Source organism: Somniosus microcephalus, unplaced genomic scaffold, assembly GCF_052327205.1.
Source record: "Somniosus microcephalus isolate GS21.2 unplaced genomic scaffold, FLI_Smic_1.0 scaffold1, whole genome shotgun sequence".
NCBI lineage: Eukaryota > Metazoa > Chordata > Chondrichthyes > Squaliformes > Somniosidae > Somniosus > Somniosus microcephalus.
This window is the reverse complement of record NW_028225188.1, coordinates 3,459,257-3,531,193: the sequence shown is the minus strand read 5'-3', so window position 1 is coordinate 3,531,193 and position 71,937 is coordinate 3,459,257. Positions and strand designations below refer to the sequence as shown.

The 71,937-nt window shown below is 50.4% G+C and overlaps 1 protein-coding gene across 1 annotated transcript; it reads left to right on the top strand.

The window, feature by feature from the left end:
* The first annotated feature begins 24,522 nt into the window (after window positions 1–24,522).
* LOC147084163 (uncharacterized) lies at window positions 24,523–71,653 on the top strand. Its single transcript, XM_085979839.1, has 3 exons — window positions 24,523–24,750; window positions 44,091–45,223; window positions 70,667–71,653. The coding sequence occupies exons 2-3, from the start codon at window positions 44,198–44,200 to the stop codon at window positions 71,474–71,476; spliced, it is 1,836 nt and encodes a 611-aa protein (XP_085835965.1). The 5' UTR covers window positions 24,523–24,750; window positions 44,091–44,197; the 3' UTR covers window positions 71,477–71,653.
* Window positions 71,654–71,937: the final 284 nt, after the last annotated feature.

Below are 71,937 nucleotides of genomic sequence, written 5' to 3'. Positions count from 1 at the left end.
GGTCCCGCCCCCCTCCCTCCCGCGCCGCCATTGGTTGGAGGACCGTCAGCCCGCCTGGTCCTCCCAGGGTTTTCCGCGCTCCGGATTGGTGGGCGCCTCGCGTCAATCACCCCCCCTCCGAATACGCGCTGACGCCAGCACGCAACGCCCAGGGGTCGGTTGGATCGGCGCACGCCACCGCAAGGTAAAAAAAAGACACCCCACACAAATGAGGAAAAACAAGAATAATAATAATCGCACTTTAGAGGGGAGGAGGTTGGGGGAATTAATTTGTATTTTCAATTTGTTTCGCAAAAAAAAATATTTGAAAATCTTCCCAACGGTGCGAGGCTGGCTGCGCATGCGCTCCAGCCAGCCTTTGCCTCCCCCACGTGGGCCCGGGGGCCGGACACGCCCACTTGCCTTCCCCTGCACCAATCACAGCGCGGGCAGGCGCTTCTATCAATCGTCACCTGTCAATCACCCTCCCTTCCCCCTCGTGGTGTCGATTGACAGCGGTGTCAGCCAATGAGGTGCAGGAAGGGGCGGGACCAGGGCCGACAGCAAGCCTGAACTAACTCAAATACCTGCATGCAGCCAAAAAAACATTTTATTTAGTCAGCCAAAAAACAGCAAAGCAAATAAGGTTTCCTGAGTCAGCAAAGCCTATTTTAGAAACATAGAGGATAGGAGCAGGAGTCGGCCATTCGGCCCCTCGAGTCTGCTCCGCCATTCAATGAGATCATGGCTGATCTGCAGCCTCACTCCATATACCCGCCTTTGGCCCATATCCCTTAATACCTTTGGTTAACAAAAATCTATCAGTGTCCGATTTAACATGAACGATTGATCTAGCATCAATTGCCATTTGTGGAAGAGAGTTTGAAACCTCTACCCTAGTCTCTGAATTAACTACTTCATTCTCCATCTTAATGAAGAATTCGATCATATTATGATCGCTCCGACCCAAGGGGCCTCGTGCAACAAGATTGCTAATTAATCCTTTCTCGTTACATAATACCCAGTCTAAGATGGCCTGATCTCTGGTTGGTTCCTCGACATATTGGTTCAGGAAACCATCCCGTAAACACTCCAGGAATTCCTCCTCCACAGTATTGTTACTAATTTGGTTCGCCCAATCTATATGTAGATTAAAGTCACCCATGATGACTGCTGTGCCCTTATTGCACGCTTCTCTAATTTCCCTTTTAATGCCATCCCCAACCTTCGCATTACTGTTTGGAGGTCTATATACCACTCCCACTAACGTTTTCTGCCCCTTGGTATTTCTCAGTTCTACCCATACCGATTCCACATCATCAGAGGTAATATCCTTCGTTACAATTGTGTTAATCCCTTCTTTAACCAGTAATGCTACCCCACCTCCCTTTCCTTTTTGCCGATCTTTCCTGAATATTGAATACCCCTGGATGTTGAGTTCCCAGCCTTCGCCACCCTGGAGCCATGTTTCCGTAATCCCAATCAAATCATACTTGCGCAGTTAATTCATCCACCTTATTACGAATGCTCCTCGCATTAAGACACAAAGCCTTCAGGCTTGTTTTTTTAACGCTCTTAGACCTATTGGAATTATTATTTACTGTGACCATGTTTGATTTAAACCGTTGATTTCTCTGACTGCCACTTTTGTTTTTCTCCTTCCTATCTTTTGCTTTTATCCTCATTTCCCTTTCCTCTGTCCCCCTGCTCAGGTTCCCAACCCCCTGCCATTTTAGTTTAAACCCTCCCCCAGAGCACTAGCAAACACTCCCCCTAGGACATCGGTCCCGGCCCTGCCCAGGTGCAAACCGTTCGGTTTGAACTGGTCCCACCTCCCCCAGAACCGGTTCCAATATCCCAGGAATTTGAATCCCTCCCCCTGGCACCATTCCTCTAGCCACGTATTCATCTGAAATATTCTTCTATTTCTACTCTGACTAGCACGTGGCACTGGTAGCAATCCTGAGATTACTACCTTTGAGGTCCTATTTTTTAATTTACCTTCTAACTCCTTATACTCAGCTTTTAGGACCTCATCCCATTTTTTACCTATATTGTTGGTACCTATATGCACCACGACAACTGGCTGTTCACCCTCCCCTTCCAAGATGTTCTGCAGCCGCTCGGAGACATCCTTGACCCTTGCACCAGGGAGGCAACACACCATCCTGGAGTCCCTTTTGCGGCCGCAGATCTATTCCCCTTACAATAGAATCCCCTATTACTATAGCTCTACCCCTCTTTTTCCTCCCGTCCTGTGCAGCAGAGCCACCCCTGGTGCCAGGAAGTTGGCTGCTGCTGCCTTCCCCTGGTAAGCTATCCCCCCCATCAGTATCCAAAGCGGTATATCTGTTTGAGAGGGAGATGGCCACAAGGGACCCCTGCACTACCTGCCTGCGCCTACTACTCTGCCTGTTGGTCACCCATACCCTTTCTGTCTGCTATTATTGATGATGACTGCTATTATTCGATTCGCCAGGACACTGGTCCCCGCACGCTTCAAGTGAAGCCCGCCCCAACGGAACAGTTCCCTCTTTCCCCAGTAATCAAATCAAATCAAATCAAATCAACTTTTATTGTCATTGTTAGTGCACAAGTGCAGTACAACGAAATGTAGGCTTGCGGCTCCCGAGAGTGTACATTTAGATTAAGACATTTAAACATTCAACATACATTTGGCTTGTAATACATTAACATAAACATTACCATAATAAAGTGCATTGGCAGATGTGCAGGCTTTAGAGTTTATTTGTGGAGTTCAGTAGGATGACAGCCCTGGGAAAGAAGCTGTTCCTAAATCTGGTCGTACGGGTGCGAATGCATCTGTAGCGTCTCCCAGATGGCAGGAGGGCGAACAGACTGTGGCTGGGGTGGGTAGGGTCTTTGATGATGGACCGTGACCTCCGTAAACAGCGTTTCTGGTATATGTGCTCTATGGTCGGTAGCCGGGTGCCGGTAATGCGTTGGGCAGTTTTGACTACCCGCTGCAGGGCTTTCCGGTCATAGTAGCTACAGCTGCCATACCATACTGTGATACAGTTTGTCAGGATGCTCTCTATTGTGCAGTGGTAAAAGTTAGAGAGGATCAGGGGTGACAGGTTACATCCCTTCAGCCTCCTTAGGAAATATAGGCGCTGCTGGGCCTTCTTCACCAGAGAGGAGGTATTGAGGGACCAGGAGAGGTCTTCCGTGATGTGGACTCCGAGGAACTTAAAGCTTAAAGCTTAAAACTTAATGCCAGTGCCCCATGAACTACAACCCATTTCTCCCACACCAATCCTTGAGCCACGCATTCAACTCTCTGATCTTATTGACCCTATGCCAATTTGCTCGTGGCTCAGGTAATAATCCAGAGATTATTACCTTTGTGGTTCTGCTTTTTAATTTGGATCCTAACTCCTCAAACTCACTCAGCAGAACCTCTTTCTTAGTCCTACCTATGTCATTGGTTCCTACATGGACCACGACAACTGGATCCTTCCCCTCCCACTCCAAGTTCCTCTCCATACCCGAGATGTCCTTAACCCTGGCACCGGGCAGGCAACACAGCCATTGGGATTCACACTCTTGGCTACAGGGAAAATGTAATATCCTTTAATGAAGGACAGAGACACGATGCGCTGGATTTTAATTCAGGGGCGGGTTGGGGTCATGTAATCCGCATTTTGTGTTATCCACACGAATCTAAATCGATGTGGGAGATTGATGCGATTTTAATTAATTGGCCAATTGAGTTCCAGCGTGTGGGAACCCATGGCCCAATTAGTTTTTCCAGTCTGAAAGTCGCCTCCGATGATGTCATCATTGCTGCTGCATTTAAGGTCTGCAACAAGCCGTGCTTCTTCTGCAGACTGCCAACCTTTGGCCATTCATGTTAGAGGGACCTGGAGGAAGAATGGCCAGCGAGAGACCGAGGTTTGCTCCCAGGTTTGACGACGTTGCCCTGCAGGCTTTATTTGAGGGAGCAAGAGCTCATAAAGAGGTGCTCTTCCCTTCTTCAGGGAGGAAGAAGCCTCCCCAGCAGACCAAGGCTGTGTGGATCAGATGGCAGAGGAGGTCAACTCTTTGTCAGTAACCCATAGAACCTGGCTTCAGTGCAGGAAGAGATTTCATAAGAACATAAGAAGTAGGAGCAGGAGTAGGCCATACGGCCCCTCGGGCCTGCTCCGCCATTCAATAGGATCATGGCTGATCCAACTCTAGACTCACGTCCACTTCCCTGCCCGCTCCCCGTAACCCCTAATTCTCTTATCTGCTAGGAAACTGTCTATCTCCATTTTAAATTTATTTAATGTTGCAACTTCCACAGCTCTCTGAGGTAGCAAATTCCATAGATTTACTACCCTCTGAGTGAAGAAGTTTCTCCTCATCTCAGTTTTGAAAGGGCAGCCCCTTATTCTAAGATTATGCCCCCTAGTTCTAGTCTCACCCATCAGTGGAAACATCCTCCCCGCATCCACCCGATCAAGCCCCCTCACAATCTTATATGTTTCGATAAGATCGCCTCTCATTCTTCTGAACTCCAATGAGTAGAGGCCCAACCTACTCAACCTTTCCTCATAAGTCAACCCCCTCATCTCCAGAATCAACCGAGTGAACCTTCTCTGAACCGCCTCGAGAGCAAGTATATCTTTTCTTAAATATGAAAACCAAAACTGCACGCAGTATTCCAGGTGTGGCCTCACCAATACCCTGTATAACTGAAGCAAGACTTCCCTGTTTTTATACTCCATCCCCCTTGCAATAAAAGCCAAGATTCCATTGGCCTTCCTGATCACCTGCTGCACCTGCATACTAACTTTTTGTGTTTCATGCACCAGGACCCCCAGATCCCTTTGTACTGTAGCACTTTGCAGTTTCTCTCCATTTAGATAATAACTTGCTCTTTGATTTTTTCTGCCAAAGTGCATAACCTCACACTTTCCAACATTATATTGCATCTGCCAAATCTCTGCCCACTCACTTAGCCTGTCTATGTCCTTTTGCAGGTTTTTTCTGTCCTCCTCACTCACTGCTTTCCCTCCCATCTTTGTATCGTCGGCAAACTTGGATATGTTGCACTCGGTCCCCTCCTCCAAATCGTTAATATAGATTGTGAAGAGTTGGGGTCCCAGCACTGACCCCTGCGGAACACCACTGGTTACTGATTGCCAACACGAGAATGAACCATTTATCCCAACTCTGTTTTCTGTTAGATAGCCAATCTTCCACCCATGCCAGTATATTACCCCCAATCCCGTGATTTTTTATCTTGTGCAGCAATCTTTTGTCTGGCACCTTGTCAAATGCCTTTTGGAAGTCCAAATACACCACATCCACTGGTTCCCCTTTATCCACCCTGTTTGTTACATCCTCAAAGAATTCGATCAAATTTGTAAAACATGACGTCCCCTTTATAAAACCATGCTGACTGTCCGATTAAATTATGCTTATCCAAATGTCCTGTTACTGCTTCCTTAATAATGGACTCCAACATTTTACCAACCACAGATGTTAGGCTAACTGGTCAATAGTTTACAGCCTTTTGTCTACCTCCCTTTTTAAATAAGGGCGTTACATTAGCAGTTTTCCAATCTGCTGGGACCTTGCCTGAATCCAGGGAGTTTTGGAAAATTACCTCCAATGCCTCCGCAATCCCCACCGCTACCTCTCTCAAGACCCTAGGATGTAAGCCATCAGGTCCAGGGGATTTATCCACCTTAAGTCCCATTATCTTACCGAGTACCATCTCCTTAGTGATTTTAATCGTGTTTAGCTCCTCCCCCCATAGCCCCCTGTTTGTCCAGTGTTGGGATATTTTTAGTGTCCTCTACTGTAAAGACTGATACAAAATATTTGTTCAGCGTTTCTGCCATCTCCATGTTCCCCACCACTAGTTTCCCGGTCTCGTCCTCTAAGGGACCAACATTCACTTTAGCCACCCTTTTTCTTTTTATATAACTAGAAACTCTTGCTATCTGTTTTTATATTTTTTGTTAGTTTACTTTCATAATCTATCTTCCCTTTCTTAATTAATCTTTTTAGTTATTCTTTGCTGGCTTTTAAATGCTTCCCAATCTTCTATCCTCCCACAAGATTTGGCTACTTTATATGCCCTTGTTTTCAGTCGGATACTATCCTTTATTACTTTACTTAGCCACGGATGGCTGTCTTTTCTTTCACAGCAACAATTCACAAAACGTTAGCAATATAACTTGGAGCAGAGACGGTTAAGTGGAGCTGTGATCGAGGTGCTCCAAATTATGAGGGGTTTTGATTGAGCAAACAAGAAGCTGTTGTCACTTGCAGGAGGGTCAGTAACGAGAGGACACTGATTTCAGATCATTGGCAAAAGAATCGAGAGAGGAAATGAGGAGACTTTTTTTTACACCGCGAATTGTGATGATCTGGAATGCACTGCCTGAATGGGAGGTGGAAGCAGATTCAATAGTAACATTCAAAAGGGAATTGGATATATACTAAAGGCAGAAATTTGCAGGGCTGTGGGGAAAGAGCAGGGCAGTGGGACTAATTGCATTGCTCTTTCAGAGAGCCGGCACCAGCACGATGGGCCGAAAGGCATCCTACTGTGCTCTATGATTCTATAACATCAGCTTCTCTCTGCTCACTAGTACTGAGAGAACAGGGAATAATCTTTAAATCCAGCCCAGTTATTGGGGTTTTAACATTAACAAGCCCCAGTTGCCTGAATTAACATGGTTCAGTCCTGGATGTGATTAAAGGCATCGGACACAGTGGAATCGACCCACCGCAGTCACACTGTGGACACTCTGGTGTGTCAGCGGGTGGGATACACCAGGGAATCCCTTTCCACACACTGAGGTTGACTCTAATGATCGGGAGTCCCAGGGATTCGGATACCAGATAATCAAGCTCACAAGAACACAAATTGTCTCTCCAGGCTTTATTAAGAGCGCTGCATAACACAGATCGGGTGATAATTCCCTCAATCTGGAGAATAGAAGTACAGTGGATTCACGCGCGATCTTCTCGAGTCTGTTCCAACTGACAACAGCTTAAGTGGCCTGTTCTTATACGCAAGCTTGGTTACTGCTCAGGAAATGGGATTGTTTGGACCCGTCTGTTGACTGCCTCCTGAACTTCTGCTAACTCAGGGAATTTAGTCCATCTGTGACCAGACTATAACCACAAGCCCGTCTGGTTATCACACCTATACGGTCCGTGAGGTTATTATTAGATTCACACCCAGACGTTGTGCCTTCACTTGTCTGGCACTTCATCCCATAACACGGGTACAGGGGCTCAGTAATGTTTCATTCATCAGAAAAAGACAAAGTACAACAACATACTGGTCAGCTTAACAGAATCTCATCATATTTATGTGGCTATAAATATAAAAGTCACTATTAAATCCAGGAGGGAATTCAGAAGAAAATTTTTTACCCAGAGAATGGTGAGAATGGGGAACTCGCTACCACAGGGAGTAGTTGAGGTGAACAGCACAGGTGGATTTATGAGGAAGCCACACAAGGGAGAAAGGAATGGGAGGAGATGTTGATCGGGTTAATTGTAGTAGGGTGGGTGTGGGGCATAAACACTGGCATGGACCAGTTGGGCCGAATGGCCTGTTTCTGTGCTGTACATTCTATGGAACACCATCTAAGGATAAGGGGTAAGCCATTTAGGACAGAGATGAGGAATTTCTTCACCCAGAGAGTGGTGAACCTGTCGAATTCTCTACCACAGAGGGCGGTGGAGGCCAATTCATTAAATATATTCAAGAAGGAGTTAGATATATTTCTTAAGGCTAAAGGGATCAAGGGATATGGGGAGAAGGCAGGGACAGGGTACTGAGTTTGGATGATCAGCCATGATCTCATTGAATGGCAGAGCAGTCTCGAGGGGCCGAATGGCCTACTCCTGCTCCTATCTTCTATGTTTATGAACAGTGAAACAAAGGGAATCATCAGCACAACAATCTTAAAGATTAAACAGCAGTACAAGAATTTATAAAACATTCATCCATTCCATGTTCATGTCACCCCTGCTGTCTGCAGTGCCCTGCGCTACAGAACAATGTGAACTCGCTGGTGTGTCAGCAGGTGGGAAGACCGAGTGAATCCCTTCCCACACACAGAGCAGGTGAACGGTCTCTTCCCAGTGTGAACTCGCTGGTGTCCGTTCAGATTCCTGGAGCTTTTAAAGCTCATCCCACAGACAGAACATGTAAATGGTCTCTGATCGGAGTGAACTCGCTGGTGTTGCGTAAGATCTTCAGAGGTTTTAAAGCTCATCCCACAGACAGAACATTTAAATAGTCTCTCATCAGTGTGATATCGCTGGTGTGTCAGTAGGTGGGATGACCGAGTGAATCTCTTCCCACACACGGAGCAGGTGAATGACCTCTCCCCAGTGTGAACTTGCTGGTGACTCACCAGGCTTGATGACTGAGTGAATCCCTTCCCACACACGGAGCAGGTGAATGGCCTCTCCCCACTGTGAACTCGCTGGTGTCCGCTCAGATCCCCAGAGGTTTTAAAGCTCTTCCCACAGACAGAACATGTAAATGGTCTCTCATCGGTGTGAACTCGCTGGTGTTGCTTCAGATTCCCAGAGGTTTTAAAGCTCTTCCCACAGTCAGAACATTTAAATGGTCTCTCCTCAGTGTGATATTGCTGGTGTCTCAACAGGTTGGATGACTGAGTGAATCCCTTCCCACACACGGAGCAGGTGAACGGTCTCTCCCCAGTGTGAACTCGCTGGTGTGTCAGTAGGTGGGATGGCTGAGCGAATCCCTTCCCACACACGGAGCAGGTGAATGGTCTCTCTCCTGCTCTCTCCAGCTGGTGTCCCTTCAGCTCCTGGGACATTTGAAAGCTTTTCCCACAGTCGGAATGTTTCACCGGCCTCTCCCCAGTGTGAACTCGCTGGTGTGCCAGCAGATTCGAGGACCGAGTGAATCTCTTCTCACACACGAAGCAGGTGAACAGAATCTCTCCTGCTCGCTCCAGCTGGTGTCTCTTCAGATCCTAGGACCTTTTAAATCTCTTCTCACAGACAGAACATTTAATCTCATCACTGTGTACAAGCTGGTGTCTCAGGAGGGTGGAAGAATGAGAGAATCACTTCAAAAACACGGAGCAGGTCAAAGGTCTCTCATCGGTGTGGACAAGCTGGTGTCTCAGCAGCATGGAGGGTGCAATTAATCCCTTCCCACACACGGAGCGGGTTAAAGGTCTCTCCCTCGTGTGAACTTGCTGGTGTATCATCGGAGCGGATGGCTGAGTGACTCCCTTCCACACACGGGGCCCGGGTTTCCCCCAGTGTGTAGGCACTGGTGTCGCTTCAGGTATTTGTAGATTTTGAAGCTCTTTCAGAACATTTAAAAGGTCTCTAATCAGTGTGAACTCACAGGGGTGCCAGCAGATTCAAGGAGCGATTGAATCAGGTCCTGATGAATCGCGTAGCTCTGTCAGAATTTGATGTGATGTTTGGTTTGAGCTTCCTGTCTGTAAATGCTCCACTTCTAAAACCCTGTAAAAGGAGTGTAGAAAGGGTAAGGGGGAAGCATGAATTTTTTTTGGCTAATATTGCCTCAAAGAACAAACAGGGCAGAGCCGGTCCCACTGGTGTCCAGCCGTGCCCACAATAACCAGCGGGCCAGAAACAGCCCAATCCACCTCACTGACTTGGCCCTGAAGTCAAATCAAGTCTCATCAAATGACATCCTTTGTGACTGTGACAAAGGTAAACTATCCCTCCTCGTCCTTCGTGACTTGTCTGCAGTCTTTGACACGGTTGACCACTCCATCCTTCTCCAATGCCTCTCCACCATCATCCAGCTGGGTGGGACTGCACTCGCCTGGTTCCATTCTTATCTATCTAATCATAGCCACAGAATCACCTGCAATGGCTTCTCTTCCCACTCCCACATCGTTACCTCTGGTGTCCCCCAAGGATCTATCCTTGGGCCCCTCCTATTTCTCATCTAAATGCTGTCCCTTGGCGACATCTGAAAACACAGCGTCAGTTTCCACATGTACGCTGACGACACCCAGCTCTACCTCACCACCACTTCTCTCGACCGCTCCACGATCTCTAATCCAGTTCTGGGTGAGCAGAAATTTTCTCCAATTAAATATTGGGAAGACTGAAGCAATTGTTTTCGGTCCCTAGCCACTGACTCCATCCCTCTCCCTAACATCTCTCTGAGGCTGAACCACACTGTTCACAACCTCGGTGTCATATTTGACCCTGAAATGAGCTTCCGAACACATATCCGCAGCATAACAAAGACCGCCTACTTCCACCTCGGTAACATGGCCCGTCTCCACCCTTGCCTCAGCTCATCCGCTGCTGAAACCCTCACCCAGGCCTTTGTTACCTCTAGACTCGGCTATTCCAACGCACTCCTGGCTGGCCTCCCACATTCTACCCTATGTAAACTTGAGGTGATCCAAAACTACCCGTGTCGTAACTCAACGCCAAGTCCCGTTCACCCATCACCCCTGTGCTCACTGACCTACATTGGCTCCTGGTTAAGCAATGCTTCGATTTCAAAATTCTCAGCCTTGTTTTCAAATCCCTCCATGGCCTCGCCCCTCCCTATCTTAGTTATTCCCTTCAGCCTCACAACCACCCGCCCCCCGCGATAGAATCACAGAAAAATTACGGCACAGAAGGAGGCCATTCAGCCCATCTTGTCCGTGCCGGCCAATTAAGTGCTCTCCACACTAATCCCACTTTCCAGCACTTGGTCCATGGCCTTGTAGGTTACGGCACTTCAAGTGCACATCCAAGTACTTTTTAAAATGTGATGAGAGTTTCTGCCTCTACCACCCTGTCAGGCAGTGAGTTCCAGACCCCCACCACCCACTGGGTGAAAACATTTCTCCTCAACTCCCCTCTAAAGCTCCGACTAATTACTTTAAATCTATGCCCCCTGGTTGTGGACCTCCCTGCCAAGGGAAATAGGTCCTTCCTATCTCGGCCCCTCAGAATTGTATACACCTCAATCAGGTCTCCCCTCAGCCTCCCCAGTTCCAAAGAAAACAACCTCCTCCCCCCGAGACATCAGCGCTCCTCCAATTCTGCCCTCTTGAATATCCCTGATTATAATCGCTGCACCATCAGTGGCCGTGTCTTCTGTTGCCTCGGCCGTAAGCTCTGGAATTCCCTCCCTGACCCTCTCCGCCTCGCTATCCTTCTTTAAGACATAGAAACATAGAAGATAGGAGCAGGAGTAGGCCATTCAGCCCCTCGAGCCTGCTCTGCCATTCAGTGAGATCATGGCTGATCATCCAAACTCAGTACCCTGTCCCTGCCTTCTCCCCATATCCCTTGATCCCTTTAGCCTTAAGAAATATATCTAACTCCTTCTTGAATATATTTAATGAATTGGCCTCCACTGCCTTCTGTGGTAGAGAATTCTATAGGTTCACCACTCTCTGGGTGAAGAAATTCCTGCTCATTTCTGTCCTAAATGGCTTACCCCTTATCCTTAGACTGTGACCCCTGGTTTTGGACTCCCCCGCCATCGGGAACATCCTTCCTGCATCTAGTCTGTCTAGTCCTATTAGAATTTTATAAGTTTCAAGGAGATCCTCTCTCATTCTTCTGAATTCCAGAGAATACAGGCCTAGATTACGCAATCTCTTCTCATACGACAGTCCCGCCATCCCAGGAATCAATCTCGTGAACCTTCATTGCACTCCCTCTATGGCAAGTATATCCTTCCTTAGGTAAGGAGACCAAAATTGTACACAGTACTCCAGGTGTGGTCTCACCAAGGCCCTATATAATTGGAGTAAGACTTCTTTACTCCTGTACTTATATATTTCTTAAGGCTAAAGGGATATGGGGAGGAGGCAGGTACAGGGTACTGAAGTTGGATGATCAGCCGTGATCTCATTGAATGGCGGAACAGGCTCGAGGGGCTGAATGGCCTACTCCTGCTCCTATCTTCTATGTTTCTATGTATTCTATCTTTCCTTGTAGCTGAAATTCTCTAGTCCTGGCAACACCCTTGTAAATCTCCCGTCTGGAGCAGTCACATCTTTCCTGCAGTGGGGACAACCAGAACTGCACGCGGTGGCCTAACTGCTGTTTTTGTACAGTTCAAGCAGAACCTCCCTGCTCTTACATGATACAGAAAGAAAGAGGCACTGCCCCTTTAAATGGCCAAGCAATTGTTTTTGTTGAAAAGGGGCCGCAGTCCCCTTTGACTCACACCGCCACCCCCCCCGCCCCCCGCGCCCTCACCCACCACAAATACTCAAGAGAGAGAGAGAGAGAGGAGGAAGAATGCTGGTCTTTGTCCCTTTAAAAATGGCTGCCCACCAAAATGTTCACAGCACCAGGGCTCTTTGTTCTGGATAAAAGTCAAAAAGAGAAAAGGTTCACTTATTTTTAAATGAATGCAGTTGATGAATAGCCTTGCAATAAAGGTAATGCAAAGGAATAAACACTCACAAGCTGGGTTTTTTCCACCCTCGCCTCCCCTTCCCTTTAACAGCTCCAGCAGACAATGAAAGCAGGAAAGCGGCCTGCAGCCCACCGAGGTCCCGCCCCCTCCCTCCCGCGCCGCCATTGGTTGGAGGACCGTCAGCCCGCCCGGTCCTCCCAGCGTTTTCCGCGCTCCTGATTGGCGGGCCCCTCGCGTCAATCAAACCCCCCCACCGATTACGCGCTGACGCCCGCACGCAACGCCCAGGGGTCGGTTGGATCGGCGCACGCCACCGCAAGGTAAAAAAAAGACACCCCACACAAATGAGGAAAAACAAAAATAATAATAATCGCACTTTAGAGGGGAGGTGGTTGGGGGAATTAATGAGTGTTTTCAATTTGTTTCGCAAAAAGAAATATTTGAAAAGCTTCCGAACGTTGCGAGGCGGGCTGCGCATGCGCTCCAGCCAGCCTTTGACTCCCCCTTGCCGCGCCGCCATTGGTTGGCGGACCAGGCCGCCCAGTTCAGTCCTCCCACCTCAGCCCTCGTCCTATTGGACAGAGCTCCCGTCAGTCACAGGCCCGGGCCGGCCTCCATCCTTGAATGGCCTCTTCCTGTGATGACGTCACAATCGGGCCCCAGCCTCAGCGCGAGGGAGGAAGGTCCCGCCCCCTATCCGCGCCGCCATTGATTGGAGGACCAGGCCGCCTAGTTCAATCCTCCCAGCTCAGCCCTCTTCCTATTGGTCAGCGCTCCCGTCAGTCAGAATCACATTGTTCCGGCTCACTCCGCCACCCCGCGCAGCTCAGTCCGCTCCGTTCGATCCGCGGAGGGCCCGCCCGCCCGACTCTCAGGTTTGGGTTTTCTCATATTTTACCTTATAATGTCGCTCTCCCCCTCACCTCGATTTAAATCGATTCCCAAACACTTTACCCCGGCCTGACGTCTGCTCCCCGGAGGCCACGCGCAGGCGCACTACCAGCCTCGTGTTGTGGTGAGGGGCCCAATAAGCATGCGCGGCCCCGCCTCTCCACATTTAAAGGGACACCCACCCCTCCACATTTGAAGGGACACCCACCCCCTCCACATTTAAAGGGATATCCACCACCTCCACATTTAAAGGGACACCCACACCCTGCACATTTAAAGGGACACCCACACCCTGCACATTTAAAGGGACACCCACCCCCTCCACATTTAAAGGGACTCCCCTCCCCCCCTCTCATGTCCTCTACTGTGGAGGAGGAATTCCTAGAGTGTTTACGGGATGGTTTCCTGGACCAATATGTCGAGGAACCAACCAGAGATCAGGCCATCTTAGACTGGGTATTATGTAACGAGAAAGGATTAATTAGCAGTCTTGTTGTACGAGGCCCCTTGGGTCGGAGTGATCATAATATGATCGAATTCTTCATTAAGATGGAGAATGAAGTTGTTGACTCAGAGACTAGGGTCCTAAATTTAAATAAAGGAAACTACGATGGTCTGAGGAGCGAGTTGGGTAGGATTGATTGGGCAATGTCACTCAAAGCGTTGACGGTGGATAGGCAATGGCAAACATTCAAAGACCGTATGGATGAACTACAGAATTTGTTCATCCCAGTTTGGTATAAAAATAAAACAAAAAAGGTGACTCAACCGTGGCTAACAAGGGAAATTAGGGATAGCATAAGATCCAAGGAGAGGACATATAAATTGGCCAGAAAAAGCAGTAAACCTGTGGATTGGGAGCAGTTTAGTATTCAACAAAGGAGGACAAAGGGATTAATTAAGAAGGGGAAAATAGAATATGAGCGTAAGCTTTCAGGGATCATAAAAACTGACTGTAAAAGCTTTTATAGATATGTGAAGAGAAAAAGAACATAAGAACATAAGAAGTAGGAGCAGAAGTAGGCCATAGGGCCCCTCGGGCCTGCTCCGCCATTCAATAGGATCATGGCTGATCCGAACCTAGACTCACGTCCACTTCCCTGCCTGCTCCCCGTAACCCTTAATTCCCTTATCAGCTAGGAAACTGTCTATCTCCGCTTTAAATTTATTTAATGTTGCAGCTTCCACAGCTATCTGAGGTAGCAAATTCCATAGATTTACCACCCTCTGAATGAAGAAGTTTCTCCTCATCTCAGTTTTGAAATGGCAGCCCCACATTCTAAGATTATGCCCCCTAGTTCTAGTCTCACCCATCAGTGGAAACATTCTCCCCGCATCCACCCGATCAAGCCCCCTCACAATCTTATATGTTTCGATAAGATCGCTTCTCATTCTTCTGAATTCCAATGAGTAGAGGCCCAACCTACTCAACCTTTCCTCATAAGTCAACCCCCTCATCTCCGGAATCAACCGAGTGAACCTTCTCTGAACTGCCATGAGAGCAAGTATATCTTTTCTTAAATATGGAAACCAAAACTGTACGCAGTATTCCAGGTGTGGCCTCGCCAGTACCCTGTATAACTGAAGCAAGACTTCCCTGCTTTTATACTCCATCCCCCTTGCAATAAAAGCCAAGATTCCATTGGCCTTCCTGATCACCTGCTGTACCTGCATACTAACCTTCTGCGTTTCATGCACCAGGACCTCCAGATCCCTTTGTACTGTAGCACTTTGCAGTTTCTCTCCATTTAGATAATAACTTGCTCTTTGATTTTTTCTGCCAAAGTGCATAACTTCACACTTTCCAACATTATATTCCATCTGCCAAAGTTCTGCCCACTCACTTAGCCTGTCTATGTCCTTTTGCAGGTTTTTTATGTCCTCCTCACTCTCATCTTTGTATCGTCGGCAAACTTGGATATGTTGCACTCGGTCCCCTCCTCCAAATCATTAACATAGATTGTAAAGAGTTGGGGTCCCAGCACTGACCCCTGCGGAACACCACTAGTTACTGAGTGCCAACCCGAGAATGAACCATTTATTCCAACTCTCGGTTTTCTGTTAGATGGCCAATCTTCCACCCATGCCAGTATATTACCCCCAATCCCGTGATTTTTTATCTTGTGCAGTGATCTTTTGTGTGGCACCTTGTCAAATGCCTTTTGGAAGTCCAAATACACCACATCCACTGGTTCCCCTTTATCCACCCTGTTTGTTACACCCTCATAGAATTCGAGCAAATTTGTCAAACATGACTTCCCCTTTATAAAACCATGCTGACTCTGTCAGATTAAATTATGCTTATCCAAATGTCCTGTTACTGCTTCCTTAATAATGGACTCCAACATTTTACCAACCACAGATGTTAGGCTAACTGGTCTATTGTTTCCAGCCTTTTGTCTACCTCCCTTTTTAAATAAGGGCGTTACATTAGCAGTTTTCCAATCTGCTGGGACCTTGCCTGAATCCAGGGAGTTTTGGAAAATTACCACCAATGCATCCGCAATCCCCACCGCTACCTCTCTCAAGACCCTAGGATGTAAGCCATCAGGTCCAGGGGATTTATCCGCCTTAAGTCCCATTATCTTACCGAGTACCATCTCCTTAGTGATTTTAATTGTGTTTAGCTCCTCCCCCCCCCCCCCATAGCCCCCTGTTTGTCCAGTGTTGGGATATTTTTAGTGTCCTCTACTGTAAAGACTGATACAAAATATTTGTTCAGCGTTTTTGCCATCTCCGTGTTCCCCACTACTAATTTCCCGGTCTCGTCCTCTAAGGGACCAACATTCACTTTAGCCACCCTTTTTCTTTTCATATAACTGTAGAAACTCTTGCTATCTGTTTTTATATTTTTTGCTAGTTTACTTTCATAATTTATCTTCCCTTTCTTAATTAATCTTTTAATTATTCTTTGCTGGCTTTTAAATGCTTCCCAATCTTCTATCCTCCCACTAGATTTGGCTACTTTATATGCCCTTGTTTTCAGTCGGAAACTATCCTTTTTTACTTTACTTAGCCACGGATGGCTGTCTTTTCTTTTACGCCCCTTTTTCCTCAGTGGAATATATTTTTCTTGAAAGTTGTGAAATATCTCCTTGAATGTACACCACTGCTCATGTACCGTCTTACACCTTAATCTATTTTCCCAGTCCACTTTAGTCAACTCTGCTCTCATACCTTCATAGCCTCCTTTATTTAAGCTTAGTACGCTGGTTTGAGATCCAACTCTCTCACCCTCCAACTGAATTTGGAATTCAACCATGTTATGGTCACTCATTCCAAGGGGATCCTTTACTGGGACATTTTTTATTAATCCTGTCTCATTACACAGGACCAGATCTAAGATTGCCTGTCCCCTGGTTGGTTCAGTAACATACTGCTCAAGGAACCCGTCCCTAATGCACTTTATGAACTCTTCCTCAAGGCTGCCCTGCCCAATTTGATTTGTCCAGTCAATATGAAAGTTAAAATCTCCCATGATTATAGCTGTTCCCTTATTACAAGCCTCAACTATTTCCTGATTTATACTCCGACCAACACAGTTGCAACTGCTAGGAGGCCTATAGACTACGCCCACTAGTGACTTTTTCCACTTATTATTCCTTATTTCCACCCAAACTGTTTCACTGTCCTGATCCTTTGACCGAATATCATTTCTTACTATTGCAGTGATTCCATCCTTTATTAACACAGCCACCCCACCTCCTTTTCCTTCCTGTCTGTCCTTCCTAATAGTCAAATACCCCTGGATGTTTAGTTCCCAGTCATGGTCACCCTGCAGCCATGTCTCCGTAATGGTCACCAGATCATACCCATGTGTATTTATTTGTTCCGTCAACTCGTCTATTTTGTTACGAATGCTGCGTACATTCAGATAAAGAACTTTTAAATATGTTTTGTGACAATTTATTCCTGCTTTTACCCCCTTTACTACTTTACTTTTATCTTTATATATTCTGTCCCTTCCTGACACGCTCTGGTTTTTAATTCCCCCACTGCTACCTTGCTCTATTGCCTTCTCTGCTGACATTTTAATTTTTCGCTCTCTTGAAACCTCCCCACCACTAATTAGTTTAAAGCCCTCTCCAGAGCCCTAGTTATTCAATTCGCCAGGATTCTAGTCCCAGCACTGGCCACGTGAAGCCCGTCCCAACGGAACAGCTCTCTCCTGTCCCAGTACTGATGCCAGTGTCCCAAGAAGCAAAACCCATATCTCCCACACCAGTCTTTGAGCCACGCATTTAACTCTCTGATTTTATTTACCCTAGCCAAGTTTGCTCGTGAGGGCAGGTGCAGCACGGGTTAGATACAGAGTAAAGCTCCCTCGACACTGTCCATCAAACACTCCCAGGGCAGCTACAGCACGGTTTAGATACAGAGTAAAGCTCCCTCTACAGTGTCCCATCAAACACTCCCAGGGCAGGTACAGCACGGGTTAGATACAGAGTAAAGCTCCCTCTACACTGTCCCACCAAACACTCCCAGGGCAGGTACAGCGCGGGTTAGATACAGAGTAAAGCTCCCTCTACACTGTCCCACCAAATACTCCCAGGGCAGGTACAGCATGGGTTAGATACAGAGTAAAGCTCCCTCTACACTGTCCCATCAAACACTCCCAGGGCAGGTACAGCACGGGTTAGATACAGAGTAAAGCTCCTTGTACACTGTCCCATCAAACACTCCCAGGGCAGGTTACAGCATGGGTTAGATACAGAGTAAAGCTCCCTCTGCACTGTCCCATCAAACACTCCCCGGGCACGTACAACACGGGTTAGATACAGAGTAAAGCTCCCTCTACACTGTCCCATCAAACACTCCCAGGGCAGGTACAGCACGGGTTAAATACAGAGTAAAGCTCCCTCTACACTGTCCCATCAAACACTCCCAGGGCAGGTACAGCACGGGTTAGATACACAGTAAAGCTTTGTGGTAAACCACTGTTATCGTTCACAACCGTTCACTATTGTTACACTGTTGTTATCACTGTTTACACTGTTGTTATCACTACACAAGGTTACCTCTTGCCACGCACGCTGTTATACCTAGGCATACCTCAGCTGACTCCACCCATGGCTCCGCCTGCTTGCCCAGGTATAAAGGTGACTGATTGGCTAGTATTCTTCCTTGTTGGAACCGATCACCCACGATGGCGGGCTCTGTTATTTAGCCAATAAAAACCTATAGTTACTATCTTAACTTGTCGCTTTTCATGGAATGAATTGATAGGTATATCAATTTTATTGGCTAAATTTTGAAATGAATGGACTGGAGCAGCCAAACGACCAGCCAAATGGCCAGCTACAACAGCCCCAGCAGCCGACTTGGCTGCGAGCCCTCCGACCGCCGTACCTGGATCTAAATCCACAGGCAGCGAATTCAGCCCTCGACTTCGATCACTGGCTGAGCTGCTTTGAATCCTACCTGGTAGCCTCCGGCGTGCCATCGGAAGCCGACAAACTAAGAGTTCTGACCGCCCAGGTGAGCCCTAAAGTATTTGCACTCATCCGGGACCTTGCTACATACGAGGAGGCCCTCGACCTGCTAAAAGAGCAGTACCGGAGCCCAGTAAATTCAATGTATGCCAGACATCTCCTAAGATCCCGCTCGCAACAGCCAGGAGAGTCTGTAGATGAATTTTTACGGGCGCTACAAACACTCGGCAGGGACTGTGACTTTAAAGCTGTATCGGCTGCACAACATGCTGAAGGAAATATCCGTGATGCCTTCGTGAAAGGCCTTCGGTCCGACTACTCACGGCAAAGACTGCTCGAATCAAAGGACCTCGGCTTGAAAGCAGCTGCAGCCCTCGCTCGCTCCCTGGAAGTGGCCCATCGGGACCTCGAGGCGTACTCCGGGTACAGTGCTGCGCGACCCTGGGACTCGGGCCCGACTTCGGCCGCAATACCCCTCGCACCGCCGCCCCTGGGACCTATTACGGCGTCGGAGTCCCGGAATCGATCGGGACCGCCACCCTCGGGACCTGCTGCGGCAGCGGAGCCCCGCGATTGGGCCACCAGCTGCTATTTCTGTGGCCAGACGAGACATCAAAGGGCGCGCTGCCCTGCAAGGAACGCGACTTGCTCCGGATGCAAAAAAAAAGGCCACTTCGCAAACGTCTGCAGGGGGAAAGCCACAGACGCCAGCAGTGCCTCATGTGAGTCGTGGGGGCGGCCATCTTTGATCAAGACCACAGACGCCAGCAGTGCCTCATGTGAGTCGTGGGGGCGGCCATCTTTGATCAAGGCCACAGACGCCAGCAGTGCCTCATGTGAGTCATGGGGGCGGCCATCTTCTCCGCCATTTTGTTCAACTTCGACCTCGTGGGGATCCGCGTCATGGGCGCCGCCATTTTGTTCGCCGCACTCGGCCGCCATTTTGTCTCCAGACCCGACCACCGCCTCACCTGCCGACTACAGCAGCTCACTCAGCCATACACTGGCCTCCGTCACGCTTGACCAAGCTCTCCCGCATCATCTGTCCAGGTCCATGATAGACATCGAAGTAAACGGCCACGCCACGACTTGCCTGTTCGACAGCGGGAGCTCGGAGAGTTTTATTCACCCAGACACGGTGCGCTACTACTCCCTCACTGTCCGGCCAACGCGCCATCGGATCTCGATGGCGTCGAAGTCCCATTCAACAGACGTCAGCGGCTACTGTGTGGTGACCCTGTCGGTTAGGGGCACGGAATATAAAAATTTTAAACTTCTCGTCCTGCCCCAGCTCTGCGCTGCCGTGCTACTGGGGCTGGATTTCCAATGCCACCTTCAAAGTGTCACTTTGGCATACGGTGGATCCCTCCCCCCACTCACAGTCTACAACCAGCAGTTTTTAAACCGCCCGCCGCGTACCACCTGCAGCCTCTCCACTCTCAAAGTCCCGCCCCCCTCCTTGTTCGCTAACCTCACCCGCGACTGTAAAACCGTCGCTACCAAGAGCAGGCGGTACAGCGCCGGGGACAGAGCTTTTATTAGCTCTGAGGTGCAGCGACTCCTGAAGGAGGGCATCATCGAGGGGAGCACCAGCCCCTGGCGTGCCCAGGTCGTAGTCGTTAAGACCGGCAATAAACACCGCCTGGTCATCGACTACAGCCAAACCATAAACCGGTACACCCAGCTGGACGCATACCCCCTTCCCCGCATATCTGATATGGTCAACCAGATTGCACAGTACCGGGTATTCTCCACCATCGACCTCAAGTCGGCCTATCACCAACTCCCTATCCGCCCTGAGGACCGCCAGTATACCGCCTTCGAGGCGAATGGCTGCCTCTACCACTTCCTTAGGGTTCCCTTCGGCGTCACCAACGGGGTTTCGGTCTTCCAAAGGGAGATGGACCGGATGGTTGACCAGAACGTGCTGCAGGCCACGTTTCCTTATCTAGATAACGTCACCATCTGCGGCCACGACCAGCAGGACCATGATGTTAATCTGGAGAAATTCCTCCGTACGGCCCAACGGCTGAATCTCACTTACAATAAGGAGAAATGTATGTTTAACACCTCGCGCCTTGCCATCCTCGGCTGCGTAGTAGAGAACGGAGTCATCGGCCCCGACCCCGAAAGAATGCGCCCCCTCATGGAGCTTCCCCTTCCCCACTGTCAAAAGGCACTGAAGAGAACCCTGGGGCTCTTCGCTTACTATGCCCAATGGGTGCCCAATTATGCGGACAAAGCCAGACCCCTCATGAAGTCCACCTCCTTCCCCCTGACAGCAGAAGCATGCGCAGCCTTCTCCCTCATAAAAGGAGACATTGCGAAGGCCACAATGCACGCAGTGGATGAGTCCATCCCTTTCCAAGTGGAGAGTGATGCATCCGACTTTGCCCTAGCTGCAACCCTTAACCAGGTGGGGAGACCTGTGGCCTTCTTCTCAAGGACCCTCCAGGGCCCTGAGATCCGACACTCTTCTGTCGAGAAGGAGGCCCAGGCGATTGTGGAAGCGGTACGATGCTGGAGGCATTACCTGGCAGGCAAACGATTTACCCTCCTCACCGACCAGCGTTCGGTTGCTTTTATGTTTAATAACAAGCTGAGGGGCAAAATCAAGAACGACAAGATCTTGAGGTGGAGAATTGAGCTCTCCACCTACGATTACGATATCTTGTACCGGCCTGGTAAACTCAACGAGCCCCCAGATGCTCTATCACGAGGTACATGCGCCAACGCGCAAGTTGATAGACTGCGGACCCTCCACAACGACCTCTGCCACCCCGGGGTCACTAGACTTTACCACTTCATTAAGGCCCGCAACCTGCCCTACTCCATCGAGGAGGTCAGGACCATGACCAGGAACTGCCAAGCCTGTGCCGAATGCAAACCGCATTTCTATAGGCTGGACAGAGCAAGCCTGATCAAGGCCACCCGCCCCTTCGAGCGCTTGAGCATCGATTTTAAGGGGCCCCTCCTGTCCTCTGACCGTAATGTGTACTTCCTCAACATTGTTGACGAGTACTCCCGTTTCCCCTTTGCCATCCCCTGCCCAGACATGACCAGTACCACGGTCATCAAATGCCTGAATGACCTATTCGCCTTGTTCGGGTTCCCGAACTACATACATAGCGACCGGGGCTCATCCTTCATGAGCGAGGAACTTCGCCAGTTCCTGCTCGCGAGAGGTATTGCTGCGAGCAGGACCACCAGCTACAACCCCCGGGGGAACGGCCAGGTGGAAAGAGAGAACACGACAGTTTGGAAGGCCGTCCTCTTAGCCCTAAAGTCTAAGGGCCTCCCAACCTCTCGCTGGCAGGAAGTCCTCCCGGCAGCGCTCCATTCCATCCGGTCACTGCTTTGTACTGCCATTAACGCCACCCCCCATGAGCAAATGTTTGTTTTCCCCAGGAAGTCGACTACGGGAACCTCGCTACCAACATGGCTGACTTCTCCGGGGCCCGTCCTGCTGCGGAAGCACGTGAGGACCCATAAAATGGACCCCCTGGTCGAGAGGGTGAACCTCCTGCACGCCAACCCCCAGTATGCCTATGTGGCATACCCAGACGGGTGGGAGGACACAGCCTCCTTGCGAGACCTCGCACCCTCGGGCACCCCTGAGATACCACCGTTATCCCCCACCACTCCCCCAAATCCACCGGAACCCCAGGAGCCTTCGTCGACCACGCAGACACCAGCATTAACATCGGATACTGCACCACCGCCACCGCTGCTGCGCCGATCAGAAAGGCTTACGAGGCCTCCTGATAGACTGACATACATGAACTGGTAGTACACTTCACCCCGCCGGACTCAATTTTAAACAAGGGGTGAATGTGGTAAACCACTGTTATCGTTCACAACCGTTCACTATTGTTACACTTGTTATCACTGTTTACACTGTTGTTATCACTACACACGGTTACCTCTTGCCACGCACGCTGTTATACCTAGGCATACCTCAGCTGACTCCGCCCATGGCTCCGCCTGCTTGCCCAGGTATAAAGGTGACTGATTGGATAGTATTCTTCCTTGTTGGAACCGATCACCCACGAGAGTGGGCTCTGTTATTTAGCCAATAAAAACCTATAGTTACTATCTTAACTCGTCGCTTCTCATGGAATGAATTGATAGGTATATCAAGCTTCCTGTATACTGTCCCATCAAACACTCCCAGGGCAGGTACAGCACGGGTTAGATACAGAGTAAAGCTTCCTCTGCACTGTCCCATCAAACATTCCCAGGGCAGGTACAGCATGGGTCAGATACAGAGTAAAGCTCCCTCTACACTGTCCCATCAAACCCTCCCAGGGCAGGGACAGCACGGGTTAGATACAGAGTAAAGCTCCCTCTACACTGTCCCATCAAACACTCCCAGGGCAGGTACAGCACAGGTTAGATACAGAGTAAAGCTCCCTCTACACTATGCCATCAAACACTCCCAGGGCAGGTACAGCACGGGTTAGATACAGAGTAAAGCTCCCTCTATATACTGTCCCATCAAACACTCCCAAGGCAGGTGCAGCACGGGTTAGATACAGAGTGCCAGCCGTGGCTCAGGCGGCAGCACTCTCTCCTCTGAGTCAGAAGGTTGTGGGTTGAAGTCCCACTCCAGAGACTGGAGTCTAAAACTCTGTGCTGCCCCTCCAGTGCAGTGCTGAGGGTGTAAAGCCCAGTGCAGAGTAAAGTTCCCTCTGCACTGCTCCACTAACAGGCCTGAGCCCCAAACTCAGAACAGCGCCCTCTGCTGCATTCCACTTGTCTCAGCAGCGGGAGAAGCAGGCGGCGGAAGTCCCGCCCCTCGGGCACCCCGATTGGTTGGAGGACCCGCCGCCACCTCAGTCCCCCAAGCTCCGCCCGCTCTCCCCTATTGGTTAGAGCTCCCGTCAGTCACCGCCCTGGAGTTGATGACGTGTCCCAGTCCCGCTCCCTGCAGAAGACAGGGGGCTGCGGCCGCTCAATCCGCTCCGCTCGGTGCCGGGAGGGCGCTGGGACGGTGCGGTTTGTATTTTCTTTTTATTTATCTCCCCGCCCACGCTTCTCTCCGCTATATATAAAAAACCCGGATAAAACTCACTTTCCGCCGGTGATCCGGACTCTCGCGGTTGCCCGGGCCGACCCAGAATGCGAGGTCTTGCGCAGGCGCGGAGCGGCTCATCCTCGGGAGCGAGGCCCGGCGGTGCATGCGGAGTAGGGGAAGGGGGCGGGGCCTGTTCAGAGGGGGAGGATGATTGACAGGGGCCCAGGGGGTGTGCTGAGCATGCGCGGTGCGGGCCGGGCGCCTGTGGAGCAGGAGAGGGCGGGGCCATGGGGCGCATGCGCGGGGTCAGCTGCAGCTTTAGAGTCACAAAGAGACCGAGTGTCTTCAAATCTCTCCCCTCCTCTTCTAATACCCTGTAAAACCAGTTTATAAAAGTCATCACTGAAAGTACATAGAAGATAGGACCCGGGCCCAGGGCCTGATTGACGGGAGCTTCCGACCAATAGGGAGCGAGCGGAGCGGGGCTGGAGGAGCGAGCCGGCGGCGGGTCCTCCAACCAATCGGGGAGCCCGAGGGGCGGGACTTGCGCCGGCTGATTGGGACAGAGGAGGCTGACGGGAGATTTAATTTAAATGAATTTAATTTCCCGCCTGCTCCAACCGCCCACCCTGCAACGTCACAACGTCGCCGGCGTGCACTGACTGACACTGAGCTCTCCACCAATGAGCGAGGGGAGGCGGAGCCTGGAGGACCGACCGAGGGGCTTTGGTCCTCCAACCAATCGCGGCGAAGGAGGAGGCGGGACCTGGGATCGGCCCGCCGCCATTTTGTAAAGCGGCCTGGTCAGAATCTGTGATCCTGGGAAAGTTTATTTTTAATGTTCCTTTCACATTTTACAGCTCAAACTAATTTTATTTTACAGAAGATACTTGTTTTAAACATAGAAACATAGAAGATAGGAGCAGGAGTAGGCCATTCGGCCCCTCGAGCCTGCTCCGCCATTCAATGCGATCATGGCTGATCATAAAAAAAGCAGTTTGTTTTTAAATTGATGGAACAGAAACAAGAAACCCTGTGGAGCAAATGTGAGTGAAAATATTTTTTCTCCCTGAATTAATTTTTTAAATATTAATTTTCTGCGTTTTTAATTATTAATTTCAAGCACTTTATTAAGATAAATATGGGAGTGGTGGGGGTTCTCTTAAAGGGACAGGCACTCTCTTTTTCTGTGTGATTTTCATTAAAGTGACTGCGTCCCCGTGGATGACCGATTTTAAAGGGACAGCGTCTCTCTTTTTATTAATGTATATGTAAGAGACTGACATTTAAAGTAGGGCTAATCCCCTGCTCCAGTGAGTGCTTGGCGAGAAATCAGGTGCTGTTTGCTCTCGCCCCCTCCCAATTTTCTGCCAAGGGACAGAAAGCAGAGAGTAGTGGTGAACGGTTGCTTTTCAGACTGGAGGGAGGTAAACAATGATGTTCCCCAGGGGTCGGTATTAGGACCAATGTTCCCTCTAATTCTTTTGAGGTGCGTGGCCCCTTTAACGGGCTGCACGGCCCATTCAAATTTCCACGCATGCACGTTTGTTCCATTTATAGGGCGGTGAGCCGGCTGCGCGGGACCTCCAGACCGCTGCGTGGCCGCGCAACTTAACGTGAACATTGATTCGGACCACTGCTTTTTTTGATATATATCAATGACCTGGACTTGGGGATCCAGGGCAAAATTTCAAAATTTACAGATGACACGATACTCGGAAATGTAGCAAACAATGAGGATAGTAACAGACTTCAGGAGGATGTAGCCAGACTGGTGAAATGGGCAGAAACGTGGCAGATTAAATTTAATGTAGAGAAGTGTGAAGTGATTCATTTTGATAGGAAGAATGAGGAGAGGAAATATAAACTAAATGGTCCAGTTTTAAAGAGGGTGCAGGAACAGAGAGGCCTCGGGGGGGTATGTACACAAATCTTAGAAGGTGGCAGGACAAGTTGAGAAGGCTGTTAAAAAAGTATACAGGATCCTTGACTTTATTAATAGAGGAATAGAGTACAAAAGCAAGCAGGTTATGCTAAGCCTTTATAAAACACTGGCTAGGCTTCCGCTGGGCACCACACTTTAGGAAGGATGTCAAGGCCTTAGAGAGGGTGCAGAAGAAATTTACGAGAATGGGACCAGGGATCGGGGACTTGAGTTACGTGGAGAGACGGGAGAAGCTGGGGTTGTTCTCCTTAAGCAAAGAAGATTAAGAGGAGATTTGATAGAGTTGTTCAAAATCAGGATGGATTTTGAGAGAGTAAATAAGGAGAAACCGTTTCCAATGGCTGAAGGGACAGAAACCAGATTTAAGGCGATTGGCAAAAGAACCAGAGGAAACATGAGGAAACAGATTTTTACACCAAGTTGTTGTGATCTGGAATGCGCTGCCTGAAAGGGCGGTGGAAGCAGATTCAATATTATAATTCAAAAGAGATTGAGGTAAATACTTGAAGGGAAAACATTTACAGGGCTTTGGGGAAAGAGCAGGGGGAGTGGGATTAATTGGATCGCTCTTTCAAAGAGCCGGCACAGGCACGATGGGCCGAATGGCCTCCTTCTGTGCTGTATCATTCTATGATGCTATTCTACACAGACACACACACATACAGTCAGACAGACACACAGACACAGATACTCACTAAAATACAGTCAGACACACACTCACATTTTTTCTGCATGAACTTTTATTATTAATTTCAAAGACTTTACGAAAAAGGTGGGAATGGTGGGTGGAGGGCTCTTAAAGGGACAGGGACTCTCCTTTTCAATGTGATTTTCATTAAAGGGACCGAGTCCCTCCTTGCCTGTGGAGGACCAATTTTAAAAGGACAGCATCTCGAAATCAGGTGCAGTCTGCGTGTGAACCACCTCCTCCCAATTTCCTGCCAAGCGATCCCTGCGGGCACCTCTCCACTCCAGGAGTGGCTCCTAGAATCATACAGCACAGAAGGAGGCCATTCAGCCCATCGTGCCTGTGCCGGCTCTTTGAAAGAGCTCTCCATTTAGTCCCACTCCCCTGCTCTTTCCCCATAGCCCTGAAAATGTTTCCCCTTCAAGTATTTATCCAATTCCCCAGTGAACGTTATTATTGACTCTGCTTCCACCGCCCTTTCAGGCAGCGCATTCCAGATCACAACAACTCGCTGCGTCAATAAAATTCTCCTCACCTCGCCTCTGGTTCTTTTGTCAATGACCTTATATCTGTGTCCTCTGGTTACCGACCCTCCTGCCACTGGAAACAGTTTCTCCTTATAAGCTACAGCTATACAAAGCCCTGGTTAGACCCCAGAGAGTCATAACGGCACAGAAGGAGGCCATTCGGCCCATCCAGTCCGAGCCGGCTCTCTGTAGGGCAATCCAGTCAGTCCCACTCCCCCGCTCTATCCCCGTAGCCCTGCTAATTTATTTCCCTCAAGTGCCTATCCAGTCTCCCCTTGAAAACATTGAGTGTCTCCACTTCCACCACTTCCGTCGGCAGTGAGTTCCAGGTCATCACCACTCGCTGCATAAAAAAGTTTTTCCTCACATCCCCCCTGTATCTCTTGCCCAAAACATTAATTCTGTGTCCCCTAGTCCTTGTACCATCAACTAGTGGGAACAGCCTTTCCCCGTCTAGCCTATCCAAACCTGTCATAATCTTGTACACCTCGATCAAATCAGCCCTCAACCTCCTTTGCTCTAATGAAAACAAATCCAGCTTCTCCAACCTGTCCTTGTAGCTAAGATCCCCCATCCCCAGAACCATTCTGGTAAATCTCCTCTGCACCCTCTCGAGGGCCTTCACATCCTTCCTAAAGTGTGGTGACCAGAACTGGACACAATACTCCAGTTGTGGCCTAACCAGCACTTTATAAAGGTTCAGCATAACTTCTCTACTTTTGTACTCAATACCTCTATTTATGAAGCCCAAGATCCCATATGCTTTGTTAACCACTCTCTCAATATGTCCCGCAACCTTCAGGGACCTACGCACATTAACTCCCAGGAACTCCCTGGAGCACTGTGTACAGTTCTGGGCACCGCACCTCAGAAAGAATATATTGGCCTTGGAAGGAGTGCAGCACAGATTCACCAGAATGTTACCCGGGCTCCAAGGGTTAGATTATGAGGGAGAGATTACATAAACTAGGCTTGTGTTCCCTGGAATCTAGAAGGTCAAGGAGTGATTGAGGATTTTAGGATTTTGAAAGGAATTGGTAGAGTAGATAGAGAGAAACTTTTTCCGCTGGTGGGGCAGCCGAGGACAAGGGGACATAAGAACATAAGAAATAGGAGCAGGAGTAGGCCAATCGGCCCCTCGAGCCTGCTCCACCATTCAATAAGATCATGGCTGATCTGATCCTAACCTCAAATCTTCTATCACTCTCCATCCCACCCGAACCCATGTGATCTCCCGGGAGAGGCGAAAAACCAGATAAAAAACCCAATGGCCAATTTGAGAGAAAAAATCTGGGAAATTCCTCTCCGTCCCATCTAGGCGATTGAAACTCATCCAGGAGATCACTCTGTCCCTGTATTTTCGACAGTACTTACCTTCTGTAAAGGCGATCTCCACCCCAGCCAGGAACAGGAATAAAACCATCTCCTGAAATCTAACACAGAATTAGAACACAAGAAGTAGGAGCAGAACCAGGCTACACGGCCCCTGGGCCCACTCCACTACCCACAGGGCCACGACCATTCCGAACCTAGACTCATGTCCAATTTCCTGCCCGCTCCCCGTAACCCTTAATTCCCTTTACTTCTAGGAAACCATCTATTTCTGTTTTAAATTTATTTAATGATGTAGCTTCCACAGCTTTCTGGGGCAGCAAATTCCACAAACCTACCCACCCTCTGAGTGAAGAAGTTTCTCCTCATTTCAGTTTTGAAAGAGCAGCCCCTTATTTTAAGATTATGCCTCCTAGTTCTAGTTTCACCCATCATTGGGAACATCCTCACCGCATCCACCCGATCAAGCCCCTTCACAATCTTATATGTTTCAATAAGATCGCCTCTCATTCTTCTGAACTCCAATGAGTAGAGTCCCAATCGACTCAACCTCTCCTCATATGACCACCCCCTCATCCCCGGGATTAACCAAGTGAGAACCTTCTTTGTACTGACTCGAGAGCAAGTATGTCTTTTCTTAAGTATGGACACCAAAACTGTATGCAGTATTCCAGGTGCGGTCTCACCAATACCTTGTATAACTGCAGCAATACCTCCCTGTTTTTATATTCTATCCCCCTAGCAATAAAAGCCAACATTCCATTGGCCTTCTTGATCACTTGCTGCACCTGCATACTAGCTTTTTGAGTTTCGTGCACCAGGACCCCCAGATCCCTTTGTACTTCAGTACTTTCCAGTTTCTTGCCATTAAGATAATAACTTGCTCCATGATTTTTCCTGCCAAAGTGCATAACCTCACACATTCCAGTATTGTATTCCATCTGCCAAATCTCTGCCCACTTACTTAGCCTGTCTATGTCCCTTTGCAGGTTTTTTATGTCCTCCTCACTCACTACTTTCCCTCCCATCTTTGTATCATCTGCAAACTTTGATATGCTACACTCGGTCCCCTCCTCCAAATCGTTAATATAGATTGTAAAGAGTTGGGGACCCAGCACTGACCCCTGCGGAACACCACTAGTTACTGATGGCCAGTCTGAGAATGAACCATTTATCCCAACTCTCTGCTTTCTGTTAGATAACCAATCCTCTATCCACGCCAGAATATTACCCCCAATCCCGTGATTTTTTATCTTAAGCAATAATCTTTTGTGTGGCACCTTGTCAAATGCCTTTTGGAAGTCTAAATGCACTATGTCCACTGGTTCTCCTTTATCCACCCTGTATGTTACTTCCTCAAAGAACTCAAGCAAATTTCATGAAACCATGCTGAGTTTGTCCTATTAAATTATGTTTATCCAAATGTCCCGTTACTGTCTCCTTAATAATGGACTCTAACATTTTACCAACCACAGATGTTAGGCTAACAGGTCTCTAGTTTCCAGCCTTCTGCCTACTACCCTTTTTAAATAAGGGTGTTACATTAGCAGTTTTCAAGCTGTGGAAGCTACATCATTAAATAAATTTAAAACAGAAATCGACAGTTTCCTAGAAGTAAAGGGAATTAGGGGTTACGGGGAGCGGGCAGGATATCAGACATGAGGCTAGGTTCGGATCGGTCATGGCCCTGTGGGTGGCGGAGTGGGCCCAGGGGCCGTGTAGCCTGGTCCTGCTCCTACTTCTTGTGTTCTAATTCTGTGTTAGATTTCAGGAGATGGTTCTATTCACAGGGATTAGTGGAGACCTCGGGAACAGGCTGCCAACTAGGAGTCCTTCAAGAGTAAATTGGGCCTGTTCCTGGCTGGGGTGGAGATCACCTTTTACAGAAGGTAAGTACTGCAGGAAATACAGGGACAGAGTGATCTCCTGGACGAGTTTCGATCGCCTAGATGGGCCGGAGAGGAATTTCCCAGATTTTTTCTCCCAAATTGGCCATTGGGTTTTTTATCTGGTTTTTCACCTCTCCCGGAAGATCACATGGGTTCGGGTGGGATGGAGAGTGAAAGTAGATTTGAGGTTAGGATCAGATCAGCCATGATCTTATTGAATGGTGGAGCAGGCTCGAGGGGCCGATTGGCCGACTCCTGCTCCTATTTCTTATGTTCTTATGTTTGACTCAGATACACACTGGTCCTGGAGATGGATGCTCCCGCACTCACCCCCTGACCCTCCCGCACTCACCCCCCCGGCCCTCCCGCGCTCGCCCCCCCTGGCCCTCCCGCACTCACCCCCCCGGCCCTCCCGCACTCACCCCCCCGGCCCTCCCGCACTCACCCCCCCGGCCCTCCCGCACTCACCCCCCCGGCCCTCCCGCACTCACCCCCCCGGCCCTCCCGCGCTCGCCCCCCCCCGGCCCTCCCGCGCTCACCCCCCTGGCCCTCCCGCACTCACCCCCCCGGCCCTCCCGCACTCACCCCCCCGGCCCTCCCGCGCTCGCCCCCCCCGGCCCTCCCGCACTCACCCCCCCGGCCCTCCCGCGCTCGCCCCCCTCGGCCCTCCCGCACTCACCCCCCCGGCCCTCCCGCGCTCGCCCCCCCTCGGCCCTCCCGCACTCACCCCCCCCGGCCCTCCCACGCTCGCCCTCCCGCGCTCACCCCCCCGGCCCTCCCGCGCTCGCCCCCCCCCGGCCCTCCCGCACTCACCCCCCCGGCCCTCCCGCGCTCGCCCCCCCCCCGGCCCTCCCGCGCTCGCCCCCCCCCCGGCCCTCCCGCGCTCGCCCCCCCCGGCCCTCCCACACTCACCCCCCCGGCCCTCCCACGCTCGCCCCCCCCCCGGCCCTCCCGCACTCACCCCCCCGGCCCTCCCACGCTCGCCCTCCCGCACTCACCCCCCCGGCCCTCCCGCCCTCGCCCCCCCCGGCCCTCCCGCCCTCGCCCCCCCCCGGCCCTCCCGCGCTCGCCCCCCCCGGCCCTCCCGCCCTCGCCCCCCCCGGCCCTCCCGCGCTCGGCCCTCCCGCGCGCGCCCCCCCCGGCCCTTCCGCGCTCGCCCCCCCCCCGGCCCTCCCGCGCTCGCCCCCCCCCGGCCCTCCCGCGCTCGCCCCCCCCGGCCCTCCCGCCCTCGCCCCCCCCGGCCCTCCCGCGCTCGCCCCCCCCGGCCCTCCCGCGCTCGCCCCCCCCCCGGCCCTCCCACGCTCGCCCCCCCCGGCCCTCCCGCCCTCGCCCCCCCCGGCCCTCCCGCGCTCGCCCCCCCCGGCCCTCCCGCGCTCGCCCCCCCGGCCCTCCCGCCCTCGCCCCCCCGGCCCTCCCGCGCGCGCCCCCCCGGCCCTCCCGCGCTCGCCCCCCCCGGCCCTCCCGCCCTCGCCCCCCCCGGCCCTCCCGCCCTCGCCCCCCCCGGCCCTCCCGCGCTCGCCCCCCCCCGGCCCTCCCGCGCTCGCCCCCCCGGCCCTCCCGCGCTCGCCCCCCCCCGGCCCTCCTGCGCTCGCCCCTCCCGCGCTCGCCCCCCCCCGGCCCTCCCGCGCTAGCCCCCCCCCCGGCCCTCCCGCGCTCGCCCCCCCTGGCCCTCCCGCGCTCGCCCCCCCCGGCCCTCCCGCGCTCGCCCCCCCCCCGGCCCTCCCGCGCTCGCCCCCCCCGGCCCTCCCGCGCTCGCCCCCCCCCCGGCCCTCCTGCGCTCGCCCCTCCCGCGCTCGCCCCCCCCCGGCCCTCCCACGCTGGCCCCCCCCGGCCCTCCCGCGCTCGCCCCCCCCGGCCCTCCCGCGCTCGCCCCCCCCGGCCCTCCCGCGCTCGCCCCCCCCCCGGCCCTCCCGCGCTCGCCCCCCCCGGCCCTCCCGCGCTCGCCCCGATGGGGCTCTTCTCAAGTAAACCAAGCAGTGCAATAATACATCCCCAGAATCAAGGCCCTGCTCCTGGGGAAGGTGATCAGGCCCCAGGAACTCTGAGATGAGGAGAAACTTCTTCACTCAGAGCGTGGTAGGTCTGTGGAATTTGCTGCCCCAGAGAGCTGTGGAAGCTACATCATTAAATAAATTTAAAACAGAAATAGACAGTTTCCTAGAAGTAAAGGGAATTAGGGGTTACGGGGAGCGGGCAGGAAATCAGACATGAGGCTAGGTTCGGATCGGTCATGGCCCTGTGGGTGGTGCAGCGGGCCCAGGGGCCGTGTAGCCTGGTCCTGCTCCTACTTCTTGTGTTCTAATTCTGTGTTAGATTTCAGGAGATGGTTTTATTCACAGGGATTAGTGGAGACCTCGGGAACAGGCTGCCAGCTAGGAGTCCTTCAAGAGTAAATTGGGCCTGTTCCTGGCTGGGGTGGAGATCACCTCTTGCAGAAGGTAAGTACTGCAGGAAATACAGGGGCAGAGTGATCTCCTGTACGAGTTTCGATCGCCTAGAGGGGTTGGAGAGGAATTTCCCAGATTTTTTCTCCCAAATTTGTCATTGGGTTTTTTATCTGGTTTTTCGCCTCTCCTGGGAGATCACATGGGTTCGGGTGGGATGGAGAGTGAAAGTAGATTGGAGGTTAGGATCAGATCAGCCATGATCTTATTGAATGGCGGAGCAGGCTCGAGGGGCCGATGGGCCTACTCCTGCTCCTGTTTCTTATGTTCTTATGTAACCAGTACAAGTGAAGCGACTCCTTCTCCCGGAGATTTATTAAGCGTGAATACTCCAAGAGTTGACCAAAAATTAGGTTAGTAATATTAATCAAGGAGTCAATTTCTGCTGTAAGAAGGGATGATACCTTAGCAGGTTCCTCTAATGAGGCCATATGGGTAGAACTTAAACAAAAAGGGGGCAAGCACTTTGCTGGGAATGTACTATAGGCCCCCAAACAGTAAGGGGGAGATAGAGGAACAGATATGTAGGCTAATCCCAGAGAAGTGTAGAAATAATAGGGTAATAATTGTTGGGGATTTCAACTTCCCCAATATTAACTGGGATAGTCAGAGTGTGAAAGGCTTAGAGGGTGTGGAATTCTTAAAGTGCATCCAGGAGAGCTTTTTCAGCCAACATGTAGAAAGTCCTACAAGAGAGGGGGCAGTACTGGACCTAATTCGAGGGAATATAGCAGGGCAAGTGGTAGAAAGGTTAGTAGGAGAGCATTTTGGTGACAGTGACCATAATTCGGTGAGATTTAAAGTAGTTATGGAAAAGGATAAAGATGGACCAGAAATAAAGGTTCTAAATTGGGGGAAGGCCGATTTTAATATGATAAGGCAGGATCTGGCCAAAGTGGACTGGGATCAGCTACTTGTAGGAAAATCCACATCAGAGCAGTGGGAGTCTTTCAGAAAGGAAATAGAGAGAGTACAACGCCAGCATGTTCCCGTAAAGGTCAAGGGTGGGACCAACAAGCCCAGGGAACCCTGGATGTCAAGGGACATACAAGAATGGTTTAGGAAAAAAGGCAGGCTTTTGGCAGATACAAAGGACTAAAAACAGTGGAAGCCCTAGAGGAGTATAGAAAGTGCAGGGGGGTACTTAAAAAAGAAATTAGGAGAACGAAGAGGGGGCATGAAATAACACTGGTGGGCAAAATAAAGGAAAATCCCAAGGTGTTTTATTAGTATATTAAGGTCAAGAGGAAAACCAGGGAAAGAATAGGGCCCATTAGGGACCAAAGTGGCAATTTGTGTGTAGAGCCAGAAGATGTAGGTGAGGTTTTAAATTAATATTTTGCATCTGTGTTCACTATAGAGAAGGACGATGCAGGCATAGAAATCAGGCAGGGGGATTGTGATATACTTGAACAAATTAGTACAGGTAGACTATCCTTTATCCGAAAACCTCGGGACCAGCCGTGTTTCGGTTTTCGGAGAATTTCCGATTTCGGAAGGTGGGTCGGCGGGGGGGCCGGCGGGGGGGTCGGGGCCGGCGGGGGTCCGCGGGGGGGTCGGGGTCCGCAGGGGGGTCGGCGGGGGTCGGGATCGGCGGGGGTCCGCGGGGGGTCGTGCGCACGACTTACGGTGGGGGTCGGCGGGGGTCGGGGCCGGCGGGGGGGTCCGCGGGCGGCCGTGCGCACGACTTACCCTTTATCCGAACTTCCGAAACCGGAACCCTCTAAAAACCGAAGGTTTTTTCGTTCAGCGTAAGTCGTGCGCACGACTTACGCTGAACGAAAAAACCTTCGGGCCTAGAAATTCAGTTGCGTTCGCCAGCCGTTAACGCCATAAGAGGGGTAGATTTCCAGCGCTAGGCACTTTGCGCCCGGGCGCAGGCCGGTCTGCGCCAACGCCCAACTTCAGTTGACATTTAGCGCCGGCGCAAAGTGTTTGCGCCCGCTCAGCTGCGCGCGCAGCTTATGACGTCATTTCGTCGTGCAACGCTGTTTGTGCGCCCCAAACCGGAAATTCAGTGGCGCCCGCCCAATGTGGGCGTGGCGCTGTTAAGAACTGTGAAGTGGAACGCAGCAGAGGCCCTACGGGCCTCGGGGAGCGCTAATTAAAGGGCACTTACACTGAACTATAAAGGCCAGCCATTTTGCTGCAATGACTTTAGTGCTTCGGATTTCTGGACAGAGACCAAGGAACAGACCTTACTGATTTGGGACAACAAAGGAGAGGTATTTTTGGCTTCTGGCCAGAGCTTGGAAATTTGACTCTTTGTGATTTCACTGTTTGCAAGTTTATTATGGGGGCTGCATGGGGTTCCAACCCTCAGTTCCAGCATTATGTGCGAAGGGCTCGCAGACGCTGTGTGAGAGGGGCAGCCATGCCTAGACGCAGAGGGGCCATCAGGCGTCGGCAACGTAGGCCTTACCCACTCAGGGAATACCGGCAGCAGGTGTCCTATCTCACCATGACTGCCACGCATTGTGTTAAGAGGCTGCGCTTCAGAAGGGAGGTGGTTGCAGAGATCTGCCAGCTGCTTCACAGAGATCTGCGTCCACAGCTGATGTGCAGGACGTCTCTGTCGGTGGAAGTGAAGGTCACGGTGGCTCTGAACTTTTATGCAAGCGGCTCCTTCCAAGCCGCTGCTGGGGACATAGCGAACATCTCCCAGTTCGCCGTCCATCACTGCATCCGGCAGGTCACCGATGCCCTTTTCGCAAGGAGACACCAATTCATCTCCTTCCCCATGACCCTAGAGAGGCAGGAGCAGCGTGCAGTCGGATTTGCCAGGATCGCCGACTTCCCCATGGTGCAGGGCGCCATTGACTGCACACATGTGGCTATGCGGGCACCTATCGACAATGCCGAGGATTACCGCAACTGGAAGGGCTACCATTCCCTCAATGTACAGCTGGTGTGTGACCACAGGCAGCGCATCCTAGCTGTCAATGCCCGCTTTCCAGGAAGCAGCCACGATGCATTTATCCTGCGCCAGACTACTGTGGCTGACATGTTCGAGGCACAGCCTCCACCAAGGGGATGGCTTATCGGGGACAAGGGCTACCCTTTGTGCACATGGCTCATGACCCCGCTCCGCGCGCCCAGGACCCCTGCGGAGGAGGCATACAACGAAAGCCATCAAGCCACAAGGAACATCATAGAGCAAACGATTGGCATCCTGAAGCAACGGTTCCGCTGCCTGGATCGATCCGGCGGATCTCTACAGTATTCGCCGGATAGAGTCTCCCAGTTCGTCGTCGTTTGCTGCATGCTGCACAACCTGGCTATCCGCAGGACTCAGGCACTGCCACCTCACGTTGAGCCACCACCTCAGGAGGACGAGCAGGAGGACCATGAGGAGGAGGAGGAGGAGTACCAGCCCAGAAGGGAGCCACAAGGTCCAAGGGCCGTCCACCGGCGGCTTATTGAACGACACTTCTAGGCCCCCTGTCAGGGAATGGCTTGTGGCAATGAATGCAGCCGCTCCGCAAGCCCTCAGCCGGTTAACGCAACAACCACTTGAAACATGACACCTGGACAAGCTGAATAAATAAAAAGCTTTATTTAACAAACTCAGGGCCCTTCCCACATGAAACAGAAAAACAGACAAGACCCCCAAAAAACAGTGAAAAACATATCTCACTCCCACAACCTGGGGAGGAATAACAAAACTTGTCAATCCAATTGGCCTTCATCTTCGGCCTTTCCAAAATAAGCCCCCCCCCTCCAGAACACAAACACCCCCATATAAAAAAAACAGTTGCCGACACCCTCTACTTGGTGTGCCGAGAGGGCGAGTCCTTGTGCAGGCTTCTCCGGCCCCTGCCCGACCTGTTGCTCCGCCTCAACCTGGGCCCTGTGGGTGTTGGAAGGCTGGGGAAAGGCTCCTGAGGGCCGCAATGCGTAACGGCAGATGCCCTTGGGGGTCGGCCTAGACGAGGTCCGGCCCTGGAGGGTCCGGCTGCTGACTGCTGCAGCTGTGGCTGGGCAGCATCAGTCTCTGCAGCAGCTCGTCGCACCTTGGCTGGGGGAGTGGCAGTGGCGGCTGCAGCAATGGGGGCAAGCTGGCTGATGCCAGGCGCTCGCTGGTCGCCAGAGACATTGGCACTCGGCCGGGCTGGCACTGCAGCAAGCGCAGCAATCTGGTGGAGGCCAGACCGCTGTGCTGCAGCAGGGCGGCGGGTGCCCTGTCGATGCTTCCGTGACACAGCGAGTGTGGCAGAAGTGAGTGCCCGAACTGCCCTGTTCTGTGCCCGCATCAGATCAGCCAGTGTCTGCACGGCACCACTCATGAACTCGCGACTCGCGTCCTGTGCTGCCGCGAGTTGGTCGACACCCCTGGCCTGTGCTGCCGCGAGTTGCTCGACACCCCTGGCCTGTGAGTCCCCGAAAGCGGCCACACTATGAGCCAGGGAGTCAATGGCCTGAGGCAACTGTCCCACAACCCCCATGAACTCGTTGTGGCGCCGCTCGGAGGCTGCGGACATTTCATCAAGGAGGCGCACCTCCTGGGCGAGGACCGTCTCCGGACTGGAGGGCGGACTCTCCATCTGGGGAGAAGGCCGCCGAGCTGCCCGACCCTTCCCGCGTGCCTGGACGCCACTGGGCCCAGCAACTGCCCTTCCCTGCAACACTTCCCCCCTCTGGGGAGAAGGCAGCCGTGCTGCCCGACCCTTCCCGCCTGCCTGGACGCCACTGGGCCCAGGAGCTCCACCCCCCTGCAACACTTCCCCCTGGCTCTCCTCCAGGCAAGACGTGTCCCCTCCATTGCCATCCCCTGGCGCGGATGAGGGTTCCCCCGATGTGCCGCCTTCCTCTTGGTCCTCGTCGTCCTCCTCTTCCGAGGGACTGGCACTCTCAGCTTCATGGACCTCCTCCTCACCAGCTGAAAGCAGGAAGGCACAAGAGTAGCTTTAGAGTGAGGACAGGGCGTCAGCGAGGGAGGCATGAGTGGTGGCATTATGCGCATTGGTCGGACAGTGGCAAAGGATGTAGATCTGAAGCGCAAGGGGAACGAGAGAGGTCCAAACGGTCATGTCCTTACCATTGGGGCCCAGCACAGGGTCGGCATCTCCAATAGCAACGGGGCCAACCACCCGGCCACGCATGAGTCGAGCCACGCGCTCCTCCAGGTCACTGAGCTCCTGGAACTGGCCACGGCCTCCCCCGGTGACATTCCGGCTCTTCATATTCTTGGCCAGCTTGGCCTGCAAGAGAAAGGACGGCCTCTAAGTACAGTGTGTTGCCCTGTTGTTGTCTGCACTGCCTCCCATGGTCGAATAGCATGGCCAGTGTGGTGCCCTGTTGTTGTGTGCACTGCCTCCCATGGTCGAATAGCTTGGCCAGTGTGTCAAGTGCAGAAAGTGCTATTGATGATCATGCCAGTGCCATAGCTGCGGGAGGAGGGATGGCCATTAGGCCTTTGAGGTCCTTTTGCCCATAATGTGAGGTGCACATGCAAGGATGAGGAGGACACTGGAAAGGCTACTCACCCTGACCATCCGAGTGAGGTCGTTGTACTTCTTGCGGCATTGGTCCGCACTCCTGGGGACATCGCTGGTGGATGACACCCTGTGGGCGATTTCCCTCCAGGCTCTCCTGTACTGCCTCCTGGGAGCCTTCTTGCCACTGTCCGGGCACAAGATCTCTCTTCTCTTTTCAAAAGCCTTAAGCAGCACCCTCAAAGCATGCTCTGAGAAGCGCTGCGCTCGTTCACAGGCCTTCTGCATGGCTTCAGGCGCTATTTGGGTCCACCAGCAGTGTTCAGGCCTAGCTGCAGGGCTCCACTATCCAGGGCGTGGCAGCAGACAAAGTCGACCCTTCCCCCTTTAAGAGCTGGCCGGCATCAGGGTGTCTGCTGTCAATCAAAACATGACCGCACCTGCGCTGCGCTCGGCCTCGGCGTTATCACTCTGCACCGCCGGCTTAGCGCCTAAAGATAGGAGTGCAACGCCAGTTTCAGCGCTCGCCCAAACTCCTTGGCCAAATCTACTGAATTTCGGCGAAGTGGCCTACACTTTCCGGCGGGTGCTAACTTTAGCGCCCGCCCGACTTTAGCGCCCCAGAAGTGGCGCGACTGAATTTCTAGGCCTCGGTTTTTAGAGGGTTTCGGTTTTCGGAAGTTCGGATAAAGGGTAGTCTACCTGTATCGAGAGGGAGGAGGTACTAGCGGTTTTAGCGCGCTTAAAAGTGGATAAATCCCCAGGCCCTGACGGGATGTATCCCAGGCTGCTGGGTGAGGCAAGGGAGGAGATTGCAGGGGCTCTGACACAAATTTTCAGAACGTCTCTGGCCACAGGGGAGGTGCCAGAGGACTGGAGAACAGCTAACGTAGTACCATTATTCAACAAGCGTAGTAGGGATAAACCAGGGAATTACTGGCCAGTGAGCCGAACATCAGTGGTCGGGAAATTATTGAAAAAAAATCTGAGGGACAGAATTAGTCTCCACTTGGAGAGGCAAGGATTAATCAAGGATAGTCAGCATAGCTTTGTCAGGGGGAGATCATGTCTAACCAATTTGATTGAATTTTTCGAGGGGGTGACTAGGTGTGTGGATGAGGGTAGTGCAGTTGATGTGATCTGCATGGACTTCAGTAAGGCTTTTGACAAAGTCCCACATGGGAGACTGGTCAAGAAGGTAAGAGCCCATGGGATCCAGGGCAATTTGGCACATTGGATCCAAAATTGGCTTAGTGGCAGGAGGTAGAGGGTGATGGTCGAAGGTTGTTTTTGTGACTGGAAGCCTGTGTCCAGTGGTGTAACGCAGGGATCGGTGCTGGGTCCTTTGCTGCTTGTAGTGTACATTAATGATTTAGATATGAATGTAGGAGGTATGATCAGTAAGTTCGCTGATGACACGAAAATTGGTGGAGTGGTAAATAGCGAGGAGGGAAGCCTCAGGCTACAGGAGAATATAGATGGGTTGGTTAGATGGGCAGAACAGTGGCAAATGGAATTTAACCCTGAAAAGTGTGAGGTGATGCATTTTGGGAGGACTAACAAGGGAATACACAATGAATGGTAGAACCCTAGGAAGGACAGAGGATCAGAGGGACCTTGGTTGCATGTACATAAATCCCTGAGGGCAGCAGGACAGCTAGATAAGGTGGTTAAGAAGGCATATGGGATACTTATATTCTATGCCTCGGCTAATGAAGGCAAGAGCAGGGAGGTTATGATGGAGCTGTACAAAACGCTAGTTAGGCCACAGCTGGAATACTGTGTGCAGTTCTGGTTGCGACACTATAGGAAGGATGTGATTGCATTGGAGAGGGTGCAGAGAAGATTCACCAGGATGTTACCTGGGCTGGAGCGCTTCAGCTATGAAGAGAGACTGGACAGGCTGGGGTTGTTTTCCTTAGAGCAGAGAAAGCTAAGGGGGGACCTGATTGAGGTGTACAAAATTATGAGGGGCATAGATAGGGTAGATAGTAAGGAACTTTTCCCCTTAGTAGAGGGGTCAATAACCAGGGGCATAGTTTCAAGGTAAGGGGCAGGAGGTTTAGAGGGGATTTGAGGAAAAGCTTTTTCACCCAGAGGGTGGTTGGAATCTGGAACTCACTGCCTGAAAGGGTGGTAGAGGCAGGAACCCTCACAACATTCAAGAAGCATTTAGATGAGCACTTGAAACGCCATAGCATACAAGGCTACGGACCAAATGCTGGAAAATGGGATGAGAATAGACAGGGCTTGATGGCCGGCGCGGGCACGATGGGCCGAAGGACCCCTTTCTGTGCTGTATAACTCTATGACTCTATGGTAGCACTCTTGCCTCTGAGGCATAAGGTTGTGGGTTCAAGTCCCACTCCAGAGACTTGAGCACAAAAATCCAGGCTTACACTCCAGTGCAGCACTGAGGCACTGTCAGAGGTGGCGTCTTTCAGATGAGACATTAAACTGAGGCCCGGTCTGCTCTCTCAGGTGGATGTAAAAGATTCCATGGCACTATTTTGAGAAAGAAAGACTTGCATTTATATAGTGCTTTCATGACCAGCAGAAGTCATGAAGTGCTTTACAGCCAATGAAGTACTTTTGAGGTGTAGTCACTGTTGTAATGTGGGAAAGAGCAGGGGAAATATCCCCGGTGTCCCAGCCAATGTTTATCCCTCAATCAATGTAACAAAAGGATAATAGCAAAATACTGCGGATGCTGGAAATCTGAACTAACAACAGGAAATGCTGGAAACACTCAGCAGGCCAGGCAACATCCGTAGAGAGAGAAACAGAGTTAACAAAAAGATAGATTATCTGGTCATTATCACATTGCTGTTTGTGGGAGCTTGCTGTGCGCTATTTGACTGCCGCATTTCTTACATTACAACAGTGACTACACTTCAAAAGTACTTCATTGGCTGTAAAGCACTTTGGGTCATCCGGTGGTGGTGAAGGCGCTATAGAAATGCAAGTGTTTCTTTCTTCACTGGTCTCACCAGCGACCTCTTCTGGCTGATGGTTGATTGACTGACGATAGTCCGCGCATGCGCACAGGGAGCAGCGGTTTGGACCGAGTCCGGCACAGCGACCCCTCCTGGTCACCAAGGGCAACAACCGCGCATGCCCAGAGGAGACCAACCCCCCTCCCCCACTCGGAGCTGCGCCTGCGCACTCGGATCCTGCCGGACGGAGTCGGTGCGGGGCATTCCGGGGAAAGGCCTTGGTGTCGGGTCCAGAGTCGCGATCGGTGACGCAAAGTGAGTTTTCTCCGCTCCGATTGGGTGGAGAATCGCGCGGGGTGGAGGGGGAGGGGTGGATCGGGAGAGAATAAAGAGAAATAGAAAAACCTGAGAGTCGGCGAGGCCCCGGACCGAGCGGCGTCAGTTGGACGGAGCACGTGATCTCCTCGGGGACACGTGACCCAGCCCAGGGCCTGATTGACGGGAGCTTCCGACCAATAGGGAGTGAGCGGGGCGTGGCTGGAGGATCGAGCCGGCAGCGGGTCCTCCAGCCAATCGGGGAGCCTGAGGGGTGGGCCTAGTGCCGGCTGATTGTCTGATCCGCAGGGCAGCGAGTTTCTCCAGTCCCTTGTTCAGGGCCCGGGGCCCGGGGAGGCTGTGGGCCTTTATTCCCCTCATTGGACACAAGGCTCTTTGGCTCACAACACACTGGCTCAGGTTTTAATAGAGACTTTTTAAATTCATCAATAAAAGCAGATAAACCCCGTGCTTCTGTGGAACAAACTTTCTAATATTTTATAGAATCATAGAATGGTTACAGCACAGAAGGAGGCCATTCGGCCCGTCGAGCCCGTGCCGGCTCTCTGCAAGACCACTTCAGCGAGTCCCACTCCCCGCCCTTTCCCCGTAACCCTGCAATTCTTTTTCATTCAGGTACTTATCCAATTCCCTTTTGAAAGCCGTGATTGAATCTGCCTCCACCACCCTTTCAGGCAGTGCATTCCAGATCCTAACCACTCGCTGCGTAAAAAAGTTTTTCCTCATGTCGCCTTTGGTTCTTCTGCCAATCACCTTAAATCTGTGTCCTCTGGTTCGCGACCCTTCCACCAATGGGAACAGTTTCTCTCTATCTACTCTGTCCAGAACCCTCATCATTTTGAACACCTCTATCAAATCTCCTCTCAACCTTCTCTACTCTAAGGAGAACCACCCCAGCTTCTCCAGTCTATCCACGTAACTGAAGTCCCTCATCCCTGGAACCATTCTTGTAAATCTTTTCTGCACCCTCTCTAAAGCCTTCACATCCTTCCTAAAGTGCGGTGCCCAGAATTGGACACAATACTCCAGTTGAGGCCGAACCACTGTTTTATAAAGGTTCATCATAACCTCCTTGCTTTTGCACTCTATACCTCTATTCATGAAGCCCAGGTTCCCGTATGCTTTTTTAGCTGCTTCCTCAACCTGCCCTGCCACCTTCAATGATTTGTGCACACATACCCCCCGGTCTCTCTGTTCATGCACCCACTTTAGGATTGTACCCTTTAGTTTATATTGCCTCTCCTCATTCTTCCTACCAAAATATATCAGTTCGCACTTTTCCGCCCATTCCACCAGCCTGTCTATGCCCTCTTGAAGTCTATCACTATCCTCCTCACTGTTCACTTTACTTCCAAGTTTTGTGTCATCTGCATATTTTGAAACTGTGCCCTGTACACCCAAGTCAAAGTCATTAATATATATCAAGAAAAGCAGTGATCCTAGTACCGACCCCTGGGGAACACCACTGTGTACCTTCCTGCAGTCTGAAAAACAACCGTTCACCACTACTCACTGTTTCCTGTCACTTTGCCAATTTCGTATCCATGCTGCCACTGTCCCAATTATTCCATGGGCTTCAACTTTGCTGGTAAGCCTAGTATGTGGCTCTTTGCCGAACGCCTTTTGGAAATCCATGTACACCACGTTAACCGCATTGCCCTCATCAACCCTCTGTTACCTCATCAAAAAACTCAGTCAGAATCAGAGCGGCCAGGCCCCAGCACCAGGAAACCCAGGGTGCAGCGCCTCCCCCATCCGAGCTGCCGCTTCCCGGTTTCTGCAGCCGGTTCCACCAAGTCCGACTCGGGACAAAGGACAGGAGCCAGGCTCCCAGAATGGCCCGTGGCCCCGGAGAGCATGTGCACTCTCAGCGGGGAAATCAGCGCGTTGGATAGAGCGGTTTCTGGGGCGCGGTGATTGTGGGTGCTGCGGCCACCATTAGTCAACAGCTGTGGGGAAGAGTTTTATTGCAGGTGATGGAAGGTAGGTCCCTGGCCCCCTGTGTAGGTCTTTTTGTTGCTTCAGTTTGAGCTGGAGTGGAGATGGAGGAGAAGCTGCTGGGTTTAATCCCCAGTACTTCTGAGCCCAGGGGGACCCAACAGTTTCCAATGTGTGACAGTCAAGGGTGGTGGATTCTGGGGGAGATTAGGTTGTTACACAGACACTGTCCCTACAATGTAAAAGAGTATTGTTTTAGGAATAAGTATTTCTGTAGAGGCTTTTAATCCATTTTACATATACAGGTTTGTTTTAATTCATTCTTGGGATGTGGGCGTCGCTCGCAAGACCAGAATATGTTGCCAATCCCCATTTTCCCGTTGAGAAGGTGATGGTGGGCCGCCTTCTTGAACCGCTGCAGTCCGTGTGGTGAAGGTACTCCCACAATGCTGTTGTGTAAGGAGTTCCAGGATTTTCACCCAGTGATGATGTAGCAACGGCGATATATGTCCAAGTCAGGATGGTGTGTGACTGGGAGAACTTGGAGGTGATGGTGTTCCCATGCACCTTCTGCCCTTGTCCTTCTAGGTGCTGGAGGTTGTGGGTTTTGGAGGTTCTGTCAAAGTTCTGGTCGAGTTGCAGATGTATAAAGTCCGTCTCCTTCACCCCCTCCCACTCCCACCTCTCTCTCTCTCTCTCTCCTCCCATAGAGGCCAGAGGCCCAGACCAGGTGGCAGATTCCCTTCACCAAGGGACATTAGTGAACCAGTGGGATTTTATGACAATCCGGCAGCTTTCATGGTCACTTTTTTCTAGTGCCGGCCCCACAAATGACCAGATTCATGGAGCTCAATTTCACAACCTGCCTCTTTAGTGGGTTCTCTCTCACGCTCCCTGTTTTAAATTCATTTTACAGGGTATTAGAAGGGGAGGATTTGCAGACAGGAAACTCAAACCAAACATCACGTCAAGATCTGACACTCACTCGATTCATCAGGAACTGAATATCATCGGCCTTTGAATATGGAAGCAAAAAGCACCGTTCACATCGGGGAGAGGCCGTTCACCTGCTCCGAGTGTGGGAAGGGATTCACTAATTCATCCCGCCTGCTGAGACACCAGCGAGTTCACACTGATGAGAGACCTTTTAACTGCTCGGACTGTGGGAAGTGCTTTAAAAGTTCCGGGGCACTGATACACCATCAACGTGTTCACACTGGGGAGAGACCGTTCAGGTGCTCACACTGTGGGACTGGGTTTGGGCAGTCATCTGACCTCACTGTACACCAGCGAGTTCACACTGGGGAGAGGCCGTTCACCTGCTCCGTGTGTGGGAAGGGATTCACTCGCTCATCCCACCTGCTGACACACCAGCGAGTTCACACTGGGGAGAGGCCATTCACCTGCTCCGTGTGTGGGAAGGGATTCGCTCGTTCATCCAACCTGCTGATACACCAGCGAGTTCACACTGATGAGAGACCTTTTAAATGCTCGGACTGTGGGAAGTGCTATAAAGTGTCCGGGGAACTGATACGCCATCAACGTGTTCACACTGATGAGAGACCGTTCAGGTGCTCTCACTGCAGGACTGGGTTCAGGCGATCATCTGACCTCACTGTACACCTGTGCACTCACACTGGGGAGAGGCCGTTCACCTGCTCTCACTGCGGGACTGGGTTTAGGCAGTCATCTGAGCTCACTATACACCAGCGCACTCACACTGGGGAGCGGCCGTTCACCTGCTCCGTGTGTGGGAAGGGATTCACTCGCTCATCCCACCTGCTGACACACCAGCGCACTCACACTGTGGAGAGGCCGTTCACCTGCCCTGAGTGTGGGAAGGGATTCACTGAGTCATCCCACCTGCTGACACACCAGCGAGTTCACACTGGGGAGAGACCGTTCACCTGCCCTGAGTGTGGGAAGGGATTCACTCAGTCATCCCACCTGCTGAGACACCAGCGAGTTCACACTGGGGAGAGGCCGTTCACCTGCCCTGAGTGTGGGAAGGGATTCACTCAGTCATCCAACCTACTGACACACCAGCGAGTTCACAAGTGACTGCAGGGATTGGATTCTGTTGTTGCTGCTGTTAATCACATCCAGGACTGAACCATGTTCATTCTGACAGGTGGGGATTGTTTCTGCTGATGTTAATAAGTCCGGGAACTGGGCTGGAGTTTAATATTCTGGATAGATGTCAAATAAATCAGCTTTGTGTTAAACACATTGTTGCAGATTTTCTTCTTTCCCACCTCAGTGTTTAGCATCACCTGGCTGGAGCTCAGAAAGGACAATCTGGGGGAGGATCATACGGTGGGAACAGAACTCCAGCCTGGACACTGTCCTTCAGGGCCACACTGAGAGGGGCAAACGGCACTTTGGTCTTTCTCGTCTCTCTTCACTGACAGCAAAGTTGCCGTGCGGGTTAATCTCGAGGCGTGTGAGAAATGTGTCCCAGCTGCTCTCTGCCATGGTTTAGAGCTCCTAGACACGGAACTGGAGGCTCCTTTACGAATGTAGCCCAGTGCTTTTTATTTAATGGCCTTATTAACCTGTGTTGCTACTTTTAGTGATTTGTGTATCTGTATCCCTGGATCCCTCTGCTCCTCCAGCCCATTTAGACTATTAGGGGGAAATTCGGTGGCGCCCCCTTTGGGTCGCTAACGTCACCGGGGCTAATTTTAGCGCCCTGAAAAAGTTAGCGCCCCTGCGCATTAAATTCAGTGGTAGCGCCCCAGGCAGGAGGCGGGGTGGTAATGGAAGCGCTCCCTTCCCTCTTGAGGCGCTACCAGTGAATTTCACGGTGCTTTGTGTAACGTCGCCATACCCGTCGGCACATAGCACCATGTTATAGCAGACCTCCCTCCCTGATTAAAGGGGAGGGGCATGGCACTGCGCACACCGGGGCCCTGCTGGGCCACTGGGGAACGGGGTGTTGGATCAAGAGGAGCGCCGGGCTGAGAGATCGTGGCCGGCACCCTGAAGAATAAAGGGGAAACATAGAAGATAGGAGCAGGAGTCGGCCATTCGGCCCTTCGCGCCTGCTCCGCCATTCAATGAGATCATGGCTGATCATCCAAATTCAGTACCCGGTCCCTGCCTTCTCCCCATATCCCTTGATCCCTTTAGCCTTAAGAAATATATCCAACTCTTTTTGAATATATTTAATGAACTGGCCTCCACCGCCCTCTGTGGCAGAGAATTCCACAGGTTCACCACTCTATGGGTGAAGAAATTCCTCCGGATTTCAGTCCTAAATGGCTTACCCCTTATCCTTAGACTATGACCCCTGGTTCTGGACTCCCCGGCCATCATAAAAATCCTTCCTGCATCTAGTCTGTCCAGACCTGACAGAATTTTATAAGTTTCGATGAGATCCCCTCTCAATCTTCTAAACTACAGTGAGTATAATCCCAATCGACACAATCTCTCCTCATACGTCATTCCTACCATCCCAGGTATCAGCCTGGTGAATCTTCGCTGCACTCCTTCCATGGCAAGAACGTCCTTCCTCAGGTAAGGCGACCAAAACTGCACACAATACTCAAGGTGCGGTCTCACCAAGGCCCTGTACAACTGTAGCAAGACATCCTTATTCCTGTACTCGAACCCTCTTGCTACGAAGGCCAACATACCATTTGCCTTCTTAACTGCCTGCTGCACCTGCATGCTTACCTTCAGCGACTGGTGCACAAGAACACCCAGGTCTCTTTGCACTTCCCCTTCTCCCAATCTATTGCCATTCAAATAATAATCTGCCTTCCTGTTTTTGCCACCAAAGTGGATAACCTCACATTTATCCACATTATAGTGCATTTGCCATGTTTCTGCCCAATCACCCAATCTGTCCAAATACATCCTCCTCACAGCTTACCCTCCCACCCAGCTTTGTGTCGTCTGCAAATTTGGAGATAATACAAAGGGATCTGGGGGTCCTGGTGCATGAAACACAGAAGGTTAGTATGCAGGTACAGCAGGTGATCAGGAAGGCCAATGGAATCTTGGCTTTTATTGCAAGGGGGATGGAGTATGAAAGCAGGGAAGTCTTGCTTCAGTTTCCATATTTAAGAAAATATATACTTGCTCTCGAGGCAGTTCAGAGAAGGTTCACTCGGTTGATTCCGGAGATGAGGGGGTTGACTTATGAGGAAAGGTTGAGTAGGTTGGGCCTCTACTCATTGGAGTTCAGAAGAATGAGAGGCGATCTTATCGAAACATATAAGATTGTGAGGGGGCTTGATCGGGTGGATGCAGTGAGGATGTTTCCACTGATGGGTGAGACTAGAACTAGGGGGCATAATCTTAGAATAAGGGGCTGCCGTTTGAAAACTGAGATGAGGAGAAACTTCTTCACTCAGAGTGTGGTAAATCTATGGAATTTGCTACCTCAGAGAGCTGTGGAAGCTGCGACATTAAATAAATTTAAAACGGAGATAGACAGTTTCCTAACTGATAAGGGAATTAGGGGTTACGGGGAGGGGGCAGGGAAGTAGACGTGAGTCTAGGTTCGGATCAGCCATGATCCTATTGAATGGCGGAGCAGGCCCGAGGGGCCGTATGGCCTACTCCTGCTCCTACTTCTTATGTTCTTTTTCTCTTCACATATCTATAAAAGCTTTTACATTCAGTTTTTATGTTCCCTGCAAGCTTACTCTCATATTCTATTTTCCCCTTCTTAATTAATCCCTTTGTCCTCCTTTGTTGAATCCTAAACTGCTCCCAATCCTCAGGTTTACTGCTTTTTCTGGCCAATTTATATGTCCTCTCCTTGGATCTTATGCTATCCCTAATTTCCCTTGTTAGCCATGGTTGAGTCACTTTTTTGTTTTATTTTTATGCCAAACTGGGATGAACAAATTCTGTAGTTCATCCATGCGGTCTTTGAATGTTTGCCATTGCCTATCCACCGTCAACCCTTTGAGTGACATTCCCCAATCAATCCTACCCAACTCGCTCCTCAGACCATCGTAGTTTCCTTTATTTAAATTTAGGACCCTAGTCTCTGAGTCAACAACTTCATTCTCCATCTTAATGAAGAATTCGATCATATTATGATCACTCCGACCCAAGGGGCCTCGTAGAACAAGATTGCTAATTAATCCTTTCTCGTTACATAATACCCAGTCTAAGATGGCCTGACCTCTGGTTGGTTCCTCGACATATTGGTCCAGGAATCCATCCCGTAAACACTCCAGGAATTCCTCCGCCACAGTAGAGGACATGAGAGGGGGGGAGGGAGTCCCTTTAAATGTGGAGGAGTTGGGTGTCCCTTTAAATGTGCAGGAGGTGGGTGTCCCTTTAAATGTGGAGGGGGTGGTTGTGCCTTTAAATGTGCAGGGGGTGGTTGTCCCTTTAAATATGCAGGGGTTGGGTGTCCCTTTAAATGTGCAGGGGGTGGGTGTCCCTTTAAATGTGGAGAGGCAGGGCCGCGCATGCTCATTCGGTCCACCACAAAAGGAGGCTGCCAGTGCGCCTGTGCGGGGCCTCCGGGGAGAAGACGGAAGGCCGGGCCCGGGGAAGAGGCAGATTCAGCGGCCGGGGTAAAGTGTTGGGGAATCGATTTAAATTGAGGTGAGGGGGGAGCGGAGCGAGATTATAAACTAAAATACGAGAAAAACCAAACCTGAGAGTCGGGCGGGACCTCCGCGGACGCCGAATGGAGCGGATTGAGCTGCGTGAGATGGTGGAGTGAGACGGAGGAATGTGATTCTGACTGACGGGAGCGCTGACCAATAGGAAGAGGGTTCAGCTGGGAGGACTGAACTGGGCAGCCTGGTCCTCCAAGCAATGGCGGCGTGGCTAGTGGGCGGGACCTTCTTCCCCGGGCGTTGGTGGGCTGGGACCCGTTTGTGACGCCATCAGAGGAAGAGGCCATTCAGGTGGATGGAGGCCGGCCCGGCCTGTGATTGGCGGGAGCTCTGACCAATAGGGCGAGGGCTGAGGTGGGAGGGCTGAACTGGGCGGCCTGGTCCTCCAACCAATGGCGACGCGGCAAGGGGGCGGGGCCTCCTCTCCAGCTCAGGTGCGCTGGGGCCGATTGTGACGCGCTGTCCCCAGGTGAGAGCAGCTCAGTCAGCACAGAGCTGGGGCTGGAATCTGGGAGAGGGGCCGCAGGCAGCGGGCCTGGCAAAGGGGCACAAGCTTCACAATACAAGCTGCTTTCAAATGCACAATTGTTTCCTCCAGACAGCCTTGGTCACTCTGCAAAAAAAACTGTTTAACAATTCATCATAACTCCCCTGCTTTAGGAGAGGCGCAGAGTGCAAAAAGCAAGGAAGTTATGATGAAACTGTGTAAAAGACTGGAGTCAGCTGTGGCTTAGTGGATAGCAGAGCCAGAAGGTTGTGGGTTCAAATCCCGCTCCAGGGACTTGAGCATATAAAGCGAGGCTGACACTCCAGTGTGGTGCTGAGGGAGTGCCGCACTGTCGGAGGAGCAGTACTGAGGGAACGCCGCACTGTCGGAGGGGCAGTACTGAGGGAGCGCCGCACTGTCGGGGGAAGCAATGCTGTGGGAGTGCCGCATTGTCGGAGGGGCAGTACTGAGGGAGCGCCGCACTGTTGGGGGGGTAGTGCTGAGGGAGCACCGCACTGTCGGAGGGGCAGTACTGAGGGAGCACTGCACTGCAGGCAGGGCAGTACTGAGGGAACGCCGCACTGTTGGAGAGACAGTACTGAGGGAGCGCCGCCCTGTCAGAGGGTCAGTACTGAGGGAGTGTCGCAGGGGCAGTACTGAGGGAGCACTGCACTGTCGGATTGTCAGTACTACATAGAAACATAGAAGATAGGAGCAGGATTAGGCCATTCGGCCCTTCGAGCCTGCTCTGCCATTTAATGAAATCATGGCTGATCATCCAAATTCAGTACCCTGTCCCTGCCTTCTCCCCATATCCCTTGATCCCTTTAGCCTTAAGAAATATATCCAACTCTTTTTTGAATATATTTAATGAACTGGCCTCCACCGCCCTCTGTGGCAGAGAATTCCACAGGTTCACCACTCTCTGGGTGAAGAAATTCCTCCTCATTTCAGTCCTAAATGGCTTACCCCTTATCCTTAGACTATGACCCCTGGTCCTGGACTCCTCGGCCATCATAAACATCCTTCCTGCATCTAGTCTGTCCAAGCCTGACAGAATTTTATTGACAAGGTATTGACTTTGATAGAGAACTGGTTGGCAGACAGAATGCAAAGAGTTGGAATAAATGGGTTGTTTTCCGAGTGGCAGGCAGTGACTAGTGGGGTACCACAAAGATCGGTCCTAGGACCCCAGCTGTTCACTATATATATCAATGATCTGGACGAGGAAATTGGATGTAGTATCTCCAAATTTGCAGATGACACAAAGCTGGGTGGGAGGGTATGCTGTGAGGAGGATGTCGTGAAACTCCAGTACGATTTGGACTGGTTGGGTGATTGGGCAGAAACATGGCAAATGCTCTATAATGTGGATAAATTTGAGGTTATCGACTTTGGTGGCAAAAACAGGAAGGCAGATTATTATTTGAATGGCAATAGATTGGGAGAAGGGGAGGTGCAAAGAGACCTGGGTGTTCTTGTGCACCAGTTGCTGAAGGTAAGCATGCAGGTGCAGCAGGCGGTTAAGAAGGCAAATGGTATGTTGGCCTTCGTAGCAAGAGGGTTCGAGTACAGGAACAAGGATGTCTTGCTGCAGTTGTACAGGGCCTTGGTGAGACCGCACCTTGAGTATTGTGTGCAGTTTTGTTCACCTTATCTGAGGAAGGATGTTCTTGCCATGGAGGGAATGCAGCGAAGATTCACCAGGCTGATACCTGAGATGGCAGGAATGATGTATGAGGAGAGATTGGGTCGACTGGGCTTGTACTCGCTGGAGTTTAGAAGATTGAGAGGGGATCTCATCAAAACCTATAAAATTCTGTCAGGCCTGGACAGACTAGATGCAGGAAGGATGTTCCCGATGGCCGGGGAGTCCAGAATTAGGGGTCATAATCTAAGGATAAAGGGTAAGCCATTTAGGACTGAGATGAGGAGGAATTTCTTCACCTAGAGAGTGGTGAACCTGTGGAATTCTCGACCACAGAGGGCGGTGGAGGCCAGTTCATTAAATATATTCAAGAAGGAGTTGGATATATTTCTTAAGGCTAAAGGATCAAGGGATATAGGGAGAAGGCAGGGACAGAGTACTGAATTTGGATGATCAGCCATGATCTCATTGAATTGCGGAGCAGGCTCGAGGGGCCGAATGGCCTACACCTGCTCCTATCTTCTATGTTTGCTCCTCCAACGTGCGCGCTCCACCAATGAGCGAGGGGAGGCGGAGCCTGAAGGACCGACCGAGGGGCTTTGGTCCTGCAACCAATCGCGGCGAAGGAGGAGGCGGGACCTGGAACCGGCTCATTGGACGGATCGGCCTGCCGCCTTTTTGTAAATGGGCCTGCTCAGGATCTGTGAGCCTGGGAAAGTTTATTTTTAATGTTCCTTTCACATTTTACAGCTCAAACTAATCTTGTGTTGCAGAAGATACATTTAAAAAACAGTATGTTTTCAAATTGATATAGCAGAAACAAAAATCCTCTGGAGCAAATACTTGTGAGTAAAAATACTTTTTCTCCCTGAATTAATTTTTAAAATATAAATTTCCAGCATTTTTAATTATTAATTTTAAGCACTTTGAGAAATATGGGAGTGGTGGGGGTTCTCTTAAAGGGACAGGCACACTGTGATTTTCATTAAAGGGACTGCGTCTCCCTTTTTATAATATACATGTAAGAGACTGACATTTAAAGTAGGGCTAATCCCCTGCTCCCGTGAGTGCTTGGCGAGAAATCAGGTGCTGTTTGCTCTCGCCCCCTCCCAATTTTCTGCCAAGGGACAGAAAGCAGAGAGTAGTGGTGAACGGTTTCTTTTCAGACTGGAGGGAGGTAAACAGTGATGTTCCCCAGGGGTCGGTATTAGGACCAATGTTCCCTCTTTTTTTTTGAGGTGCGTGGCCCCTTTAACGGGCTGCACGGCCCATTCAAATTTCCGCGCATGCGCGTTTATTCCATTTATAGGGCGGTGAGCCGGCTGCGCGGGACCTCCAGACCGCTGCGTGGCCGCGCAACTTAACGTGAACATTGATTCGGACCACTGCTTTTTTTGATATATATCAATGACCTGGACTTGGGGATCCAGGGCAAAATTTCAACATTTACAGATGACACGAAACTCGGAAATGTAGCAAACAATGAGGATAGTAACAGACTTCAGGAGGATGTAGCCAGACTGGTGAAATGGGCAGAAACGTGGCAGATTAAATTTAATGTAGAGAAGTGTGAAGTGATTCACTTTGGTAGGAAGAATGAGGAGAGGCAATATAAACTAAATGGTCCAGTTTTAAAGAGGGTGCAGGAACAGAGAGGCCTCGGGGTGTATGTACACAAATCTTAGAAGGTGGCAGGACAAGTTGAGAAGGCTGTTAAAAAAGCATACAGGATCCTTGGCTTTATTAATAGAGGAATAGAGTACAAAAGCAAGCAGGTTATGCTAAGCCTTTATAAAACACTGGCTAGGCTTCCGCTGGGCACCACACTTTAGGAAGGATGTCAAGGCCTTAGAGAGGGTGCAGAAGAAATTTACGAGAATGGGACCAGGGATGAGGGACTTGAGTTACGTGGAGAGACGGGAGAAGCTGGGGTTGTTCTCCTTAAGCAAAGAAGATTAAGAGGAGATTTGATAGTTGTTCAAAATCAGGATGGATTTTGAGAGAGTAAATAAGGAGAAACCGTTTCCAATGGCTGAAGGGACAGAAACCAGATTTAAGGCGATTGGCAAAAGAACCAGAGGTGACATGAGGAAACAGATTTTTACACCAAGTTGTTGTGATCTGGAATGCGCTGCCTGAAAGGGCGGTGGAAGCAGATTCAATATTATAATTCAAAAGAGATTGAGGTAAATACTTGAAGGGAAAACATTTACAAGGCTTTGGGGAAAGAGCAGGGGGAGTGGGATTAATTGGATCGCTCTTTCAAAGAGCCGGCACAGGCACGATGGGCCGAATGGCCTCCTTCTGTGCTGTATCATTCTATGATGCTATTCTGCACAGACACACACATACAGTCAGACAGACACACAGACACTCACTAAAATACAGTCAGACACACTCACATTTTTTCTGCATCAACATTTATTATTAATTTCAAAGACTTTACGAAAAAGGTGGGAATGGAAGGCGGAGGGCTCTTAAAGGGACAGGAACTCTCCTTTTCAATGTGATTTTCATTAAAGGGACCGAGTCACTCCTTGCCTGTGGAGGACCAATTTTAAAAGGACAGCGTCTCGAAATTAGGTGCTGTCAGCGTGTGAACCGCCTCCTCCCAATTTCCTGCCAAGCGATCCCTGCGGGCACCACTCCACTCTAGGAGTGGCTCCTAGAATCATACAGCCCAGAAGGAGGCCATTCAGCCCATCGTGCCTGTGCCGGCTCTTTGAAAGAGCTCTCCATTTAGTCCCACTCCCCTGCTCTTTCCCCATGGCCCTGAAAATTTTTCCCCTTCAAGTGTTTATCCAATTCCCCAGTGAACGTTATTATTGACTCTGCTTCCACCGCCCTTTCAGGCAGCGCATTCCAGATCACAACAACTCGCTGCGTCAATAAAATTCTCCTCACCTCGCCTCTGGTTCTTTTGTCAATGACCTTATATCTGTGTCCTCTGGTTACCGACCCTCCTGCCACTGGAAACAGTTTCTCCTTATAAGCTACAGCTATACAAAGCCCTGGTTAGACCCCAGAGAGTCATAACGGTACAGAAGGAGGCCATTCGGCCCATCGAGTCCGAGCCGGATCTCTGTATACAATCCAGTCAGTCCCATTCCCCCGCTCTATCCCTGTAGCCCTGCAAGTTTATTTCCCTCAAGTGCCTATCCAGTCTCCCCTTGAAAACATTGAGTGTCTCCGCTTCCACCACTTCCGTCGGCAGCGAGTTCCAGGTCCTCACCACTCGCTGCGTAAAAAAGTTTTTCCTCACATCCCTCCTGTATCTCTTGCCCAAAACCTTAAATCTGTGTCCCCTAGTCCTTGTACCATCAACTAGTGGGAACAGCCTTTCCCCGTCTAGCCTATCCAAACCCGTCATAATCTTGTACACCTCTGTCAAATCACCCCTCAACCTCCTTTGCTCTAATGAAAACAAATCCAGCTTCTCCAACCTGTCCTTGTAGCTAAGATCGCCCATCCCCAGAACCATTCTGGTAAATCTCCTCTGCACCCTCTCAAGGGCCTTCACATCCTTCCTAAAGTGTGGTGACCAGAACTGGACGCAAGGCTCCAGTTGTGGCCTAACCAGCGCTTTATAAAGGTTCAGCATAACTTCTCTACTTTTGTACTCAATACCTCTATTTATGAAGCCCAAGATCCCATATGCTTTGTTAACCACTCTCTCAATATGTCCCGCCACCTTCAGGGACCTACGCACATTAACTCCCAGGAACTCCCTGGAGCACTGTGTACAGTTCTGGGCACCGCACCTCAGAAAGGATATATTGGCCTTGGAAGGAGTGCAGCGCAGATTGACCAGAATGTTACCCGGGCTCCAAGGGTTAGATTATGAGGGAGAGATTACATAAACTAGGCTTGTGTTCCCTGGACTCTAGAAGGTTAAGGAGCGATTGAGGATTTTCGGATTTTGAAAGGAATTGGTAGAGTAGATAGAGAGAAACTTTTTCCGCCGGTGGGGCAGTCGAGGACAAGGGGACATCACCTTAAAATCAGAGCCAGGCCATTCAGGAGAGAAGTTGGGAAACACTTCTTCACACAAAGGGTGGTAGAAGTGTGGAACCCTCTCCCACAGAAAGCAGTCGATGCCAGCTCAATTAATCATTTTAAATCCCAGAGTGATAGATTTTTGCTAGACGAGGGAGCAAAGGGATATGGAGCCAAGGCAGGTGGGTGGAGTTAAGACACAGATCGGCCATGATCTCATTGAATGGCGGAACAGGCTGGAGGGGCTGAATGGCCTCCTCCTGTTCCCATGCTCCTATTTACTCTATCAAAACCCTTCCTGTTTTGAACACCTCTATTAAATCTCCGCTGCACCTTCTCTGCTCCAAGGAGAACAATCCCAGCTTCTCCAGTCTCCACGTAACTGAAATCCTCTGTGTATTTGTCATGGTGCAGCAGGCTATAGTAAACAGCTTTCTTAAGAACATAAGGAATAGGAGCAGGAGCAGGCCATTCGGCCCTTCGAGCCTGCTCCGCCATTCAATAAGATCATGGCTGATCTTCTACCTCATCCCCACCTTCCCGCCCAATCCCCATATCCCTCGATTCCCCATGAGTCCAAAAATCTATCGATCTCAGCCTTGATTATACTCAATGACTGAGCCTCCACAGCCCTCTGGGGCAGAGAATTCCAAAGATTCACCACCCTCTGAGTGAAGACATTTCTCCTCATCTCAGTCCTAAATGGCCGACCCCTTATTCTGAGACTGTGACCCCTGGTTCTAGACTCCCCAGCCAGGGGAAACAGTCTCCCAGCATCTACCCTGTCAAGCCCTGTAAGAATTGTAGATGTTTCAATGACATCACCTCTCATTCTTCAAAATTCATGGGAATATAGGCCCAGTCTCCTCAATCTCTCCTCATAGGACAATCCCCCCATCCCAGGAATCAGTCTGGTGAACCTTCGTTGCACTCCCTCTAAGGCAAGTATATCCTTCCTTAGGTAAGGAGACCAAAACTGTACACAATACTCCAGGTGTGGTCTCACCAAGGCCCTGTATAATTGCGGTAAGACTTTACTCTTATACTCCAATCCTTTTGTAATAAAGACTAATGTACCATTTGCTTTCCTAATTGCTTGCTGCACCTGCATGTTAAGATGAGAAATGATAAAGGCAAGAAGTCACTTGTGGGAGTGGTGTACAGGCCCCCTGACAGTAACCACACGGTAGGATGGAGTATAAAGGAAGAAATAACGAGAGCTTGTCAGAAAGGTATGGCTATAATCATGGGGGATTTTAATCTACATATAGACTGGAAAAATCAGATGGGCAAAAGTAACCTAGTTGAGGAGTTCATAGAATGTTTTCGGGATAGTTTCTTAGAACAGCACGTTCTGCAACCAACCAGAGAGCAGGCTATACTAGACCTGGTATTGTGCAGTGAGATAGGATTAATGAATGACCTCATAGTGAAGGTGCCCCTAGGTAGCAGCGATCATAATATGATTGAATTTTACATTCAGTTTGAGGGAGAGAAGAGTGGGTCCAAGACTAGTATTTTAAACTTAAATAAGGGCAATTATGAGGGCATGAAAGCAGAGCTAGCTAAAGTGACAGGCAAATTAGGTTAAGGGATAGGTCAATAGAGTTGCAGCGGCAGACATTTAAGGGGATATTTCAGAATACACAGAATAGATACATTCCAACGAGAAAGAAAAATTCCAAGGGGAGGACCCACCATCCGTGGTTAACTAAAAAAGTTAAAGATAGTATCAAACTTAAAGAAAAAGCAAAGGGATATGGAGCCAAGGCAGGTGGGTGGAGTTAAGACACAGATCGGCCATGATCTCATTGAATGGCGGAACAGGCTGGAGGGGCTGAATGGCCTCCTCCTGTTCCCATGCTCCTATTTACTCTATCAAAACCCTTCCTGTTTTGAACACCTCTATTAAATCTCCGCTGCACCTTCTCTGCTCCAAGGAGAACAATCCCAGCTTCTCCAGTCTTTCCACGTAACTGAAATCCTCTGTGTATTTGTCGTGGGGCAGCAGGCTATAGCAAACAGCTTTCTTAAGAACGTAAGAAATAGGAGCAGGAGCAGGCCATTCGGCCCTTCGAGCCTGCTCCGCCATTCAATAAGATCATGGCTGATCTTCTACCTCATCTCCACCTTCCCGCCCGATCCCCAAATCCCTTGATTCCCCATGAATCCAAAAATCTATCGATCTCAGCCTTGATTATACTCAATGACTGAGCCTCCACAGCCCTCTGGGGCAGGAGTATTTTCACAGGCCAGTGTCAGGAGCGGTGAGAGCAGAGGTTCAGTGAGTATTTAAACACACTTTCGCGGGCTTTTTTTCACAGGCTTACCAATCTCACAGACCGGCGGCGGCGTTCCAGAGCCACTTCATGATTCAAAACGTGATGCGGGCAGGAGGAAGCAGCTGATTGGGGGAGTACGGCCAGGTGAGTATTCATACTACTCCATAGTTTGACAGTTAAGGTTCATAGTTTATAAAGTTTAGAAGGTCTTAATTTTGTGGTTATAGTTTCTAAGGTCTCTGTTGTGTAGCGGGGAGCGCTAGGAAACAAGGGCCCTTGAGTATATCATTTAATTGTATAATTGGTGGTATTGATTTAATTTAAATTAATTAAAGGGTAAGTCATGGCAGGAGAGCTTGGCCCCATGGTATGCTCCTCCTGCACTATGTGGGAAATCAGGGACACTTCCGGTGTCCCTGATGACCATGTGTGTGGGAAGTGTATCCAGCTGCAGCTACTGGCAGACCGCACTGCGGCGCTGGAGCTGTGAATGGATACATACTGGAGCATTTGCGATGCTGAGGATGTCGTGGCTATCACGTTTAATCAGTTGCTCACACCACAGGTAAGGGCTGCACAGGCAGGAAGGGAATGCTCGTCAGGGACACAGGAAGTGTCCCTGATTTCCCACATAGTGCAGGAGGAGCATACCATGGGGCCGAGCTCTCCTGCCATGACTTACCCTTTAATTAAATTAAATTAAATCAGTACCACCAATTATACAATTAAATGATATACTACGATGATTTGAGGAGCGAGTTGGGTAGGATTGATTGGGGAATGTCACTCAAAGGGTTGACGGTGGATAGGCAATGGCAAACATTCAAAGACCGAATGGATGAACTACAGAATTTGTTCATCCCAGTTTGGCATAAAAATAAAACAAAAAATGTGACTCAACCGTGGCTAACAAGGGAAATTAGGGTTAGCATAAGATCCAAGGAGAGGACATATAAATTGGCCAGAAAAAGCAATAATCCTGAGGATTGGGGGCAGTTTAGGATTCAACAAAGGAGGACAAAGGGATTAATTAAGAAGGGGAAAATAGAATATGAGAGTAAGCTTGCAGGGAACATAAAAACTGACTGTAAAAGCTTTTATAGATATGTGAAGAGAAAAAGATTGGTGACGTCAAGCGTAGGTCCCTTGCAGTCAGAATCAGGGGAATTTATAATGGGGAACAAAGAAATGGCTGACCAACTAAATACATATTTTGTTTCAGTCTTCACAAAGGAGGACACAAAGGAGGGCAGCACGGTGGCATAGTGGTTAGCACTGTTGCCTCACAGCGCCAGGGACCCGGGTTCGAATCCGGCCTCGGGCGACTGTCTGTGTGGAGTTTGCACATTCTCCCCGTGTTTGCGTGGGTTTTCTCCGGGTGCTCCGGTTTCCTCCCACAGTCCAAAGATGTGCGGGTTAGGTTGATTGGCTGTGATAAATTGACCCTTAGTGTTAGGGGGATTAAATATGAGGGGTTACGGGGATAGGGTGGGATATGTGTTGGTGTAGGGGTTACGGGGATTGGGTGGGATATGTGTCGGTGCAGGCTCGATGGGCCGAAATGGCCTCTATCTGCACTGTGGGGTTTCTGTGATTCTGTGATTCTGTGACACAAATAACCTCCCAGAGATGCCGGGGAACATAGGGTCTGATGAAAGGGTGGAACAGAAAGAAATCAATATTTGTAGGAAATGGTGTTAGGAAAATTGATGGGACTGAAGGCCGATAAATCACCAGGGCCTGATAATCTACATCCTAGGGTACTTAAGGAAGTGGCCCTAGAAATAGTAGATGCATTGCTGGTAATCTTCCAGAACTCGATAGACTCTGGAACAGTACCCATGAATTGGAGGGTAGCTAATGTTTCCACACTATTCAAAAAAGGAGGTGGAGAAAAAGCGGGGAATTATAGACCGGTATGCCTGACATTGGTAGTGGGGAAAATGCTCGTGTCCATTATAAAAGATGTAATAGCAGAGCACTTGGAAAGCAGTGACAGGATCGGACAAAGTCAACATGGATTTACCAAAGGTAAATCGTGCTTGACTAGTCTACTGGAATTTTTTGAGGATGTAACTGGTAAAATAGATAAGGGAGAACCGGTAGATGTGGTGTATTTGGACTTTCAAAAGGCTTTCGATAAGGTCCCGCATAAGAGATTAGCGTGCAAAATTAAGGCACATGGGATTGGGGGCAAGGTATTAACTTGGATAGAGAACTGGTTGGCGGATAGAAAGCAAAGAGTTGGAATAAACGGGTCATTTTCCGAGTGGCAGGCAGTGACTAGTGGGGTACCGCAAGGATCGGTCCTGGGACCCCAGCTGTTCACAATATATATTAATGATCTGGACGAGGGAATTGGATGTAATATCTCCAAATTTGCAGATGACACAAAGCTGGGTGGGAGGGTAAGTTGTGAGGAGGATGTCGTGAAACTCCAGTACGATTTGGACATGTTGGGTGATTGGGCAGAAACATGGCAAATGCACTATAATGTGGATAAATGTGAGGTTATCCACTTTGGTGGCAAAAACAGGAAGGCAGACTATTATTTGAATGGCAATAGATTGGGTAAGCATGCAGGTGCAGCAGGCGGTTAAGAAGGGAAATGGTATGTTGCTCTTCGTAGCAAGAGGGTTCGAGTACAAGAACAAGGATGTCTTGCTGCAGTTGTACAGGGCCTTGGTGAGACCGCACCTTGAGTATTGTGTGCAGTTTTGGTCGCCTTATCTGAGGAAAGACGTTCTTGCCATGGAAGGTGTGCAGCGAAGATTCACCAGGCTGATACCTGGGATGGCAGGAATGACGTATGAGGGGAGATTGTGTCGATTGGGCTTATACTCACTGGAGTTTAGAAGATTGAGAGGGGATCTCATCGAAACCTATAAAATTCTGTCAGGTCTGGACAGACTAGATGCAGGAAGGATGTTTCCAATGGCCAGGGAGTCCAGAACCAGGGGTCCTAGTCTAAGGATAATGGGTAGGCCATTTAGGACTGAAATGAGGAGGAATTTCTTCACCCAGAGAGTGGTGAACCTGTGGAATTCTCTACCACAGAAGGCAGTAGAGGCCAATACATTAAATATGTTCAAGAAGGAGTTGGATATATTTCTTAAGGCTAAAGGGATCAAGGGGTATGGGGAGAAAGCAGGGACAGGGTACTGAAATTGAATGGTCAGCCATGATCGCATTGAATGGCGGAGCAGGCTCGAGGGGCCGAATGGCCGACTCCTGCTCCTATCTTCTATGTTTCCAAGATGGAATTTGGAAATGGGGCCCACGTAACCAGGTGGTGGCACCGGAATGTTGTAGACAACAACTGATGGCGCTATACCATGGTGTAACACATACTGGCAGAAGTAACATGTTGTACCTACTGACACAGTACTGGTGGTGGCCAAAGATGGGTCGGGAAGTAGCGAAATATTGCCACCGCTGTATAATATGCGCAAGAATAATGTAGGACAGAGATGTCGAGTTAGAGTAGCGAACCAACCCAGGCCCCAAGGACCCTGGGAAAACTTACAAATTGACTTTACCGGCCCCTTAGCGCAGGACCAGGGGAGGAAATATTGCCTGGTAATAATTGACCAATTTACCAGGTGGGTGGAAGCCTTTGCCACCCGAGACTGCTCTGCAAAAACAGTTGCACTAATATTGGCTACCGAGGTTATACCCCGTTGGGGAGTGCCTCTGCAAATTGACTCAGACAACAGCACTCATTTCACCAGCAAAATAATGAAAGAAATCTGTAAGCTGCTACATGTGACACAAAAATATCACATACCATATCACCCCCAGAGCTCGGGGATGGTAGAAAGAATGAATAGGACACTGAAAAACACGTTGACAAAAGCCATCCAAGAAACAGGGAAGGGATGGTCGGAATTGTTACCCAGCATACTAATGAGGCTGCGAGCCACCCCAGGACGAACGACCGGACTGACCCCCCATGAATTAATGACAGGACGAGCTATGAGACTACCAGAGGATTTGGCTGGAGGGGTGGGAGAACCAGGACCAGTGCAAGACAGATTAAGGCGACACTTAGTACAACAAAATCAGGAGGTACAAGCGGTAAATAAAGAAGTGAGGAAACAACAACAGATTAAAGATCTAGAAAGGCAGAATGCTGGACTTAAACCAGACGAGCTGCCCAGAATAGGTCAACAAGTAATGACGCAAGTTATTGGAAGAAAGGGAATGGGGCCCGTTGGATGGGGCCATGTACTGTATTAATGACAAGTGATACGTGTGATTGTCTACAAGAATAGTGGTTAGCACTGTTGCCTCACAGCGCCAGGGACCCGGGTTCGAATCCGGCCTCGGGTGACTGTCTGTGTGGAGTTTGCACATTCTCCCCGTGTTTGCGTGGGTTTTCTCCGGGTTCTCCGGTTTCCTCCCACAGTCCAAAGATGTGCGGGGTTAGGTTGATTGGCTATGACAAAAATTGACCCTTAGTGTTAGGGGGATTAAATACGTGGGGTTACGGGGATAGGGTGGGATATGTGTTGGTGTAGGGGTTACGGGGATCGGGTGGGATATGTGTCGGTGCAGGCTCGATGGGCCGAAATGGCCTCTATCTGTACTGTGAGGTTTCTGTGATTTCTGTGATCTGTGAACTGACGGGTATGCGATGGAAGCACCGGACCCAGGTGAAACCATTTAACACTAAAGACCCCCATTCTACCCTCTCCTCTAGGGGAAAGAGCTCGGAAGACGACCAGACCTGTGCTTAAATTACAGATAAACATGGATCCAGTCGACCCTTTATATCAAAGGGTCCGTCTCGGGGAGAAGAAGCTCTTCCGGTTTACCCTTACACCTGAGAACTAATTTTTAATGTGGAAGCAAGTCATCCTCGGTTCCGAGGGACTGCCTAAGAAGAAAGAAGAAGATATAATTGGAGTAAGACCTCTTTACTCCTGTACTCAAATCCTCTTGTAATGAAGGCCAGCATACCATTTGCCTTCTGAACTGCCTTTCACGACCACCGGACGTCCCAAAGTGCTTTACAGCCAATGAAGTACTTTTTGAAGTGTAGTCATTGTTGTAATGTGGGAAACGCGGCAGCCAATTTGCGCACAGCAAGCTCCCACAAACAGCAATGTGATAATGACCAGATAATCTGTTTTTTCATCATGTTGATTGAGGGATAAATATTGGGCTCAAAACACCAGGGATAACTTCTTCGAAATAGCACCACGGGATCTTTTACATCCACCTGAGGGGGCAGACGGGGGCCTCGGTTTAACGTCTCATCCGTAGGACGGCACCTCCAACACTGCAGCGCTCCTTCATTCCTGCCCCTCCGACAATGAGTCTCTTCCGCAGCACTGTACCTCCGATGGAACAGCGCTCCGAGCACTGCCCCTCCGACAATGCAGCACTCCCTCAGTACCGATCCTCCGACAGTGCGGTGCTCCCTCAGTACCGACCCTCCGACAGTGCGGCGCTCCCTCAGTGCCGACCCTCCGACAGTGCGGTGCTCCCTCAGTCCTGCCCCTCCGACAGTGCGGCGCTCCCTCAGCACCGCACTGGAGTGTCAGCCTCGCTTTATATGCTCAAGTCCCTGGAGCGGGATTTGAACCCACAACCTTCTGACTCTGCTATCCACTGAGCCACAGCTGACTCCAGTCTTTTGCACAGTTTCATCATAACTTCCTTGCTTTTGCACTCTACCCCTCTCCTAAAGCAGGGGAGTTATGATGAATTGTTAAACAGTTTTTTTTGCAGAGTGACCAAGGCTGTGTGTAGGAAACAATTGTGCATTTGAAAGCAGCTTGTATTGTGAAGCTTGTGCCCCTTTGCCAGGCCCGCTGCCTGCGGCCCCTCTCCCAGATTCCAGCCCCAGCTCTGTGCTGACTGAGCTGCTCTCACCTGGGGACAGCGCGTCACAATCGGCCCCAGCGCACCTGAGCTGGAGAGGAGACCCCACCCCCTTACCGCGCCGCCATTGGTTGGAGGACCAGCCTCGTGTTGCGCCTGCCCGCGCTGTGATTGGTGCAGGGGAAGGCAAGTGGGCGTGTCCGGCCCCCGGGCCCACGTGGGGGAGTCAGAGGCTGGCTGGAGCGCATGCGCATCCCGCCTCGCACCGTTGGGAAGCTTTTCAAATATTTTTTTTTGCGAAACAAATTGAAAACACTCATTAATTCACCCAACCTCCTCCCCTCTAAAGTGCGGTTATTATTATTCTTGTTTTTCCTCATTTGTGTGGGGTGTCTTTTTTTTACCTTGCGGTGGCGTGCGCCGATCCAACCGACCCCTGGTCGTTGCGTGCATGCGTCAGCGCGTAATCGGAGGGGGGTGTGATTGACGCGAAGCCTCCGCCAATCAGAAGCGCGGAAAACGCTGGGAGGACCGGGCGGGCTGACGGTCGTCCAACCAATGGCGGCGCGGAAGGGAGGGGGGCGGGACCTCGGTGGGCTGCAGGCCGCTTTCCTGCTTTCATTGTCTGCAGGAGCTGTTAAAGGGAAGGGGAGGAGGGGGTGGAAAAAAACCCAGCTTGTGAGTGTTTATTCCTTTGCATTACCTTTATTGCAAGGCTGTTCATCAACTGCATTCATTTAAAAATAAGTGAACCTTTTCTCTTTTCGACTTTTATCCAGAACAAAGAGCCCTGGTGCTGTGAACATTTTGGTGGGCAGACACTTTTAAAGGGACAAAGACCAGGATTCTTCCTCCTCTCTCTCTCTCTCTTTTGAGTATTTGCGGTGGGTGAGAGGGTGGGGGGGTGAGTCAAAGAGGACTGCGGCCCCTTTTCAACAAAAACAATTGCTTGGCCATTTAAAGGGGAATGGGTGCCCCCCAGGTATTTAAAGGGGCAGTGCCTCTCTCTCTATCATGTAAGAGCAGGGAGGTTCTGCTTGGACTGTACAAAACACCAGTTAGGCCACCGGCCAGAGTGCTGCGTGCAGTTCTGCTCGCCCCATTGCAGGAAAGATGTGACTGCTCGAGACGGGAGATTTACGAGGATGTTGCCAGGACGAGAGAATTTCAGCTACAAGGAAAGATTGAATACATAGAAACATAGAAGATAATCTACATCCTAGGGTACTTAAGGAAGTGGCCCTAGAAATAGTAGATGCATTGCTGGTCACCTTCCAAAAGTCGATAGACTCTGGAACAGTACCCATGGATTGGCGGGTAGCTAATGTTACCCCACTGTTCAAAAAAGGTGGTAGAGAGAAAACGGGGAATTATAGACCAGTAAGCCTGACATCGGTAGTGGGGAAAATGCTAGAGTCCATTATAAAAGACGTAATAGCAGAGCACTTGGAAAACAGTGACCGGATCGGACAAAGTCAACATGGATTTACAAAAGGTAAATCGTGCTTGACTAATCTACTGGAATTTTTTGAGGATGTAACTGGTAAAATAGATAAGGGAGAACCAGTGGATGTGGTGTATTTGGAATTTCAAAAGGCTTTCGATAAGGTCCCACATAAGAGATAGAAGATAGGAGCAGGAGTAGGCCATTCGGCCCCTCGAGCCTGCTCCGCCATTCAATGAGATCATGGCTGATCAAGTTAAGTACCCGGTCCCTGCTTTCTCCCCATACCCCTTGATCCCTTTAGCCTTTAGAAATATATCCAACTCCTTCTTGAATATATTTAATGAATTGGCTTCTACTGCCTTCTGTGGTAGAGAATTCCACAGGTTCACCAGTCTCTGGGTGAAGAAATTCCTCCTCATTATTGTCCTAAAAGGCCTACCCCTTATCCTTAGACTGTGACCCCTGGTTCTGGACTCCCCGACCATCGGGAACCTCCTTCCTGCATCCAGTCTGTCCAGTCCTGCCAGAATTTTATAAGTTTCAATGAGATCCCCTCTCATTCTTCTAAACTCCAGCGAGTACAAGCCCAATCGACCCAATCTCGCCTCATACATCATTCCTGCCATCCCAGGTATCAGTCTGGTGAATCTTGGCTGGACTCCCTCCATGGCAAGAATATCCTTCCTCAGATAAGGCGACCAAAACTGCACACAATACTTAAGATGTGGTCTCACCAAGGCCCTGCACAACTGCAGCAAGACATCCTTGTTCCTCTACTCAAACCCTCTCGCTATGAAGGCCAACATACCATTTGCTTTCTTAACCGCCTGCTGCACCTGCATGCTTACCTTCAGCGACTGGTGCACAAGGACACCCAGGTCTCATTGCACTTCCCCTTCTCCCAATCTATTGCTGTTCAGATGATAATTTGCCTTCCTGTTTTTGACACCAAAGTGGATAACCTCACATTTATCCACATTATATTGCATCTGCCATGCTTCTGCCCAATCACCCAACCTGTCCAAATCATCCTGTAGTTTCTCGGCATGCTCCTCACAGCACTCACGCCCACCCAGCTTTGTGTCATCTGCAAATTTGGAGATATTACATCTAGTTCCCTTCTCTAGTATATATATTGTGAATAGCTGGGGTCCAAGGACCAATCCCTGCGGTACCCCACTAGTCACTGCCTGCCACTCGGAAAAAGACCCGTTTATTCCAACTCTTTGTTTTCTATCTGCCAACCAGTTCTCTATCCAAGTCAATACCTTGCCCCCCAATCCCAAGTGCCTTAACTTTACACGCTAATCTCTTATGTGGGACCTTATCAAAAGCCTTCTGAAAGTCCAAATACACCACATCCACTGGTTCGCCCTGATCTATTTTACCAGTTACATCCTCAAAAAATTCCAGTGGATTAGTCAAGCACAATTTACCTTTTGTAAATCCATGTTGACTTTGTCCGATCCTGTCACTGTTTTCCAAGTGCTCTGCTATTACATCTTTAATAATGGACTCTAGCATTTTCCCCACTACCGATGTCAGGCTTACCGGTCTGTAATTCCCCATTTTCTCTCTGCCACCTTTTTTGAATAGTAGGGTAACATTAGCTACCCTCCAATCCATGGGTACTGTTCCAGATTCCATCGAAAACCCAGCAGCTTCTCCTCCATCTCCACTCCAGCTCAAACTGCTGCAACAAAAAGACCTACACAGGCGGCCCGGGACCGACTTCCATCAGCTGCAATAAAACTCTTCCCGACAGCCGCTGACTAATGGCGGCTGCAGCACCCACAATTCCCCGCACCCCAGCAACCGCTCTATCCAACGCGCTGATTTCCCCGCTGAGAGTGCGCATGCTCCCCGGGGCCGCGGGCCATTCTGGGAGCCTGGCTCCTGTCCTTTGACCCGAGTCGGACTCGGTGGAACCGGCTGAAGAAACCGGGAAGCAGCGGCTCAGATGGGGGAGGCGCTGCACCCTGGGTTTCCTGGTGCCAGGGCTCTGGCCGCAGGTCCGCCGGACCCGCTCTGATGAGGTAACAGAGAGGGTTGATGAGGGCAATGCGGTTAACGTGGTGCATATGGATTTCCAAAAGGCGTTCGACAGCGTGTAAAGTTAAGGCACATGGGATTGGGGGCAATGTATTGACTTGGATAGAGAACTGGTTGGCAGACAGAAAGCAAAGAGTTGGAATAAACGGCTCTTTTCCCGAGTGGCAGGCAGTAACTAGTGGGGTACCGCAGGGATCGGTCCTTGGACCACAGCTATTCACAATATATATTAATGATCTGGACGAGGGAACTAGATGTAATCTCTCCAAGTTTGCAGACGACACAAAGCTGGGTGGGCGTGTGTGCTGTGAGGAGGATGCCGAGAAACTCCAGTATCATTTGGACAGGTTGGGTGATTGGGCAGAAGCATGGCAAATGCAATATAATGTGGATAAATGTGAGGTTATCCACTTTGGTGTCAAAAACAGGAAGGCAGATTATTATCTGAATGGCAATAGATTGGGAGAAGGGGAAGTGCAACGAGACCTGGGTGTCCCAGTGCACCAGTCGCTGAAGGTAAGCATGCAGGTGCAGCAGGCAGTTCAGAAGGCAAATGGTATGTTGGCCTTTGTAGCGAGTGTGTTTGAGTACAGGAACAAGGATGTCTTCCTGCAGTTGTACAGGGCCTTGGTGAGACCACATCTTGAGTATTGTGTGCTGTTTTGGTCGCCTTATCTGAGGAAGGATGTTCTTGCCATGGAAGGAGTGCAGCGAAGATTCACCAGGCTGATACCTGGCATGGCAGGAATGACGTATGAGGGGAGATTGGGTCGAATGGGCTTGTACTTGCTGGACTTTAGAAGAATGAGAGGGGATCTCATTGAAACTTATAAAACTCTAACAGGACTACACAGACTAGATGCAGGAAGGATGTTCCCGATGGTCAGGGAGTCCAGAACCAGGGGTCACAGTCTAAGGATAAGGGGTAAGCCATTTAGGACAGAGATGAGGAGGAATTTCTTCACCCAGAGAGTGGTGAACCTGTGGAATTCTCTGCCACAGAAGGCAGTAGAGGCCAACTCATTAAATATATTCAAGAAGGAGTTAGATACATTTCTTAAGGCTAAAGGGATCAAGGGATATGGGGAGAAGGCAGGGACAGGGTACTGAATTTGGATGATCAGCCATGATCTTGTTGAATGGCGGAGCAGGCTCAAGGGGCCGAATGGCCTACTCCTGCTCCTATCTTCTATGTTTCTCTGTGTCTCCAGGTATTAAAGGGGCAGTGCCTCTCTCTCTCTATCATGTAAGAGCAGAGAAGGTCTGCTTGAACTGTACAAAAACACCAGTTAGGCCACCGCGTGCAGTTCTGGTCGTCCCCATTGCAGGAAAGATGTGACTGTGCTCCAGACGGGAGATTTACGAGGATGTTGCCAGGACTAGAGAATTTCAGCTTCAAGGAAAGATTGAAAACATAGAAACATAGAAGATAGGAGCAGGAGTAGGCCATTCAGCCCCTCGAGCCTGCTCCGCCATTCAATGAGATCATGGCTGATCATCCAAACTCAGTACCCTGTCCCTGCCTTCTCCCCATACCCCTTGATCCCGTTAGCCTTAAGAAATATATCCAACTCCTTCTTGAATATATTTAATGAATTGGCCTCTACTGCCTTCTGTGGTAGAGAATTCCACAGGTTCACCAATCTCTGTGTGAAGAAATTCCTCCTCATTTCTGTCCTAAATGGCTTACCCCTTATCCTTAGACTGTGACCCCTGGTTCTGGACTCCCCGACCATCAGGAACATCCTTCCAGCATCTAGTCTGTCTAGTCCTGTTAGAATTTTATAAGTTTCAATGAGATCCCCTCTCATTCTTCTAAACTCCAGCGAGTATAAGCCCAATCAACCCAATCTCTCCTCATGCATCATTCCTGCCATGCCAGGTATCAGTCTGGTGAATCTTCACTGCACTCCCTCCATGGCAAGAACATCCTTCCTCAGATAAGGTGACCAAAACTGCATACAATACTCAAGATGTGGTCTCACCAAGGCCCTGTACAACTGCAGCAAGACATCCTTGTTCCTGTACTCAAACCCTCTCGCTCCGAAGGCCAACATACCATTTGCCTTCTTAACCGCCTGCTGCACCTGCATGCTTACCTTCAGTGACTGGTGCACAAAGACACCCAGGTCTCGTTCCACTTCCCCTTCTCCCAATCTATTGCCGTTCAGATAATAACCTGCCTTCCTGTTTTTGCCACCAAATTGGACAACCTCACATTTATCCACATTATACTGCATCTGCCATGCATCTGCCCAATCACCCAACCTGTCGAAATCATACTGGAGTTTCTCGGCATCCTCCTCACAGCACACACGCCCACCCAACTTTGTGTCGTCTGCAAACTTGGAGATATTACATCTAGTTCCCTCGTCTAGATCATTAATATATATTGTGAATAGCTGGGGTCCTAGGACTGATCCCTGTGGTACCCCACTAGTCACTGCCTGCCTGTCAAGACGAGGCCCTTCGGCCCATCGTGTCTGCGCCAGCCATCAAGCCATGTCTATTCTAATCCTATTTTCCAGCACTTGCTCCGTAGCCTTGTATGCTATGGTGCTTCAAGTGCTCATCTAAATGCTTCTTGAATGTTGTGAGGGTTCCTGCCTCTACCACCCTTTCAGGCAGTGAGTTCCAGATTCCAACCACCCTCTGGGTGAAAATGTTTTTCCTCAAATCCCTCTAAACCTCCTGCCCCTTACCTTGAAACTATGCCCCCTGGTTATTGACCCCTCTACTAAGGGGAAAAGTTCCTTTCTATCTACCCTATCTATGCCCCTCATAATTTTGTACACCTCAATCAGGTCCCTCCTCAGCCTTCTCTGCTCCAAGGAAAATAATCCCAGCCTGTCCAGTCTCTCTTCATAGCTGAAGCGCTCCAGCCCAGGTAACTTCCTGGGATCATGACATTATATGGTTAGATAACATCAAGTGAAAATGAGGAGTTATTAGAATGCAATAGGACTGGTGTAGAACTGGTATTTACTTGTTTTGTTGAAGAAGTTTCGGGTTTCTGGTTAAAAGTAGTTTACTGGAAGTTTTAATTGATTTCTGATATGGTTATGGGACTTTGTATATTGTGGTGTTATTTAGTGTTAAAGCCTTCCTTAATGTACGAACGATCGAACAAACGAACGCTCAAGTGAACGCACGCATGCGGACACAAATAATACGCATGCATACACAATGGAACTAAAAAAAAAACTTCCTGGTGAATCTCCTCTGCACCCTCTCCAATGCAATCACATCCCTCCTGTAGTGTGGCAACCAGAACTGCACACAGTATTCCAGCTGTGGCCTAACTAGCGTTTTGTACAGCTCCATCATAACCTCCCTGCTCTTATATTCTATGCCTCGGCTAATGAAGGCAAGTATCCCATATGCCTTTTTAACCACCTTATCTACTTATCCTGCTGCCTTCAGGGATCTATGTACATGCACACCAAGGTCCCTCTGATCCTCTGTCGTTCCTCGGATCCTACCATTCATTGTGTATTCCCTTGTCTTGTTAGTCCTCCAAAAATGCATCACCTCACACTTTTCAGGGTTAAATTCCATTTGCCACTGTTCTGCCCACCTGACCAACCCGTCTATATCGTCCTGTAGCCTGAAGCTTCCCTCCTCGCTATTTACCACTCCACCAATTTTTGTGTCATCTGTGAACTTACTGATCATACCTCCTACATTCATATCTAAATCATTAATGTGCACTACATACAGCAAGGGACCCAGCACCGATCCTTGCGGTACACCACTGGACACAGGCTTCCAGTCACAAAAACAACCTTCGACCATCACCCTCTGCCTCCTGCCACTAAGCCAATTTTGGATCCAATGTGCCAAGTTGCCCTGAATCCCATGGGCTCTTACCTTCTTGACCAGTCTCCCATGCTGGACTTTGTCAAAAGCCTTACTGAAGTCCATGTAGACTACATCAACTGCACTACCCTCATCCACACACCTAGTCACCCCCTCAAAATATTCATTCTGGAGCGCAGGGGCGTGTGGGGATTGCAGCCGCCATTACTGTTGATCCTTTCAACCAACCTGTGCAGCAGCTGGGGCCTGAAAATCAGCTTCACTGCCCCTGGGCTGGGAAAGGGTGACATGAGGCAACATTCTCCCTCTTACCCCTTTCTCAACTCCTTTCACAGGGTTTTAGAAGTGGAGCATTTACAGATAGGAAGCTCAGACCAACATCACCTCAAGATCAGGCAGTGTCGCTCGATTCATCAGGACCTGAATATCATCAGCCTTTGTACATGGAAGGAGAGAGCAGCAATCGCAGCGCGGAGAAACCGCACACGTGTTCAGTGTGTGGAAAGGGATTTGTTTATCCAGCTCACCTGCGGACACACCAGCTTGTTCACTCTGATGCGAGACCATTTAAATGTCCTGACTGTGGGAAGAGCTTTAAATGTTCTGGCGATCTGAAGGGACACCAGCGAGCTCACACTGATGAGAGGCGGTTTACTTGTTCCGACAGTGGGAAAGGCTTTAAAAGCTCTGGGGATCTGACCACACACCAGCGAGCTCACACTGGGGAGAGGCCATTCACCTGCTTTGTGTGTGGGAAGGGATTCGGTCTGTCATCCACCCTACTGACACACCAGCTTGTTCACACTGATGAGAGACCGTTTAAATGTTCTGACTGTGGGAAGAGCTTTAAAAGCTTCCCGGGGCTAAAGCAACACCAGCGCCTCCACACTGGAGAGAGGCCATTCACCTGCTCTGTGTGTGGAAAGGGATTCGCTCGGTCCTCCAACCTGCTGAAACACCAGCGAGTTCACACTGGGGAGAGGACGTTCACCTGCTCTGTGTGTGGGAAGGGATTCGCTCTCTCGTCCACCCTGCTGGTACATCAGCAAATTCACATGGATCACAGAAATCACAGAAACCTCACAGTGCAGATAGAGGCCATTTCGGCCCATCGAGCCTGCACCGACACATATCCCACCCGCTCCCCGTAACCCCTACACCAACACATATCCCACCCTATCCCCGTAACCCCACGTATTTAATCCCCCTAACACTAAGGGTCAATTTTTATCATGGCCAATCAACCTAACCCTGCACATCTTTGGACTGTGGGAGGAAACCAGAGCACCCGGAGAAAACCCACACAAACACGGGGAGAATGTGCAAACTCCACACAGACAGTCACCCGAGGCCGGATTCGAACCCGGGTCCCTGGCGCTGTGAGGCAACAGTGCTAACCACTATGCCACCGTGCTGCCCGTTTAATGGATGAGAGACCATTTAAATGTTCGGAGTGTGGGAAGAGCTTCAAAATCTCCAATTACCTGAAGAGACACCAGTGCCTACACACTGGGGAGAGCCCGTTCACCTGCCCTGTGTGTGGGAAGGGGTTCACTCAGTTATCCGCTCTAATGATACACCAGCGAGTTCACACTGGGGAGAGGCCATTCAC

Coding starts and splice junctions, on each gene's coding strand:
- LOC147084163 (XM_085979839.1), top strand. CDS start 44,198: ATGGAAGCAAAAAGCACCGTTCACATCGGGGAGAGGCCGTTCACCTGC. Junction 45,224..70,666: donor ACCTACTGACACACCAGCGA/GTTCACAAGTGA, acceptor TCACAGGGTTTT/AGAAGTGGAGCATTTACAGA.